Source organism: Nicotiana tomentosiformis, chromosome 3 (assembly GCF_000390325.3).
Source record: "Nicotiana tomentosiformis chromosome 3, ASM39032v3, whole genome shotgun sequence".
Taxonomy (NCBI): domain Eukaryota; kingdom Viridiplantae; phylum Streptophyta; class Magnoliopsida; order Solanales; family Solanaceae; genus Nicotiana; species Nicotiana tomentosiformis.
In genome coordinates, this window is record NC_090814.1 from 134,897,487 (window position 1) to 134,968,880 (window position 71,394).

Genomic DNA, 71,394 nt, shown 5'->3' on the forward strand with positions numbered 1-71,394 from the left:
AGTTTCTCAATAACCTCAAACATATTAAGCAACTGGTAATCTCTATTCAAGATATAATTAATTTATGCACCTTTTTTGTGTTTTTTATTCTTTTGTGAGTATCAACATGTGAGGTTTAAAATGGAGTATTTGAAGTATTTTTTGCTTATAACATTATTATACTTTGAGTTGAATTTGATTTGAAAGATTTGAACTTGAGAACTACTAGATTAAACCCTAAGCCCAATTAGTTGGAAAAAAATAGGGAAAATAACACTGCATAACCGCTCATAGCTGAAAAAATATATATTTTTTGTATATATATACATTTTGTATGTTATATACAAAAAACTATATAAATTTTATATATTTTTTTGGCTACCAAATGTAAATAGTTTCTGAGATGGACTAAAAGTAAAAAAAGCCCCCAAAAAAAATTATAAGTAGTTGACTTTTAAGACTATGATTTAAAATGTACATACGCCTTTGAACTTGCTGGATTATGGATAATCTGAAATATATCGGGTTTGTCAACTTGACGTTGTTGCTCAAAGGTTGACGTTTGACTTTGATTAAATCTCAAAGGTTATTGCATTGCGTAAATTAGAGCGAGGTTTTGACTGAGTGGGACAAGAAAATCAGACAAATCCATGGAGAAGTTGTGTGCTTGCTTAGATACTAGGCAAGGGGAGATCTTAAATCCCATCATATAACATGTTTCCTAATTTTGTCATACTTATGGAGTGTTAATCATGTTTGTATCCATCATTATATTCTAATAACCGGTCAATTTACGATCTAAATTCATGATTCGTGCATGGTTTTGAGTTCTAGAAACTATTGGCATTATAAAAGAAAACCTTAATCATGCATGGGAAAAAGGGTTACGTAGCAAAATTTGGTGCAAGAATAATAGGATCTTAAGAAATCGGAGAGGAGCGTTACTTCTGTCAAAAAATCGTTACTAGAAATCTGGGCAGGGGGAATGTAAATATATGTATCTGCTTTCATCTGCAACTTACCAAACTGAGAGATAGCAGCTTAGAAATATTATCTAAAGAAGGTGAACCATTACTTCCCTCTAGATCAAGGGAAAAAGAAGTGCAGAATAAAATGCAGAATGGACATGAACCACTGTGCTGGTGAGGTGAAAATAAGGCAATTTCAAAGCTTTAGCAGCTAATTGAAATAAAATCAAAATGGGACTTTGAGGTCTCCACATTAAGGTGATATATTCTTCAATACAAATTCTCCAACAAGTGAACCAGAAACATTTTTGCTTCCATTATGTATGCTGTATTACATGTACTTATGAGCAGGAAATATTTTCTTCTCCAACCAAAACCGGAATTGCTGATAAGGGACGAAGATGCGCGAGAAATTAAAGCACATATTCCACTGAAACCCTAAATTAGAATTAAATCCCCTACTGACATACTCTGCGCTTTTTTTTCCCTTTCTACACACGCTTAACGTATATAATTAATCTTGTTTTACCTCTTAGGCATTCGATCAATTGATTGAAAATTGTTTTTTGTTTCCTTCTTTACTCAAAAAATTCATTGACAATATGTATAACCCAAAATAACAAGGACAATCAAGATGGTAGGCAGAAAGAATAGTTGAGGGAACATTGGGAGTGGGGTAGATTGCCCAAATAGAAAGAAGAAGAAGACAAAGGAGCTGGGCAGAATAAATATTGCCTCACAATTTTGACATAAAATTTATCACATCCCCAATGGAACGACAAAGGAGGCCGGTTTATTCAGAGTCGTATAAGTTAAAAATTAAAAATGGAAAAATTAAAGAAACAAGAACAAAATTTCTCTCACCTCCTGAAGTCTCACTCCTAAAGTTACATGTGAACAACACATTAAAGCTAACTCAAACTTTCTGTGATCTATTTCCTTAGACAGCAATTGTCTTGTTTGTTTAATTGGTGGGAGTTTAGCCTGAAAAAGCCCCATCCGAATTGGCAATTGCCACCAGTTAACTGTTGCATTCACCGTTTGCCAGCAGCTTTCTTAGCAGGGATAGCAGAATCCTCATCATCTGACTCGACATCTCCATACTCCCACATTGCAAGTCTTTTCTGTCGTGCTTCTGTTTGATACTTCTCCAATTCATCTAGAGCCTGTTGTTTGTCCTTGGGCTCCCACCTCCTCCTTTTCTCCATCCTAGCAAGTCCTTCCTGAAAAATTTACAGGTCCTTGTTAGATGCTCTGCTATTAACACCACCAGCACAATAAAACATAATCCTTAAGTAGGGGCACAGGCAAATCCTTTTGGAGAATTGAAGCACTATGTATTTTGAAACCCAACTTTACCAGATAAAAGATAGTCTAGCTAAACCTTCATGTTTTACTCGACTGGGACTACACAAATGGAATTTGAACAGCCAATTGCTTCACTATGATACTGTAGTACCAAAACAAGTTTGGAGACCACAAGCTAGGGAGGGGGCAGTGCACAAAAGAACTAGTGGCTATTGAAATGAGTAAAATAATCTCAAATCATAATTAACATAAAAGGGGCCATAATTTCAAACCTTAAGCAAGATAGCATTTATGCTGACATCAGTTTCAGGATCAACCAAAGTCACCAAAAAGATTGTCCCTGTTCCTTGACCTTTGACTTTTCCACCTGAAGCGTCTTTTTCCTCAATAGCAGCTCTGAATTCCTTTGGTCCACTTAGAAGAAGCTCACTTAGCCGGTAAGCTGCTTCCTGACCATAATCATCCTCTAGCCCAGGAACTTTAACATGAGCAAGACTGCAGAGCTGAGCTAGACCAGGACTGGAGGAAACAGATGCTTCTAGAGGCCGCAACTGACTGTAAGAAACAACTTCTTGGTTTCCATAATCAATATAGAAAACTTCAAACTTGTCTTTGGAAGATTCCACAGCACCACGAGGGGCATTGACAATCTTAAACAAATTTTAAAGTGCAAAATTAGAAGGAAAAAAAATGATATGACGAGCAAAATAATAACACAATAAAATCACCAATATATTCAGAAGACATGAAACCTCTAGAGTAATACCCAACCAAGATATGCATTGGGTAAAAAAAGGGCTTGGGGAACAACTAGTTGATGAACGAAATTCAATTCATGAGACCGCAGAGCAGCAGACCAGAGCAGCCGCAAGACGAAGTAATGTATTGTTTTTAAAGTGCAAGAGACATTACATGAACAGCGATTTACTTTTAATATTTATCTATTTAGTACCAAAGAAAACACTTCACTAACCAGTACAGCTTATGTGATGAAAAAATGTAGTATACAGTTTAAGCAGATGGTTTATTTGATTGATGGAAAAGCATCACATTGTAACTTTCTCTGTTAAGTGAAAAGTAGCACGTTGTACCCTGTTTTAAAAGGCGTTTCTGGGGCGAGCCCCGGGGCGAGGCGTACCAAAAACGCCCCGGGGCAATGGTGTGGGGCGAAAGTCTCAAGAGGCGTACGCCCCGCAATTTGGGGCGTACGCCCGGGCGTTCGGGGCGAATTTTTTTAGTAAGGAGTAAGCCCAAGAGACTTTTTCAAATTAAAACAAAATTTGTTGAATTAGTCCTTCATATAATACCCAAATTCTCAAAAGTGAGTTTGGTAATTACTCAAAAGGTTTAAAAATGAACTCAAAAGTATTAAATTTAAAAGTAAAGACCTTTTTTATTGATTTAAGCCCTAATTCGTGGTTTTCCTAAATTTTTATCTTGTCCGCTAGTCTGCTAATATGTCCCAAAAGCAACAAATATTTAATTTTTTTTACAAATACAAAGAGAACTACATTTTTCTTCATAGCATCAAATTCAAAGTTCAAATTGCAGGTTAATCATCCTTTTTGTTCCTCTATATAGAAAATTTTATTCTTTTAGACTCAAACTACTTGTGCTTGTAAGTAACGTATAATAGATTATTTTGATTAATTTTTTGTGGGGATGGAACACACATATATATAGTTTTCTTCATTTTTTATACAATTTTATATGTTTATAAATATTAATTGTCATTATATTATTTTATAAAATATTAAAAATTAAATACCTATGGGGCTTACGCCTCGGGGCTTACGCCCCGCTGAGGCATATGTAAAACGCCCCGCCTTACGCCCACGCCTTTTAAAACACTGGTTGTACCTCTTTTATCAGTAAAAAGTAGCACATTGTAATTTTGACAATTTAAAGGTTTTGACTTCATAAAACTAGCTAATATCGTAATTTCCATTCACATAGTAGAATACACAGAGTTAGGGTCCTCGGTAGTAATCCAAGACACATCTCCAACTGTTTAATTCAAAGCATTGTGGACTACATAAATAAAATAAAGTACAAGAAAAAGGAAATTGGATCACTTACCATTGCTCGGTTCCATGAATTATCAGCACTGAATTGAGCAAGAACAATATCACCTTTCTTTGGATTAAAGGCACCAATTACAGGAGCCTCTTGAAGATTTAGAGAAGCAAGCTGCTTCTGAATGGCAGCTACTTTCTGGTCGGAAACCAACTGCACATAAAATTTACCCCCTCCCAAAACTTCGGTGACTGTGACCTGAGAATATATAGATGTAAAAAGTACAGAAGTCAAGCAATCATAATATAAAACTAGTATTCACAATGAATCCAGATGGTAAATTATGCTAAACAATGATTAACTGAGAAGCACTAGATCCAATTACATTACCTTCACCTCTTCTTTTTGGCGCTTTTCAGCTGCTCCACCATTGGCAACTTCCTCTCCCTCAACATAATTCTCCCAGACCTATATCGAGTTGTTCGTTAATAAATAATAAAGAACAAACCCATGACTAACAAGTATAACAGACCATTTTTATAAAAAAAATATGTATAACAGATCATGCTCTTGCCTTCAATTTCTGCCTTTTGGCTGCCTGTTCAGCTTGCATGAGGAGATGAGCATCTTGGATTCTATCAGTACCAAAAGAAATTTGAAGCCTTGCTAAACCAGCTTCCAGTAGAGTCACTGCCACATTGGATCTCGATTCCCATAATGTGCCCAAGAAAGTACCTGTTCTATCAACTGTTTCTACTTCGATCTATGTAGAAGACAATAGGAAACAAATAAGAGAGAGAATTCAAATGTAGCACATTACAAATGTAAGAAGGAAACAATGTTACCTCAACATCCCTCTGCATTATCTTCCTCCTCATCAAGGCAATGGCTTCCTCAGAGTAGGGTTCATCACGACCTGGGCATCTCACTCCAGAGATAGAGAAAGCAATGCTGCAAGTCTCCTTGGGAATAAAAAGTTTGAATCTATGACCACTGAGGACATATTCTACTACAGCAGACATCCTCCTGTTACGCTGCAAGAAAGGCAAAAAGTCTCTAGCTTTCTTTGCCGATCCCTGAAAGACACAAAGCAGAAACAATTAGATATTTCCTTAGAGCCACATAAGAAAAGAGAATCAGAGAGAAGGATACTAACTGCTAGCAGGTCTGTAACATGCATCACTGGAGGTTCTTTAGGAGAATGCATGCCCCTTTTCCCGGAAATAGCGCGTGATTCTGCTGAGAGAAGGGCATCATAATAGTTTGAACGTTCTTCAAAATCACGATGTCTAACAACAGTTGCAAAACCACGGCCAACTAAAAGTTCAGCAACATTCACTCCAGCCAACTGGTTGCCTGCAGCAGATGGAGCAGGTGATGCATCATCCCCATCCTTTGATGCTAGGAATACAGATCCAAAGTCCATCACCCTTGAATCTGTGCCACTGGCGGGAGCACCAGTCCCATCTGCCATGCCGACCTTCCGAGAGTACTCCATTGAAACATGCACCTGAAAAGATTTAAGTTAGTAAATCATTTCCTTCTGATCTGTAAGTAGGAGAGGAGACATCAGAGAGATAGCAATACCTGTCTTCCGATAAGGCGATTTCTCAAAAATTCCTTTGCTTCACGAGCATAGGGAGCAGGCTTTTCATCTCTACGAGGATTCCCCATTTTAGGAGTCCTAATACTTGAAAGATTAACTCTTCGTTCTGCTGATGGATGTCCAAATGGCAGAGAATCATCAGCTATAATGAGACAATCTCCGCTGACAACCTCAACCACCTAGAAAAAGCCAAGCACAAATCATTTGAGAGGGGAGAGAGAGAGATTAAAAACCACTTAAACAACCCATTGACTCATATAGCTACCTTTCCTGTGAAATTCTGGTCATGAATAGCCTTGGAATTTGTTGCTGGGGGTACATAGTTCGTCCAGATTCTTAGGCGAGTCTTCTTGGCCTGAAGCTCAGCATCTTTCAACTGCTTCTTGACTTCCACCTCAAGCATGTTTGCGCTCCAATCAACGTACTTAGCATAACCCTATGCCAAAGGAAAGGAGAGGGCATAAAGTTTAGATCAGACAGGCCTTAAATTTTCTAAAACCCAAAAAAAATTATACATTTCCTATTCTAGAATTAGGAGTTACTAGCTGATCACCATCAATCAGTTAACTAATTGAAAAATTAGAGATGACCGAAATAAACAGTTTTTAAACCACAACTTCAAACATTAAAGAAAGAGTTAAGTGAAGAAAGTTCCGTCAAGAGAAAGTTAATGCATTTAGGTGAAAGAGGATCCCTTGCAAATCCACATAAAGAAAACAAGGGATGGCACAAAATGAGAGACAGATAATGCCACACTGAATGTAAAGGTAATAAATACTATGCTAGGAAACAGTACATAATGCACACAGATGCATAATATTGAAGACAGCATTCGTACTACTAATGACCAGCAAAACGAGAGGACTAACTGCGTCACTGAACAAGATATAAGCCACTTGTTGAGCATATCGAAGAGTAAAATCAGAGCCTTCCGAATTAGAGAAAATCTATCAGTAAACAAATAATCTTTACAAGAGACCACCAACAAGAAAGGCACAGCTAAGGTTAAGACAGTATCCAATTTTTTTCAAAAACAAAGTGTACCACTTACAGTGACCTTTCCAAAAACATCAGTTTCTTACTAGACAAAGAAATAATTAGATTAGACAAACAAAAGTATCAACAATAGTATGTCAATCACGCACATTTTCAACAAGCTCCAAACCCAGGTTTTTTGCCGATTCTCCATCAGGATAGTACACTGAGCCAATCAGATTGCTAAACTTGTCAACGCCCTCCAGGACAATCCGAACCTGTACGTTAAACTAAATTAGAAAAAGAATAAAGGGGAAACACAAACCATTAAGAGCTAACGAGAATCTCACATCTCTATTTAACACACGAGTTTCGGTAAAATGCTTTGCTTCTCTGCCATATGGATCAGGAGCAACTTCTGATACAGATGTTGCTGAGGCTGCCAGCCTCTGAGCTGTTGTCGGAGTAGCACGAGGTTCAGTAGTTGATTCTCCGTTTGGTTCATCAGAGGTAATACTAGCATTAACAACAGTTTCTGATGTTGCTCTTCTTCCCATAGTTGGTGCCTGTTTATTTAAAAAAAAAAAAGAAGGGTAAACGCACTGGTAAAGTAACAAGAGCTGGCCATGTAGAAATTTCAACTTGTACTGCATTCACCTGTATTCCGGCAACGAACACTTGGATGAACTGGAAGTCTGGAAGCAAGTACACTCGCAGTGTACTTCCATCACGAACCTGCTCAACAAATGCTTCTATCAGCTTACCTTTATTTTCCTCCAAAAGGCCCCTTGCATCAAAGATACTAGGATCACCGATTGCAGATAGAGGTAGATTCCTAATAGATGCCTCAGAAGCACCAGGTGCCTGAAAAAGCAGTATGCCAGGGATTACTACGCAAAAATAAAAAATAAAGAAGGCATCAAGCTTGATATTTCACAGTATATGGACCACTTAACTAAAAAGGACAGAGATACTATGAAAAAGATCCACCAGCCAACACAGGCCACAGTGACAGCAGCTACCCAAAAAAGATTACAGTTTAGATTAAGATCTAGTTGCTGGCCATCCTACGTGAAAGAATAACAAGAAAAAGAAAATAAAACAGGATAATCTGGATACCACCCACTGTCTCAGAACTTATCCTGGAGTGCTAGCAATCAAACCTCAATACATTTTAGATTAAATCCTGTAGCTGAGGGTGTATTGCATACAGAAGCAGACCACAAAATGGGACAAAAAACATGCTCAAAAACATCTGGAAAATGTAAGGCACCAAAAAAGGAGAAGCTAACAACTTCTTAGTGTTCCAGTCTGCAGAGAAAATTCATTTTCCTTGGCTCAATCCATCCCATCCAAAAGAAGATAAATCTTGGATAGATATTGCTTTGAAGTTAACAGCATTTGTTGTTGATCAAGTAAAATGGTGAAGTTCACAATATTTGTCCAGTAACAAAAACACATTACAGTCAATGAGAAACACACCCTACTCCAACGACCTAGACCTTGTTGCTTAGCTTGTTCTTCAGCATCTTGCAGCGGTTTTAAATAGGGGTTAGCATCTTTCTGTTGGCCCTGCTCCCTGACCTGGTTCCATCAAAATGAATCATTTCATGAAACTAGATCTAATGGGAAATAAGTCAGCTGACGAACAGAGAAATTAACACCAATCCACCAACCTTGGCCCAGCCTGAAGCAACAACTAGCATGGAAACATTCTTGTCGCCAAGAAAAACAGTGCCATATTCCCTCCCTATTGAAGGTACAGTATATTCCACCTTGAAAGTGACCTCCTAGGGTAAAAAATGGATGCATTTCAGAATCATATTAAAGGGACAAGATATAAATACATACAAGTTAGAATAATCAATGCAAGAACACCTTTCCAATGCAAAGCTTCCTCAAGAACTCTCTGCTTTGCCATGCAAATGGCTCATCCACCCCACCACGACGTGCCTACAAGTGAAAAGCTAGAATGAGATTTGAACGAAGAGAGCAATTCGAAGATATGTATCATTTGAAAAAAAGGGGTTCTTAGTGTAAGTCTTACCAATCGTGGAGCCATTAGAGATGCTAAGGTAATAGATTTTTCAGGGGGGATTTCAGCCTTGGAACTACCCATTATCACCAAACTGTCACCAGAGAGAACGGCTTTCACTCTTCCCTTCAACCATCCTGTTGATGCCATTTCAACTCCTGCTAAATGCTTGAGAATAACAATCCAAATTAGGAAATGAAAATATAATGGAGGCAGGATTGCAGGAATCATCATCCAGGTAGACATGCAGAAACAAAATAAGCCACAGCCACACTTTCCAAGGGCAATCTTTTGGTAAATAAAAATAAAAACTTTTGTATGAGTAAGGATTAATAAATTAGATAATTAGATCTTAAATGGAAAGGGTAAAAAAGGCAAACTAAAAAACAAATTCGAATATAGATCTCCGCAAAAGTAAAGCTGTCTAATTGATGTAAATAAAATAACGACCAAAATCTCAGCCTTAAAAACACAATTGAGAAAAAAAACATGATATGCATTATAGGTCATCCCAAACCAAAGTATTGTAAAAGTGATTAAACTAAAATAATATAATTTCAAACGAATGTTAACGCAGAGGTCAAAAAAACAATTCCTGCCAAAACATACAAGCGTAGCACAGCGCTTCTCTCCTCTATATAAGCATGACCTAAGGTTACTCGTACTATTCAATGTGAATCCGCCCCAAAACCAGTGATTTGAATTCATTATGCATGTACAACAACAAAATCACATAAAAAATAACGAAATACTGGATTGCATCGGCGATATGTTCAATTGTAAAGTAAGTTGATTCTGATACAAACACACGCAAAAGCGTTAATTACATAAGCACGATCCAATAGCAGTACCTGAATGATCAGCACTGAATGGATCGATCGGAGACGGATGGAAAGAGAGAAAGCAAAGTAACGTACGGATCTGAGAGAAAATCAGCTACCAAATCATGCAAAATTGGATTTCTTCAGAACGACGGTTTAAGGCGAGAATGCAGAGGCTATGTCCGGAGGCGGACGGCGGATCAGATCGGGAGAGAATTAGATAAAATTCCGTATTGTAGGTGAGAATTTATATGTGAATGGGGGTATAGAAGAAAAGAAGTGAAAATAAGATTCACCTCCTTTTTCGGGTAGAATTACCTAAAATGCCATACTAATTTGTCAGTTTGAGATCTAGTTAAAGAATAGTACCTCGGGTTATCTGATTTGGTTAAAAGAAGGTTTAGTTGAAAAAACTGACCGTACTTGGACCCGATAAGGACAGGCGGATTTTCCGTAGTTATGACGGAGACGGAGTGCCACGTCAGATACCTCTGCCAATAAACTACTGCCATGTCACTTAGAGGCGTTACTTTTCCCATGTCAGCAGCAAACCATGGGCTTGAGTTTTCTGCATTTCACACTGCAAGAATTTTTTTCTTTTCCTTTTTTTTTTTAACCGCGATTTGTGTGAAATTCTGAAAAATTTTACTGTATGAAAATCAAGAAACACGATTCTCTAAAAACTTGTCCACTTGTATTAAGCACGTTGACAAATGTTTGGTACAATAAGACGTGTAAAAGCTTGAATTTTCTAATTTACAATTCAAAAAAATTTTACATACAAATTGTATGCTAGTATTTGGTCAGATTGTTTTTAGGTCCACAAATTGTTCCAAAATATCCTAATCTAAGGCAATGTCTTTTTTTTTTTTTGGTAGGAAAGATAAAGTTTGCCTTGACTATAGTAAAACATGCGTACACAGAGGATGATGGTTAGATTACAACTATTATAGTAATTACTATTATGGGTTGATTCGAATTTTGCAATTATCAAATCAAACTAATTATATCAGGTTTTTAAATTTATAGACCAAATCAAACCAACAAATTTTTCAATATCGGATTTTCTCGAATTTTTCGAGTTTTTTTCCGATAAACTTATGGTCTAAATATTTCTTTAGTCCTAAATACAATTTTACCAATAACAACCATGTTTTTATTTTTTAGCATTGACCTCAACTATATTAGTCAATATGTTGTATGGTTCCAATTTCAGTTCTAGAAAACTGATGGATACTTTAATCAATCATCCCTCATCTTCTAAAGATAATCTTTCTAAAGGAACAGATAGAGAAGTCCTTTATAGAACATTTGCACATCCACAAGATCTGGTTTCAGACGACGATCAACTCACTCCTCAAATTTTCTTACATTCTCATGTTTAATAATGTCCATTGTAATCGCATCTAGAGATAGTGAAATAGTCACAATTTACACAACCATATAACTATAGTAATTGAGCTTTCCAAATGATATTTCTTCTGCCAACGCAAAACTACCAAAAAGATAAACTGCATATTATATTGCACTCTACATAAGAATTATCACTGACTGCTTAAGAGTAGATATTACACCTAAGAGTCCTAAAAAAAAAATTAAAAAGAGAATATATTAAATTGTAAGAAGTTGGGCATCTTAGTAGACATTACAACAAGAGGAGCGTGTTTTCAAAATACTTGTAAAGGCATAATGATCTCACTTACAGTCTTTGGGAGATATGTTGCAGTTCTATCCTTTCCCTTAGGATAATTTTTGCAATACCTTTAAATATTTGTAAATATTTAAATGTTTTAGGCTCGAAAGGTGATAGATAACTTTTTGTCTTTCATGACCAAATCTCATCACAATAAAGGTCTCTACTTTATAAATTATTTTCCATTTTACACCAAAATGCTAATAAAAGCTTAAAATAAAAGAACGATGGGATGAAAACTAGGATAAAATTAAACTTCTTTGTCGCCAAATCGCATAACAATATAAGAAATACATCACACTCAATTTTACATAGTCCATATTATTTAACTAAATGATTCAAAGGATAGTAATAAATTAGAAAAATTTCAATGGAATAGTACAACATGTAAGCACGCAATTTTTGACCCGCGCAGTTTTTAAAAGCAGTATTTTAAAAAATTTAACTTATTTTTTTTATTTTAATAGGATTTCAATCAACTTTTAATTTTAATTTTAAAATATAAGTTTAAAAACACAAAAAATAGTTTTATAGTATTTCTTCTCTTATTATATATCTTTTTATTTTATCTTTTTTTTTAATTTAAGCTTATTAGTATTTTATAGTGATAATATTTTAATTTTTATCATTATTTTAACATGGTTTTCTTTACCTTTTATAACATTTAAAAAATACCAAAAATATTTTTATTTGTATATATAGTTCACTTTAATAGTTTATTCTTATTAACTAAGATGAATTAGTATATTCTGGTAGTATTTATATTTATATTTTTATTTTTGTTCATCGAGAAAGAATTGAATTTGGGCCAATTTGGAGCTCATTTTCGGATTTTAGTGGTCTAGCAAGATAAAGGCCCATTCTTCCCATCTCATTAGCACACTCTCCACTTAAAATGCAAGATTTAATCTTAGTCATTTATTCCCCTCTAATCCAATGACCATCATCCCTTTCCACTTCAATATAAAATACCCAATTATGAAAACTCTACCCAAGGTGGAAGGACCTTAGAATACCCACCGCTGCTCCTTCTTCCCTTCACCACAACCTGCCGAAAACACACAGAGATACACACACAAAAACACACAAAGATACATACACACGGACACATCACAGAGAAAAGGAAGAGCCAACTCACCCTCTCGTTCCGCTACTGTAGCCGAAAATCCAGCGAGCTACTCCCGAATCCCTACACAAGAAGAACAGTCGACCTCCTTTCAAGAAAAGAATGGTCGCACCCCAGCCCCTTTCTACCAGAACCCGCCAGAAAACTTTAAGTCCGGCGACGTCTATCTTCTCCCTGTTTTGCTCTGATTTTTATCTGGCCAGATCCAACATTTTCGTTAACCTGTGTATTTTCCGGCGAGGTATCCAAACAAAAGGGAGTTTCAGTCAGTGAATTTGTCCGCTTGGTGTTGTCGATCGAAGTTTTTGGTCGTGTGTCCAACTGCTTGTTCAAAGATTTGCTGATGATTTATTGTTGGGAGTTCTTTCATTAATCGGGCTTTGAAAAATTTCATCAGTGAAGTCCATTTCTTTCTCTCTTTTGCCGTTTTGCTTAATGTCATGCTTTTGTTTTGATAGCCTCCTTAATCGGTATGTGCTCTGTTTTAGTTGATCGTATGAGTTAACGTTTTATTCCCATGTTTTGGAGTGTGTCCTATTAGTATTTGATTTGCTCCGTTTTGTTTTGCTAATTATTGTTTGTATACGGTTTGGTTTAATCTTCTTGGATACATTTTCACAACTAAAAAAGTTTGGTTTCCCTGATTCGTTGCTTCATTAAGATATAAATGTTTAATGCGGGTTAATTAAAATTTCGGTGACTTCAAGTATTTGGCCGTATGGTTGTACTGAAAGTTAAAAGTGAATTGAAATATTTTATTGCTCTCTTAATTGCTCGGATCGCTAGGAGCATGCTTAGGCCGACCACAATTGGGTAGGCAAACTTTAGGTCTTGTCTTTTATTTCATTCGAGGTAAGATATCGTTCCCTATATTTCGGAAAATGTCCCGAAGAGTTTGTAAATATTTTATCTGGGGAATGCCCCAAAGTACATGTAAATGAAGGCGAGAGACTGGTTAATGCGAGGAAGCGTAGAATAGAACTTTAGTATTTTATTTTATTTTTATTTCTTTTTTTAGGTGGGGACGACCTCGAGCCTCCTTCGTGTTTATTTTCGCTTTTGTATGTTTTCACCTCGAGCTGAGTATTTTTAAAAGCCAACTTGATCATGTACGCAACCGTACTAGTTACGGGACTCGGGGAATGCCTAACACCTTATCTCCGAGTCAAATGAACCCCCTTATCTAGAATCTCTGGTGGAAACTGGTTTAAGAGTCCAATGTATTTTAAAGTAAAAATTGGTTTTTAAATGGTGACTTGGCACACCGAGATTATATTCTATGCCAAGTGGCGACTATGAGAAAATCTCTTTTAACACAATACTTTGTCACTTTTCAATTTTGAAACCCTTTTGAGCTTTAAAATCACCTTTTATTTATTTCAAAGAAGGTTAGTGAGGTGGAAAAAAGGGGTGTAACAGCTTTGGCGACTCAGCTGGGGAATTACAGGTTCGAGCTGGTACTTGATCTTGTTGGCTTTTTAGAATATTCGGTGGAGGTTTTTATTTGCTTTGTTTGATTTTTATTTTGTTTATGTCGTTTTTATTATTTGCTAGTTGTTTATGTGTTTACAATTTTTCCTTACGTGCTACCGCTTTATAACTGTCATCATATGCATTACCCGGTCAATTCTTTCTGCAACAAGTCTCGTAGTACGCGTCTCATACACGAACTCTTCGTTGAGTTACCCTTATTTTAGGAGGGGGGCCGTCGGTCGTATGAAGTGGGTGGAAAGCTTGAGCAGCCACCGTCGACCATACGCTCCCCCGAATTGCCTTATTAGTGAACCCCAAACGTAGGTCAGCCTTTAGGTCATTTTTATTTGCATCATATCATTGTGACCTAGCGGGGCCCGGTCCTAGGTATCGTGACCTTTGTAGGAAACCTGTCCAAATTGTGTCAAATGGGTCCACGGCCCAAAAGGACATTCAATCATCATATGTGCTAAATGTTGCATCTTTGATGGTAGAAAGATCATTTGGCGGACTGATGTTTGGAAAGAAGGGTAAAAAATGAAGCAAGAGAGAATATTGAAGGTTTTGTCACTTTTAGTTTCTTGCCCCATTTTCTAAAAGAAAAAACAACAAAAAGATTTTACACTTTCTTATCATTTTTAAAAAAGACAAAAAATAGTTTTTTCCAAATTAGTTGCATTTTTCAAAACTTTCTCCCATATCCAATCTTCCCGAACTACGCATATCTGATTCTCGTCTTTCGGGATGGGATACATAGGTAGCCCACATAGGGTCCGATATTTATAGTGAGTCTTAAGTTATTGGCTTCGCGAGGTCTTAGCCAAATCTTGCATGTCTGGCCACATTCGACCACATCGGTCATTTTTTCAAAATAGGAATATTTTCGCAAAAGTGGCTTGTTAACCCATGTCTTAGAGTCCTAAGTCTACCACAAGGTTTTCTCTTTGTCTAAGGTACATTCCTATTGAATTTGCATGCTTATCCATTTCGACCACATAGGCCATTTCTGCAAAGTGGGGTCATTTTCACAAAGCAATTTTAGGGACCGCGATTCCTGAGAGTTTATGGGCCTTCATGAGGTATTTCCATGTCTTTGAGGTCACCTTTGTTGAGTTTGCACTAATAGCCACCCTTGACCACATAGGCCATTTTGCAAAAATAGCTCAATCATGCTTTGCATGTGTCCAATAGGAGGTGTTGTGGCGTCGCATAATATCTTGAGTCACTAACTCTATTTTGTCTTATTCTTCTCATTCAGGTATGGATTCAATTATCACAGCTCGAGCATGACAGATACCCCAGGACCATTCCGGTCAGGACCGTTGCATAGATGAGTTGCTTGAGGATACTTTTATATTTTTGAGTTTGTTTTATGTTGTCTTTTACTTTCTAGTCTTGTACAGTAGTATCGAGTCTTTTAGGTGGTGTCAGAGTCTGTCATAATCTAGTTGAGTTTGTCGAGTCTTATGTTATCGTACTTCCTATTTTGTATGTGAAAACCAAAAAAATTTATAAATAAAAAATCCAATTTTTTTTTTTATTTTTAGTATATTTTGTCCATTACTTTTCCAGAACTACACTTGGTCTGATTCATGTGGAACATGATACGTAGGCAACCTACATCGGGTTCGATCAAATAATTTTTAAAATTAAAAAAAAAAAAGATAAAATTATGGGATGTGAGAAGTGAGAAGTGAGAGAAAAGAAAAAGAGCGATAATCGGAACGAAAAGAGGGACGAAAATGAAAAACCAAGGGAAAAAAATAAGAAGAAGAGTGAACTTGGGATGATGCCAATATGACCTCCATACCCTCAAAGTCATTTAGAACTGTTAACTGTGACTAGGCGCTTGTAAGATTATCTTATGTTAAATGCCCTACCACTAACGTGATGACTTCACTTTGTTCCTCTTTGTTGCTTCATTATAGCAGAAGGGCGGTTGGTTTATGGTTCTTAAACTGGTAACTCTTCCCTACAACATAAAGTCCAAAGGCAATGGCACGCGATAATGGAATTGAGTTGGTTGATACCGGTGCCCAAAAGCAATTGTCTAAACGAGACACTGGGTTGGTTAAAGAGGTAAGGATGTTAAGACAATACATGACAGATATGTATCGGGCTTGGATGACTAGTAAGGCACCACCCCCGCCACCACCTAGTTTCCTAGATGCCACCCTCACCCAAGCTTCGGTCATAGTGTCAGATGATCCACCATATTCTCCAGATTTTTCCGCTTATCATAGCTTTACCAACCTCCCTAGTAGCTCCATTGTTCGTCCTTCAACTACATTTCCCAAAAATAGCCCTACTTTCATATTCACTACCTCCACCATCACAACTTCTCAACAACCTCTCCTTAGATCCAACAGTGAACACCAGTTTAAACCTCATGATGCCCAATACTACTCCCTAGAGTTGGCCCACAAGATTTCGGAATCATATAATCATAGCCCTCGGAATGAGCCTCATATTAAAAATGGAAAATATGTGAGGACGGGAGAGCGAGATGAGATATCTAGAAAACTGAAAGGTATAGAACAATCTTTAAAGAACATGCAAGGGACGGGAAATCAGATTAACATGTCTTACAATGACTTGTGTATGTTTCCTGATGTTCATCTGCCCGACGGATCTAAAATGCCAAAGTTTAACTTGTATGATGAGCGTGGAGATCCAGTAGCCTATCTTAGGGGTTATTGTAGTGAAATGAGAAGTGTTAGAGGGAAAGATGAGTTGTTGATGGCGTATTTCAGTGAGAGCTTGAGTGGGGAAGCCTTGGAATGGTATACTCGTCAAGATGTCAGCAAGTGGCATGCATGGGATGACATGGCTCAAGATTTTGTTCAACACTTTCAGTACAATATAGACATTGTCCCAGACCGCTCCTCCCTATCTAAGATGGAAAAGAAACTCGAGGAAAGTTTTAGAGAGTTTGGGCTCGGATGGAGGGAACAAGCTGCTCTGGTCAGTCCTCCGATTGATGAAGAAGAAATGGTTAAGCTTTTCCTACAAGCTCAGGGACCCACCTACTTCAGTCATTTGATCCCGGCTTTAGGAAAATCGTTCAATGATGTGGTAAAAATGGGGGAGATGGTAGAAGAAGGAATCAAGTCAGGCAAAATCATGAGCTATTTTGCATTAAAATGTACTATAGAAGACATTCAGAACATCTCACTAAGTTTGGGGGGAAGAAAGAGAAATAGAAAAGATGTTGTTGAGCCCCTCCAGCGATCTAGTGGGTGTTCCTGCTTAACGCTTTCAGCCTCAATATTGACCCCATGAATATCCTCGCACTCCAGATAATCCTCCCCAATGCTACTTATCTCCACAAAATCCCCAAAGTCATACCTTACCTTCCTAGTACTCTATCCATAATGCACCAATATATGCTTCATATCCACAAGACCCACAATGGTCTGCACCACCTTCACAAATGTCTTACCCACATCTACAAACATATAAACCACCTACCCGCAAGAGGTTCCACCCAAGTCCGGAGTATAAAATGAAAAGTCAACAACAAAAGGAAAAGTCTTTTACTACTATTGGAGAATCATATGCCAGTTTGTTCCGAAGGTTAAGGCAATTGGACATGTTGAAGCCGATTCAGATAAAAATGTCGAATCCCCTTCCAAAGAATTTTGATTATTCTCAAAGGTGCGTATATTGCTCTAATGCCCCGGGGCACATTATAAAAAAATGTTGCCATCTGAAAAGAGCAGTCCAGAAGCTTATTGATGCAGGTGACATTAGCGTGCAAAATCCAGATACAACGGATACTAGCGAAAGTCCATTGCTTGTTCATAACGAGACGCATATGGTGGGCATGATTTGTATTGAAAAGGAATGTGAGAACTTTTCTGAATCCCTGGGAAAGCCACTTACCGCAAAGTTTTCAGCGTTATCAGTCTCGGTTCCAGAAGTTGATCTTAAGAACGAGGTGGCAAAAGGGACCCAATAGTAATTTGTTGAGGTCAATGTGATGGAGATTTGTGAAGGTCCTAGTAATGTTGATGTGCGACTCAGTGGTTAAGATGTCGAGCTTGAAAATTGGAAAGACACTCCTTTCTTGGTTAGCCATGAAGGAGTCTTGGTAGTTTATTTTGTCGTCATTTCTGTTGTCCGGGTTATTTCAGGGTTGTAACTCGTATATTGTCTTGTGGCTCAAACCCTTCTTCCTCTTATTTTGCCTAATTGTTTTAGTTGTAGTAACTCGTCTAGTGTTATCTAGGTTTGTTCCAGGGTTGTAACCCATGTCTATTTTGCTTGTTTTGTTATTCAAACCCATTCACCGTCTATCTAATGCAATCTCATGTTTTTCGTTATTTTTAGTCAGTTTTTGTTTAGTTCTATTTTCCTTTTATAGTTCTTTTTATGGTGGCTCTAGTGACATGACATGCACGCATAATTCTCAGCCTGGTCTTGAAAGTTAGTCTAATCATAATGCAATAAAACAAGTTTTGACGATGACAGAGATATTTGAGGGAAACAAGTAAAGATTTTGACATTTTGAGATCATTTTAAGTTCGAATTATGTGAAACTGGGGCGGATAGTTTGGAAAGTTAAGAGAAGCATCAGGAGACCGCCTGAAGAACATGGTCAATTTTCAGTTTTCAAGTTCAAGTTAGAGGCAACAGAAACTTCCTGAAGAATAGGGTTAACCTCCAGTTTTTTTTTTCAAGTCAAATCAGAAGTAGCACGAGCCGCCTGAAGGACAAGGTTTGCAAGCTCAAGTCTACTCCAAGTTCAAGTTTATTTCAAGTGCAAGCAGCAGGATACCCGCCTGAAGAACAGGGTCAACTTCCAGTTTTCTTCAAATTCAAGTCAGCAGGATGCCCACCTGAAGAGTAGGGTGAATTTTCAGTTTCATGTTGAAGGATCGAATGGAGATTCAAGGAAGATTCGAGACAAGAAGTAGATAGGATCTTGTATTTTTCTTTTATTTTTGATGTAATGGCAGGAACCGCGGACCGGAACCTCGATGGCACCTCAATCGGCTCTCCACCTCAGTATACTCCATCATTTTTCTCACTTCTGAATTACACGTGGCCTGATTCCTTTATGGCCAAGGATATGTAGGCAGCTTAATACGAGGGCTCGGTCACAATCATTTTAGCCATCTTTATTTTCTTTTGAATAAGCACCGGGTCATAAATCAATTACGTTGCTTATTGTTCTTTGCTCCGGAAACTCTTCGTGTTTCCAAGCAAAGAAGGGCAGCTGTAAGTACATAATTTTTGACCGGTGAGATGCAAAGTAGGATAAAATTAAACTTCTTTGTCGCCAAATCGCATAACAATGTAAGAAATACATCACACTCAATTTTACATAGTCCATATTATTTAACTAAATAATTCAAAAGATAGTAATAAATTAGGAAAATCTTAGTGAAATAGTACAATATGTAAGCACGTAATTTTTGACCCGCGCAACTTTTAAAAGCAGTATTTTAAAAATATTAACTTATTTTTTATTTTAATAGGATTTCAATCAACTTTTAATTTTAATTTTAAAACATAAGTTTAAAAACATAAAAAATAGTTTTATAGTATTTCTTCTCTTATTATATATCTTTTTATTTTATCCTTTTTTTTATTTAAGCTTATTAGTATTTTATAGTGATAATATTTTAATTTTTACCATTACTTTAACATAGTTTTCTTTACCTTTTTATAACATTTAAAAAATATCAAAAATATTTTTATTTGTATATATAGTTTACTTTAATAGTTTATTCTTATTAACTAAGATGAATTAGTATATTTTGGTAGTATTTTTATTTTTATTTTTGTTCATTGAGAAAGAATTGAATTTGGACCAATTGTGAGCTCATTTTCGGATTTTAGTGGCCTAGCAAGACAAATACCTATTCTTCCCATCCCATTAGCCCACTCTCTACTTAAAATGCAAGATTTAATCTTAGCCATTTATTCCTCTCTAATCCAATGACCATCATCCCTTCCCACTCCAATATAAAATACGCAATTATGGAAACCCTACCCAAGGTGGAAGAACCTTAGAATACCCACCGCTGCTCCTTCTTCCCATCACCACAACCTGCCGAAAACACATAGAGATACACACACACACGAAAACACACAGATATACATACACACGCACACACAGACACATCACAGAGAAAAGGAAGAGCCAACTCACCCTCTCGTTCCGCTACTGTAGCCGAAAATCCAGCGAGCTACTCCTGAATCCCTACACAAGAAGAACAGTCGACCTCCCTTCAAGAAAAGAACAGCCGCACCTTAGCCCCTTTCCACCAGAACCCGCCAGAAAACTTTAAGTCCGGCGACGTATATCTTCTCCCTGTTTTGCTCTTATTTTTATCTGGCCAGATCCAGCATTTCCGTTAGCCTATGTATTTTCCGGTGAGGTATCCAAACAAAAGGGAGTTTGAGTCAGTGACTGTATGATGAGAGAAAGCGTAGAATAGAACTTTAGTATTTTATTTTATTTTTATTCCTTTTTTTAGGTGGGAACGACCTCGAGCCTCCTTTGTGTTTATTTTTGCTTTTGTGTGTTTCCACCTCGAGCTGAGTATTTTTAAAAGCCAACTTGATTATGTATGTAACCGTACTAGTTACGAGACTCGGGGAATGCATAACACCTTCTCCCCGAGTCAAATGAACCCTCTTATGTAGAATCTCTGGTGCAAACTGGTTTAAGAGTCCAATGTGTTTTAAAGGGAAAATTGGTTTTTAAATGGTGACTTGGCACACCGAGATTATATGCCAAGTGGCGAATCTGAGAAAATCCCTTTTAACACAATACTTTGTCACTTTTCAAATTTGAAACCCTTTTGAGCTTTAAAATCACCTTTTATTTATTTCAAAGAGGGTTAGTGAGGTGAAAAAAGGGGTGTGACACAACATGCTTCCAAAAGGAAGAATGATAATATGATGACAACAATATCTAAAGAGCAGACTACATGCTTCCTTTGTCTAATCATCTAATGTCCCATAACTGTTGTACATAAGGCTAGTGACGATGCTTATGGTTGTGAGCTATTATAGAGTTGCACGACGCAGATATTGTTTTCTCCCAAAATAACATAGATGATAGAAAGATACGTGTATGAAGTCGAACCAAGTATATGAAGATTCTCAAAGAGAACACGAAAGCCTATCAACATGACGCACACACTAATCACTGCTCTGATGTCAAATTTAATTTGCAGTGGTCTTTGACATCGCCTGCTTGACAGCCTCAACATAAATTCTATGTTGGTATGTTTCAATATCTTTTTAAGTAACAGTCAATTGCTCACGTTAATCATCTAAGAGAAATAAAATAAATAAATAAATTCGATAATAGGGAGGAATACAACATATTTGCAAAAATAAATCGCTAATCGGAAAAAGAAAACACATAGCTAATCGGGAAAAAGCAAAGCGTATGTATGCAACTAAACAAAAACATGTAAAATGAGAAAGGGAAGAGCCTTACCGATGAGAGCAAAAGAGAGTTGATAGGGTTTGAGCTAACTGGGGGTTTTGGTCTAATGGAACACAAGGTTTCTTGCCTTTGAAGAAGAGGCAAAATGGTTTCGATTTTTTAGTCTTTTAGAACTAGTTTAGGACTAGTCTAGTTTTGCTTTAGAACTATTTTTTGGTTTGGGCACAAAATATTTTATGGGCCAAATAAAAAAAATACTTACATGGGCTATAAACCAACTTAAAATACTATGCTAAATACAGAAATTATAAAAAAATTTAAGAAATATTTATAACTTACATTTTAATAAATATTTTTATCTATCTAATATTTTAAAATATGTATACATGTAATGTCGGATTGGGTTGGATTCGGTTTGACTTTTTTTAGTTAATACCAAATCAAACCTATTATGATTGGGTTTTATTTTTCAATTCCAAACCAAGTCAAACCAAACCACTAGTCAGGTTTTATTTTTCGGTTTGACTCAGATTATCGGATTGGTGTGGGTTATCGATTTGATTTGTACACCCCTAATTACTACTATAGGTTTCAGTATTAAGTACATTGGGGGTAGGTCCCTGTCTCGTTTCCATACAAAAAGATAGATCCCTAATAGGCGATAATCTAGCTTCCGGCTGAAGTTGTGATTTCATAGTTGTCCTAGGGCTTGTTGGTGTATTGTTTCCAACCACGAGTGCGCCCTGTGTGATGTCTCTTGAAAAGGTTGTTCCCAGTAGATCTGCATGGAGATGATTAATAACAAAAAGTGGTGGTGCGTCAAAAACTGTTGGCTCTGCAGAGCATTCCACTTTACTGCCTCCTTTTGCTAGTATATCTGCTACAAAATTCTGCTCTCTGTACGTGTGAGTGACATCTGCATCATGTAACTGTTGGAGGAGGTGCCTGCAATTGGAGACAATATTAGTGTACATAGCATTATCATTTTTCAGTATTGTGAGTATTGGTTGAAGGTTCCTTTGGACTGCTAACTGTTGCCCTCGCAGTAAAGCTTTCAGCTCTGCATGGATGCTTGAAGTGTGTGGTATACTGCCACTATAGCCAGTAACCCAAGCTTATGTATGATTTCGATTGACACCCCCTATTCCAGATTTTCCTATGCGTATGGAAGTTGCTCCGTCCGTGTTTAGCTTGTAGTGGTTCTTAGGAGGTGGTTCCCAATTAACATTTTTTATAAGTTTTGGTATTTTACGGAGAGAGCTGCTAGCTAGGTAGGTGTACTCAACTGCTTGATCAATTATGTGCTTTGAGGGTACTGGATTGTGTTTGTGTTCCTAGTTTTCCATATGTTCTACAAACCTATTGGAAGAAGTGTTTTCGGGTTTAGTTTATAAGGCATTTGTGTAAATTTTTCGTTTAGTTGAGACATCAACCAAAGAATTGGTGTGTGTGTGTAAATGTGAAATTAAGTGTATGAACTGTATAATATCTAATTTTTTCCAGTGTACCAATGTATGTGGACATGTCAGTAGAATATGTGTTAGAGTCTCATTTTATGAATGATAAATGATACAAGAGGCATCATTGATAAGTCCAATATGATGTAAGTAACTTCTAGTGGGTAATCTATTGTGGCTTCTTAACCAAATAAAGTGTTGGACTTTTGGTGAAATTGGTAACCTCCATATCCATTTGTAATTCATGTTTGTAGTTACGTTTATTTGATGTAGTATAGTCTGGTACATTGAACTTACTATAAAGAGCCCATTGCTCGTGAAGCCCCAGATCATGCAATCTGGGTTATTGAAATATTGTAAGATATGAATATTTTGTATATTGTGTTTTATCGAAGTAGGCATTTCAAAAGGAAAAGATTTCCAATCCTAGGTTTGGTAATTGCGATAGCAGCTTATTGTGATATTTTGGTGATTAGCGGGTAGTGGTCCTATAATTTAGATCTCAAATTCGTGTTGACTTCAATCCAAGGGTCATCTTAAAATATTATATAAGTACCAGTTCCAACTTTCCATTATAAAATCCGTTGACAATTTGTCCAATCCTGTAAAATGTTCTTCCATATGTGAGTGGTATTATTACGATTGGATTTGTGGAGGTATTTATGAAGCAAAGTTGATGCCCAGAGGGTGTGAGGTGAATGAAATAGGCGCCAGGATAGACTTGCAATTAGTGCTTGATTTTTAGCTTTTAATTTTTGTATTCCTAGGCCTCCTGTTTCCTTTGGTGTAGTAACTATTTTCCAACTAAGTAGGTGTAATTTTTTTCTTATGCATAGTAGTGCCCAAGAAAAAATTTTGTTGGTATCGTTATATTTGTTGGAAGTGATATATATTGCATGACATAGTTTGGTAGAGTGTTTAGGGTGGATTTTATTAATGTTGTGTGTCCAGATAGTATAAGAAAATTTGATTTTCATCCTGCCAGCCTTTTTTTTAAATTATCCAGGAGAAATTAAAAGTCACTTGTGGTTGGCCGCTTGTGGAGTATTGAGAAATCAAGGTATCTACCAAAGAAGGTACCTTCTGGTATTTGGAAAGAGCTTAGTACAAATTGTTTAGTGTTGTTGGGGCAATTTTTGAAAAAAAAAGATCTTTGATTTGTGGAAGTTGATCTTTTATCCTCATGTTTGATTGAAGTGGTTTAGTGTATCTATAATTGTGTGGCAGCTCTTAGTAGTGGTGCAAGAGAGTAGAATGATATCATCTGCAAATACAAGGTGTGGAAGTGGAGGTCCCTTTTTGGACATGGTGATTAGTTTCCAGGCTAGGTAGTCTACAGATAAAGAAATTCTTCTTGATAGCATTTTCATGGATAGTATGAATAAATATGGGGATAGTGGGTTACCTTGTCTAATAGCTTTTGAGGGGAGAAAAAGGAAGTTGGTGTTTCGTTAATGAGTATGGATGTTGATACAGATGTGATACAGGACATGATCAGGTTGATAAGAGAGGGGGAAAAGGAAAAATACTGCAAAGTACGTCTTATGAAGGACCATTCAAGTCGGTCAAAAGTTTTCTCTAGATCTATTTTAAGCATCATATTGCTATCTTTCCCTTTTTGGCTTGAGAATTTGTGTAAAATTTTCTGGACAATGATGGCATTGTCTGAGGCTCGTTTTCCTTTTTAAAAACTACATTGAGTTGGGCTAATAAGATTAGTTAAGAGAGGTTTTATCCTATTTGCAATAATTTTTATAATTAGTTTATAAATAGTGTTACACAAGCTTATTGGCCTATATTGCATTATGGAGCATGCATTGGTTACCTTAGGTATTAGGCATAAGTGTGTAGAATTTATATTTGCCGGTATTGAACACTCCTAAAAATACCTTATGACAAAAAAATGTGGCATTATTACCAACTACATTCCAATAACGCTGATAGAAGAATGGGTATAATCCATCCTGTCCAGAAGCTTTAAGAGGTTTAAAATAGTGTAAAGCTTGTATGATTTCTATATCTTGGAGAGGGCACTGAAGTGAGTTTTATTCCTCTAAGCTCAGGCTATGTGATTGAGCATCCGGATAGAGTGTTGAGTATTGAGAGTGAGTGGTGGTGAAAAGGTCTTGGTAGTAATTTATGATTGTATTATCTATTTCACTTTGTTTGTAGCACCAGTTACCTACGGAGTCTTTTAGAGCAGTAATCATGTTACGTATACGCTTATGAATTGTGGACAGATGGAAATTTTTTGTATTTGTATCGCCCTAATTAAGCCAAGTGATTCGTGATTTAAGCTTCCAAAAATCCTCTTCCATAAGTAGAATGTTATTATACTCATTTGTAAGCTCTAATTCTAGATGTTGAAGAAAGGAGCTCATAGGGTAGTGGATAGAAGCTTGTAAACCACCAAGTCTTGCTAGTAATTTCTTTTTTCAAATAAAGATATTCCCAAACGAGTACTTGTTCCATGAAGTAACATTATCAAGGAAAGACTTAGTAGCATCTAGTAAATTTTGGTGTGGATTCCAACTTTGTTGTACTAAGTTATTAAAATCCGGATGAGTTGCCCAAATTGTTTCAAACCTAAAATATTTTTGTGTTTGAGGTTTGGGCGGTTGTAGAGTAATTAATAGAGGACAATGATCAGAATGTGTTCGAGTTAGATGACGGATCATTGCATTTGGAAAAAGATTTAGCCAACCATGGTTAGCAAATGTACGGTCTAGTCTTTCTAAGATGGTATAACCTGGCTTCCTTTTGTTTTTCCATATGTAACGGCTACCTTTAAAGCCTAGGTCTAGTAAGTTACAGTAGTTTATACAATTGGTTAATGAGTCTGCCCATTTATTATTGATAGGGCGCCCCCCTTCCCCAAATTTTTCTGCGGCAACGATGACATCATTAAAATCGCCCTCAATTAGCCATGGACTATTGTAATTATCATGCAAAGATTTTAATTTATCCCATAATAAGCTACGAACCTGATAACAAGTATTTGCATAAATAGCAGAAAATAACCATTTAGAAGGGTTAGGCCATACATGAACTATATAGTGAATTTCTTGTTCAGACATAGTGAGCTCCTTTACAGTGATGAGATCGTTATTCCAGAAAATCACTAGACCCCCTGATAGACTATTGGCTGGTACTTATGACATGTTAGTATAATGAAAATTATCTCTAATGGTGGAATGATCCTGCATGTGAGTTTCTAAAAGAACTGCTAGAACATGCCTATGATTATCCAATAGTGCTCTAAACTGATGTCTAAATTCCTCATTGTGTGTCCCCCGACAATTCCAAATGATCATATTCATGATGGGGCGTGATGGAGGTTCCACAATGAGTGGGTTAGGAAGTGGAAGTTGTGGAGCTGTTGGTACTTCCTGTGTCTGTACCCTTGCATTAGGTATCTCACGAAGTATCAGAATTATAATCATGGCATACTTTCCCGCTTCGCAACTAACAGTTGCCCGAAAATTTAGACTGCATGTTAACATTTCTGGCGAGTATTTGAGTATGAACTTTTTCGCGTACTGTTCCTTTGGGTTGTAGAGATATATCCCCTTGATCCAAAGAAGTTACGTCCTTGTTTCCCTTAGTTCTGCCATTATCTATGATATCTCTTGTTGTGTTTGGTCGTCTAGTGCATTGGTAAATGGATGTGGGGTTGGTGGTGGATTATTCATTGGTGTTAATGGGTCGTAAGGACTGGTTGGTGATGGATATGGTGTCTCTGGGTTGAATGAATCCTATGGTTGAAACCATGGTGCATAGATGGTCCCCGAGTGATGTGGAGGATAGAAAGGAAGTAGATTGATTGTGGGGCTCATTGGTTGAACTGGTGGGTGCATAGCATAGTTTCGTGGATGATTCTGGGAGGAGGATGGGCGATTGTGATCGATTAGGAGAGGAGTGTGAGTGGTGTACCATTGACTTTGGTTGTATTCTTCCATGCCCAGTCACATTCCCTCCGTGACTATCTCTGCTAGGTGTGTCAGATTTTGCACTAGGAGGATGCCTTCTTAGTTTTGTAGTTCTATGGTGAATGTTAGTGCATAACCATGCAAAGCCATCTCCATCCATGATTGGAGTGGTTGATCCATTGGGCGTGCTTGGGAGGTGTATACCGATGGCGGAGTCGGACGTGGGTGATAAGGGCCATCCATGGTGAGTATGGGCAGGTGGAAGTGTTAGTTGTTTGATTTGACAGTGTCTCTCAAGTTGGTGTTTTGTGGGTTGTATGGGTGGTTTAAATGATACATGTTGTTTGCTTGAGGGTTTTTGTGTAGTAGGCTCTTGTATGGTGGTTGAAGCATATGAAAAAGGAGGAGTAGCTTGGTGTGAGTGTATATGTAATAATGGGGATTGTGGTGTTGCAGGTAAAAGCAAACCTTACGTGTTGGTAGTAGTCTGTGGGTCTTGGAGAAAAGTTTCACATGGTTGTTCATCATTGTGTTCTACTGAGAGTGGTATCGTAGAGTCGATAGGCATGGTGATTGGGTCGTTTATTGTGGCATACAGGACGATCGCGTTAGGGCCTAGTGGTAAATGGGGAGATGCTTTTGAGGTGTTATTGCATGCTACAGTGATTGGTCGTACGTTGCTAGGTGTTATTAAATGTGATTGATGTGGAGTTGTGGGGCAAGGGTCCGTGTCTGTTGTGAGAGGGGCCGATACTATAGCTTTGTGGGCTACTTGTATTGTATCATAAGTAGTATAAAGACTTTGGGAAGTATATGGGTTGGGTATCTTGTTGTCAGCGTGAATTGGGCTTTTGCCCTTGTTAGTAGGTGGTGGGTTATGGTCGTTTGGTTAGGCCGATTGGTTATTCAGTGAGGTGGTGATGTCCATTAGTGATGGACCATTGAGGTCCAATTTAGTGCTAAGATGGTCGTCTAGGTCAGCGAGGTGTTGGGATTTATTATTAAAAGGAGATGCGAGTTTAGACGTGGAAGGGACCAGATCGTTATGCCCAAAGTTAGGCCCATTAGGGTTAGGAAACATACATGAATCCTGTGTGGGAGTAGATGAAGCTGCCTTCTTGTATAGCGTTGTCCTCTGATGTTCCTGGTGGCCTTGCTTTGTGATTAGGGAAGGATTTGCATGCGTTTTAAGTCGCTGGTTTTGTTTTTTTGGGAAGGTAATTGTGTGCCACGCATCGCCAGTATTGTTGAGTGTTTGTGGTGACGATGGATGAGCATCATTTGGTACATGCATGGGAGAGAGGGGCAGGGTGGTAGTGTATTTGCAGTTCCAAGTTGGGTGGCCAAATCGACCACATTTCGTACACAATAAGTTAAGTCCCTCGTAAAGAAGAACTTGTTTGTTCGAGCCAATATTGTCATGTGTTTTAAGGGGTATTTCCAATGGAACTTCAATGCATATGCGGGCATATCTTCTCCAGGTGGTTGCAGAGGTGCATGTGTCCACCTTGAGTAGTTGACCAAGTTTATTTCCCACATGTTGTAGGATGTCTAGATCATAGAATTTGATAGGCAATTCGAATAACCTGGTCCATAGAGCCGAGTAGGTTAATGATGCATGAGAAACAGTAAATTTAGGCTCCCACCTGCGGACGGAGAGAAAATGATTAAAAATAAACCATGGCCCTCCATGTAGAGTTTTGTGCACGTTGCCCTCTTATTTAAATTTTATAAGAAAAAAGTCTTAGCCTAGATCAATTAGAGGTAGTTCTTCAGAAGGTCTCCAAAATATTATGAGTTTATGTTTAAGTAATTGGTGGCCCATTTATTTGCCAAAAACCTTAACTATAATGGAAAACTTTCAAGGGGAGTATAGACGAGATTTATCCAAAGTTGATAAAGGAATGAAAGCATTTGAATTATCATTGTTCGCAGTTTTGTCTGAAAGGTCGATGTCACTTTGGATTGATTGATAGGTAGTTGGACAGGAAGAAAGTTGTGTTGAAAATTAATGTATGTAGGAATGTGGGATTTGTAGCAGTGGGAGGCGATAGGTCGATATGCATTGGATAGAGATCTGGGGGGGGGGGGGATCTGTATTCTTTGGTGTAGTGGGCGAGAGCTTATGAGCCATGATCAATAGTTTTGCATGAGATGAAAAAGCTAGTAAGTAGTGGTGGTTTGAAGATTTGAGTGTAAAGGTAGAGAGAAGGGAGAGCATCTCTCTCTAGGTATTAAGGCAATGTCATTGAATTTTCATTTTCACAATTCCACCTAAGTCTCTGCCTCTTCTTTCCTTCATTCGACTACTCCCGATTTTTGATGAAATTCAAAAATAGTCAGATTTACAAGTGGTAATTGAAAAATAGCTATTGTTTCAAAAATAATAGAAATTTAGCCACTTTTCATGTAAAGATAAATTTGTACGAAAACACTGTTCAACCGAAAAATATTCCAGCATAATATACTGGAGTTTCAGTATAATATACTGGAGTTCCAGCATAATATGCTAGAAGTTCATACACAGGTGCTCCAATCTCCGGTATATTATGCTGAAATTTTCCGTGTGCTGGAGTTCCAGGAAGTTCATATAAAGGTGCACCAATCTCCAGTATATTATGCTGAAACTTTCCATATTGCAGCAAAATAGTGACTATTTTTTAATAACTTTACAAATGCTGTCTATTTTTCAATTATCAGTGCGAAAACTTGCTAGCTCGTGCTATTTGTACCCGATTTTAACCCAATTAACTTCGTCTTGATCTAAATTTACTTTAGCTCAGTTAATGACCATCGAATGCAAACTAAATTATATCTCTTAAAGTAAATCAGACATTTTCAGTTCTTATAATTATCCCTGCAAGAATGAATGCGTCATAATTTATTGAACTTAGGGAACGTCCAATGGATTAATCAATTCTTTATAACGTATCTATCTATTTCTTTTTTAACAAATAAGCTATCAGTTGTCGACGTTTTCCTAGAATTTTCATCATCTATGCACAATTAAATTACTTAATCCTAGAATTTTCATTATCCACGCACAATTAAGTTACTTAATATGTAATTGTAGGTAATTTTAATAGCTTGGTACTGTTGATTAAATGATAAATAACCTGCTATAATATATGAAATTATGCTGATCATGCAAAAAATTAACAATGTCAATTTATATAACTTAAATACTAATCTGATTAGTTTTATGCTGACATTGATTTACCGTAATCCTTGTCTTTATCGCGTTCACGCTTATCCAACCAAAATAAACGTCAGTGAATCCGAAAAGTAATGCTTCTACGGCATTTGACATTATTGATTGACATATCCTTATGAAGTTAAGCAGCAAAATGAAAGCCGAAACAGCCTGCTAAATATAGAAAATATCAATTCCTTTTCACGCTTTTGGTAACTAAAATATCCTTACAAATCTTTGCCAAACAGGCTATCACCAGAGTGACGAATGACGATATGTGCTGCAGTAGGATAAGGTTTTGGCACAGAGTTTCCAAATGTAAAATGATAAGTCCAGTTAAGTTTTCAAACCTTACACATTCTGAAATTTCATCTAGCTTCCAATACTTAAAAACAAAATAACTTCAAGTGGATTTGAACGAAGATTGCTCCAGCAGCACTTGTGCAAAACTGTCTCTATCGCGATCATCAAAGCAGCCACAGCCACATTTTGTTTAATGGAAGAAAACAAATGATACTACCACAAGAATCACGTTGTTTCTAAATTTATCTTATGTCCCCCAAAAGGAAAAAAAAACAGATCTAAAGCAACCATTTTATCTCCTTATAGGAGATGGACCCCTGATACAATTATTAGTGATACCTGGGGGCTAGCACAGGAGCAGGGGGTGGGGATGGAATTATCCCCGCAACATTTTGGTGATTGAAATATCATTTAAAGAAACATATCATTGAGGAAGACAAAAAGCACCATAACATAGATGGATTTCAAATCCTCAGCTTTTGTGACAAGATACTCTCCAGCTTGGATAAAAATCCAATTAAAGTACAACGTTAATATAATTTATATGTCATATGTAATCAGAAATTTCACATAATTAGAAGTTAGAACTATAAAACAGACAAAGACACAATATAGCCACAATGAGAGGAAGAAGTAGACAGAAACTCTCTCTTCCTCATGGCCCAAACAAGAGTTGTGATTCATATTTTTCATAGTTTTAACTACTACAACAATTGGTCTGAGTCATCAGGTTCAAGCACAGATGCAGATTGATATCAAGCACTCAAGAGAATCAAGAACCTACAAACCCCTAGTTTTCTTGCAGCTACAAAGATTTTGGTTTGTCTAGTATAGAATCATTTGCCCCAAGGTCATCAATTGGTGGCCGCTGCTTATGATGATTGGTGGCTGATTGATAAGCCATTGCTAAAGCTAAGGCCTGGACATAAAATAAAAAAAACAAAATCATCGAGAGCATGAAAGAATAAATAAACAGCACAATCAGAAGTTCAAAGCCATCCAACTCTTGTTAAGTCCAGAAATCCCATGACTCAACAGCAAAGCAAAGCAAAGATGATACATTTATCCAAGGCCAAAAAATATATAGCACATACGTCCGTTACAAATCACTACTACACTAAAAAGAGCATCATAACTAAAGAACACTTACGATATGATCACGGTCTGGAGGAGCATATATGCCTGTAGTGATTGTTGTTCTCCTGCGAGTATCATTTGACGGTGCATCAGATATCTTTTTGAATCCTGTCGGAACAACTACTACTGGGATACCCACAAGATTGCCAACACAAACTTTCTCCCAATCAGTTGCATTTCCAATAAACGCGTCAACTTTGAAACTTTCTCTCACTTGCTGAATCAATTTACCTCTAGCCCTTTGTGCCTGGTGGAGTTTCATACAAGTATTAATCTTAGTGTTACAAATTCTGAACAACTGTTTAAAAGTGGATTAAGACCTCCGTTCCATAACAAAGCCAATTTTGAGATGTCTGAAAGTATTTAATTGTTCAGTTTTTTCTTATATCAATGATAATCAAACAGAAGTACAATTTTAAACATCTGAACTGAGAGAAACTTTGTAGATCAAGACAATTACCTGAAGATAGTCAACCGCAGATACGGCACGTGCTCGGCGAAGTTCAATAGGCCACTGATCTTGGGCTTCATATTCATCATCCAGATTTGACCGCTGCCATTTGTCGAAGTGAGCCAGCATCTCAACATCCATTGTGAAATTGAGGATACCTTGGGCAGAATCAACAGTGTAACTCAGGTTAAACGGGACCATATTCACTCCCTTTGATTGAAGTACATGAACAACCTGTCATCGCCGACACAATGCAATCCAGTTAAGAGATTCATCAAATAGGATAAAGAACCTAATTTACTCAGCCACATTCCGGTATTGGAAAATAGTCCCTTACTTCCATCTCAGCATCCTCAAGATATCCAACAGTAAGTTTTGTGATATCAACGGAGAATGGATCGCTAAAGGGTATGTCTCTGGATGAAACATCATCTGGGTCCTTTCCCCGAATGGCATCCAGAACAATCACACAATCCACAGCATTTCTACAAAAAGGGCCTAATTTATCCTGACAAAAAGTTAGATTTTAGTGTATTGTACTTAAAAATAATGTCAGGAAAAGGAATTGCCTGTGGAAGAAATATGAGTACCAAGCTTTCGGCTATGCTCATAACACCCGTTCGACCAACAGCTCCAAAAGTGGGCCGCAGTGCTGTCACGCCACAGCGAGAAGCTGGATAGGTAATAGAGCCGGCAGTTTCTGAACCGATTGCAAATGGAACCAAACCTGCAATATCACAGTCTCTCTCTCAAAACAAAACGTTCTGCCTACTAATCAGTAAATCAGCAAGAGACTATTCAATTCATTCTTCCAACCAGGCGATACAAACTGATATTAGATATGAGCACAATGGACGAATTTGCAAATATGGAAGACAGGATGGCTTGATCAGAATCTAATCTGGGATAGCTCAATAGTTCAAAGATACCTGCTGAGGTGCAAGAAGCAGGCCCTGCTGATGAACCTGTAGAATATTCCTTAATATTCCACGGGTTTCTTGTTCTACCACCAAACCAGACGTCATCGTATGCTAAAGAACCAGTTACTAACTTTGCAACAAGAACTGCTCCCTCGGATTTCAGCCTGCATCAACGTATCTGATTATTCTAATGCACGCACAATATAGAGTAAGCTTCTAGATCTGGCCTTATATGTTATTGATTTCATAGTTTGTCAATACCTCTTATAAACCCAAGCTTCAATATCAAGAACTTGGTCTTTAAAAGATGTTGAACCCCATGTTGTGTTATAGTTAGGTACCGCTATGATGTCCTTCAGACCATAGGGAATCCCATGAAGAGGACCTATATAAAAAAGAAGATGTTTTACCTGTAATCTCTTTTAGCAACTACAGAGAAGCTAGAGAGCAAAATATTGTAAAAAACGTTCCGAGTCTTGAGGCTATTAGTGACACAAGGGAAAGAGATCAAACAAACAAATCGGAATAAACATTTTTAACTCTCTAAATGTAAAAAAGAAGTACCAAGAATATTGTTTCAAGAAGCTACCTATGCCGTATCCTAAATAAGTTTCTCTAAATTAAAATTTAAAAAAAAAAGAAAAAAAAAAGAGAGAAAATCAATTCAGAGCATGAGGTGAGATGTAATAAGTGAAGGAAGCATTGGAAGATTACTCTGGCCGGAAAAGGTAACTGTAGGAAGTGAACAACCTTGAGTGCTTGAAAGGTAAGGTAAACCTTAATAGCGTCAAGAAAAGATCAGTCCGAAGAAACTGGAGAAAATTGTGGCCTGAAGATTTAGGATTTCCCTAATTATGTGTAAACTTTTGATGGTCTAATTTTGATGTGGCCGATAAACATATAATCATTTTCTTCCATGGTACTTACTATGCTGTGATTTTATTTTTCTTCATAGCGAAGTTGGATATATACTATGTTTTCTTTTGAGCTGTACAGGTTCATGTCATCTATGGCTATTTAAAATGAAGTTCCTCTTTCGTCTCTTCCCCACAAAAATCCCCTCACAGCAGAACCATAAATAAAAGTTCATATAGAAAATCCACACTTTTGAATAAAGCAGAATGGATATGGAGAATGCGTAGTGGAATTGAGCGTTGTTCATAGATTGGTTGATGGAAAATCAAAAATTATGAAGGTAAATAAGAAATACATGAAAGAGGTTAGTGGAGAGGAATTGGCACTGTTACCCAAATATTTGCCTTCAGCAAGCAGTTGATCCGCCTCTTTTGCTTGTTTATATGCTAATTCTTCAGTAATTGTAATGACGGATTCAAGGACAGGACCATACCTGCGACGCCCCAGCTGATGCATCATTATGAGGACTAGATATAAAAAACATGAAACAATTGGAAGGAAAGGTATTTGTAACACCTCTTCAGTCTCTTCAAGAAAATTCCAGTCAGCTCCACTGATGTGATTAGATTAGCCTTGAGAAGTTGCCCAAGTTCAAGAATCTGATATAACAGCATAGATGTATGAATACAAGGAAATGCCATAAATTTGAGCGTGTAATTCCTGATATATAGATTTAAAGGGAATAACAGGGAGCACTTACACTCATGAATGCGATATCCTCATCACTTTTCGGTCTTTCTATACCAGCAGCAGGTGACGGATAATTGAGCTTTTTGTTTGGTTCATTTTCTAGTTGTTGGACCTTCCATGCAGAATTGAAGACTAAACAAGAAGGGTTATGCAGACCTCCGTCAGTAGTGGCAACCAACTTTCGGTTGGATCTGATTATAGGTATGTTAAAGTCGTTTGCGCCCTTTTCGATTTCAAGCATCTGAAAGGAATGAAAAGTAGGGCCAATTATAGTTGTGCTTTGTATTTTTATTCAGAGTAAGAAGGATAACCAGAACAATTACACTATCACAACAGTACCTTAGTCTTACTCAAGAAGCAGGAGTCCAACATTTTGAATCCACATTCACAAACTGGAAGATGTTTGGCCTCTTCCGAGCATACACCGGGGTTTTTAGGACTCAACTTCCCTCTTTCCTGATTAATGGCCAGACAGTTAGACAGAAAGCAGCACAGTTGATAAACTCGAACTGCTTTAAAAATGATAGTCCCAAAAACCGATGTAATTTGATGATGAAAGGAGGCCTACAAGCCGGGTCGACCACTTTGCTAGTGATAACATCTTTTGGCATTGAAACTTTTGCAATTACAGGCTGGAGATGAAATTCTTCATTTATCTTACCTTAAGTTTGTTATCCCCATTAAAATAGTGATTAGTATTAGACAAATAACATTTCGTAATTTCTGTCATATAAGAGCTACTGTATTATATTGCATCGAGAACACATTAATTGCAGGCCAGAAATGGAAATTAAACAAGAGAAACAAAAAAATTGCTGCATTCTTAGTAGCAGCAGCATCTAATAACAAATATACTAGTAGTGGCATAGAAAGTCAAAATAGGATAAGGGAAAGCATACCATATCTGCAGAATTGTTGCAGGTAACATCCCAGTATCCTCCTGATGAATATGAAGAAACTGAGTTGCTATTTAGCAACAAAGTAAATACAAGAAACAACCGCACGAACATGGGCAACGGCAACAACCGACGACCTGAACTTGCCGGAAGTGGGTAACCCACGTCGCCCATTTCACTCACCACGTTATTATAGGCCATTGGACTTTGATTTATCGGCAAAACTCCGTAGTATATAACTGTTTTTCCTCTGTATCAATGCATTTCTTTGGATTGACGGCACCAATTAGAGGATCTTCACTTTCTATCCCTATGAACAGAAATTCCCAAATTCATTTAATAATAAAAAAATATTGACTAGTTGAGTCATTGACTTGGTTACGACAAAAAATACTTGGACAGATTCAGAATTACCTTTAAATATTTCCGATTCCTTGACCAGAAAGGCGCAGCCAGCAGGATCAGCAGTCAGCACCTTTACCGTAAAATTAGTACTGCAAATCATACCTTTATATAAAAATACTGAGGCACAAAAATTTGGCTTGTATTTCATTTGGCATCAATTTCAGCTAACTTAGGTTCATCGGTTAGCTAGTTCCACTTGTTAGGAGCAATTACAGATCCCATAACCTTAATTTTTGTACAAATACATGTAATTCTCAATTGCAGAGCATGAATAGAATCAGCTACCTCTCTCCTCTTCTACTTCTATCTTCTATCTCCTCCTTTCTTTTCTGATAATTTGAGAAGTGACACTCTTATTAGAACAGACAAAATAGAAAAGAGGGTACCACATGAAGCATCTTTTGATTTATTTATTTTTTAATTTTATTCCATTTTATTGAATCTTATTTTATACAACATGTTCAAGTGGACACAAAATTATTTCAAAAGAAAATTCACTTCAAAACTATTTTTAACTCATGCAATAAGATTTTTGTGACATACAGCTGAAGAATAGTATAAGCGAAAAGATATAAGGCGAAGAATAGTAGCAAGGAGAGGAGCAGATGAAGAGATGAGGTGTGTCAGAATCATATCAATAATTCAAGAAAGTGACAAATAAAGAAGAAACTGTGTCCTTAAAAATCAAACAATTGTAGATTAGCATTCCGCAATTCACATTACACCGGTAAGAGTGAAACTGTTTTCTTTTCAAAGTCCATTTGAAGATGAATTACTAAGAAATTAAAGTTACATGTTTGTTGTACATTAATTAACTTAATCTTAAGTGAAAATTATTAGGTCAAATTCTATCGTACTGAGGCGGACCCAAGATTTGAGCGCAGCGAAGACACCGCTATATTTGACATAGATATGTCAGCTAATAAAGATAAAATTTGGCGCACTAACTCCTTGAAAACTTAATGAATATGAGTTAGTGACCGAAAGGATGTTCAAAAATATAAAAAAACTTAATCAAATAAGATCAAGATTAAAGATCTATTAAGCAATCCAAGCAGAGTCTCAGTCACTGTCGTTGAATCGATAGATGTTTGCTACTTTGCCGAAGTGATCCTTGAAAGCAGAAGGGTTTTTGGAGTTTTTAATTACTGTTTTTGAGGAAGTTTTTGGTAAATTACTTAATTTTATACATGTCAAGAAAGTGATAATGCTTATAAACTTAGATATAAAGATAAAGAAGGTGATTGGCTTTTTGTACTTAATTTTATACATGTCAAGAAAGTGATAATGCTTATAAACTTATAGCATGCTTGGCCAAACTTCTCAAGAAACCAAAAGTGCTTTTTTTCTCAAAAGCACTTTCCCCCCTCTAATTTGAGGTGTTTGGCCAAGCTTTTTTGGAAAAAAATGCTTTTGGGAAGAAGTAGAAGCAGTTTCGGAGAAGCAGAAAAAAGTAGTAGCTTCTTTCAAAAAGCAGAAGCATAAGCAGTTTTGACTTTTCTTCTTACCAAAAATACCCTTAACAAAAAATAGTATATACCAAAATAATCGTTAAACCTAATACTTAGGATATTAATGTATAAATATTTCTTATTATTTTTAGGATAGCTTTCTAATATATAGTGACTTTAGGGGTGGATGCTTTTATATTTGTTGAATAATTTTTAACATATTTAACTTATTTTATTATTGCATGTAATAACAAATTTTTAAGATTATTTATTTACTTATAATATTAACTATTAAGTAAATGATCTATTCATGTCCTTATTCGTAATTTGATACTTAAAAGCACTTTCTGAAAAGCTTGGCCAAACGCAAATTATTGCTCAAAAGTGCTTTTTAGAGTGATTAGCCAAACACAAACTGCTTCTCTCCATAAGTACTTTTTTCAAAAGCACTTTTGAAAAAAATACTTCTCAAAATAAGTTTTAGATATAAGGATAAAGAAGGTGATTGGCTTTTTATTAATGGAATATTTTATCCCCTTCTATGTACTAGTACTAAATTATTATTCATTAACTTAGAAAAGATAAAGAAAAAAAAACAAGTTGACCACTAAATACAGGATACTACACTGTGTTGAATTCAAAGAGAAAAAAAAATAAAATGAAAAAAAAGAACTGGTGTTAGGTCTCGAACCCATGTCTTCTAGTGAGGAAGGACATTATGCAACTTATTAAACCAACGGAGCAGTTCAGTTTTTCTGCTTGAGGGGCACATCAAAATTTTTGTTAAGATTAATTATTAGTTAATTGATGAGTTAGTTTGTTAGTTAGTTATTAGTAGGCCAGCCGTTTGGCAAATACATGCCAGCTGTATTAGCTGTATTATTTTCCTCCATAATTTGTATATAAGTTTGTATCTGAAGTATCAATAAGATGAGATTCATTTTTCCATTTCTTTCTTCTCCTTCTTTTTCTGTCTCTTCTTCTTCTTCGCACTATTGCTGCATCTAGAAACTTATGCTAAATCTCCATTGGAGCTCAGCTCGAGCTCACCTCCAGTTGACTCTCTAAGTTTTGATATGGTATCAGAGCATAGGAACTCCATCTCCGATAATTGTTCTTCTGTTTTAAATCGACCAATTCTCTGATTCCACTCGATACATGCAAACCTAAATTCGAGTCATTTGGGATTCGTCTGACTGCGATTCACAATTTTCAGTTGCAAATTACTGTTTTGTTCTTTGATACTTCAACTTAATCGATTTAGTCATGGTAATTTTGGATGAGAATGAACATTCTAGTGGTTTAGAAGCCAATTTGTCGGCTGGTGGTGGTCAGTCCGGTGTGGATTTGAGTAGTCATTTCTACATGCATCCTTTGGATAATCCCGATGCTATGTTAGTATCAGTTCCCTTTAGTGGCGTTGGTTACAGATCGTGGAGGAGGAGTATGTTGCATGCCATTTCTGTGAAGAACAACGTAGGTTTCATCAATGGGGAATGTAAAAGGCCAGATCCAGAATCACAGAAGTTTCGACTGTGGGAGAGATGTGACGATATGGTAGCCTCGTGGATTTTGAACTCATTATCTAAGGAAATTGCAGATAGCGTTGAATATGTAAATGATGCAACAGAATTGTGGAAGGAATTAGAAGATCGATATGACCAAACTAATGGTACAAAGCTATATCAAATTCAGAAGGAAATCAATGATATGTCCCAAGGATCCCTTGATATCACAGGGTATTACACTAAGATGAAGAAGTTGTGGGAAGAACTAAGCAACCTAAGTGCTAAAAATCAATGTACTTGCCATTGCACCTGTAGGGCAAAATGGAGTATGCACAAGGCAGAACAAGATATACGACTAATATAATTCCTCATGGGCCTTAATGAGGTCTATACTATGGTGCGAGGCATTATTTTGATGATGAATCCATTACCTTCAATGGCACATGCTTTCTCTTTATTAGTCCAAGAGGAGAAACAGAGGGAAATTAGACCTAGTAATCACCTTGCTTTGAAATCAACCTCCCTGAGTGTAAACACCTTGAAGAAGAACAATTACAGGACAAATTATTCCCATAGCAATAATTATAATGGTGCAAACAGGTCAAGGCCAGTGTGTGTGTATTGTAAGAAACCAGGGCATACCAAGTAAAGGTGTTACAAACTACATGGATATCCTCAGGGTTCAAATCAAAACTTCAAGGGGAATAACAACTTTGGCCAGCACAATTCATATCAGAATTTCAAGCCTAACAATGGCTTTAACAGGGTGAACATGACAGTAGTAAATGTACATGGCCCTCAGGTGGATATGCCACCACAAGATGAACCTGGTGCACAAAAGGATATTCAAGGTGTTAATTTGACTCAGGAGCAGTATGGGCAGATCATGAACCTGCTACAACATTTTCAGATGGGAAATGGAGGAGAGAGCACAAGCAATGTGAATCTAGCATGTGCAACTGGCAACTTTGCAAGTATTGTTGCATGCACATCTTCTATTGATTTTGGTATGCTATCATGTAATTATTTCAAAAATAGAGCCGACTCATAGATATTGGATTCTGGAGCTTCAAATCACATGACCTTCAACAAATCCCTATTGATCAAAATTATAACTTTTCCATACCCACCCCTTGTCATTCTCCCAAATGGATATAAGGTAAGGGTAACACAGATTGGCAGTGTGACACTTATACCTGAAATCATCCTGGATAAAGTGTTGTTTATACCCTTTTTCAAATATAATCTGATTTATGTTCACTCTCTAACAAACCCTGAACACTTAGTTGCTTTCTCTAACAATTCATGTCTATTGCAGGCCCCTTCAATGAAGAGGCCTCTGGTGATTGGTAAAGCCATGAATGGCTTGTACTTACTATGCCAAAAATGCTTGCAGAGCAAACATACAGTCCTACAGTCAGTGTTCTTCCTTTGTCAGGTTGTTGTGCTTGCAACACACAGTGTCATCTTCACAGCACTGTAAATAAGTCATTACTCATGAATAAGTGTGTTCCTTTTTCAATTATAAATAATTCATCTGCAAGCAATAAAGAACAATCTTTTACTCTGAGCTCTCATATACCTGTTGGAAATGATGTGAATGTTCTGTGGCACAATAGACTTGGCCATGTGCCTTTTGTCAAGATGAAAAATGTTACCTCAATACCTGTTAGCTTTTCATTCAAACAGCCTTTCTTTTGCTCCATTTTCCCCATGGCTAGACAAAAAAGACTTCCCTTTCCACAGAAGACCAACATTAACACCAAAATATTTGAATTGTTGCATGTTGACCTGTGGGGACTTTACTATATTACAACACATGATAACCACAGGTACTTCATCACTATGGTGGATGACTATAGTAGACCCACCTGGACTCATCTTTTGTCATGTAAAATTAATGCCCTCCAAACTATTAAAGTCTTTGTGTCCTTGATAGAAAACCAATTCAACACTAGAATCAAAACCATTAGATCAGACAATGGCCTGGAGTTCACCAGTACAGAAGCCAGTCTCTTTTTCCAATCCAAGGGTATAATACACCAAAGTACATGTCCCTATACACCACAACAAAATGCCATAGTGGAAAGAAAACATGAATACCTACTAGAGACTGTCAAAGCCCTTCTTTTCCAATCAAAATTGCCAACTAGGTACTGGGGTGAGTATATTCTTTGTGCAACCTACATCATAAATAGACTCCCTTCTAGTACCCTGAATAACAAATGTCCATATGAACTCCTATACAAAAGGAAACCTAAGTACTCATAGATGAGAAGTTTTGGGTACTTGTGCTACCCTACAGTCCCTAAACCCCACAGAGACAAGTTTGAACCAAGAACTACCCCTCATATTTTTGTTGGTTATCCCTTTAATACAAAAGGATACAAGGTCTTGAATTTGGCCACCAGGAAAATACACATTTCTAGAGATGTCACCTTCAATAAGTTTATTTTTCCCTTTGACATGCATAATGATACTGCATCTTTTCCATCAGTCCTCAATTCCATTCCTTTTATTGATTGTTTGATTGATGAGCCAGAGCAACACATTGTTTAGTACAGATTAAGTGTCACACAACCTACAATGCCCTCCAATCATTCCTCTCATATCACAGCCTCACATGACCAATTTCCTGCATCTGACAGCTCCACATCAATGAATCACTGTTTCCCTACAGAAGGTGATCCTATGTCCAACAGCCCTGCACCATCTGCACTACATGTTGGACTTAGAAAATCCCTTAGAGAACATAAAACACCTGCACACTTAAAAGACTACATCCATTCCATTCCAAACCTAAAGCCAAAGGATGTTGCCCCTGCATGTCCTGATAACTCTTTTTTACTTAATGCATTATTCTCTAGTCACAACTCCATATCTGCTGAAGCACTAACCCATGATATTCAAGCTCTTGTGAGAAATATTTGTCATGACAGGGAGCCAATTTCATATGAGGAAGCTGCTATCCTACCTGGCAAGAAGCAATGACTCAGGAATTTGATGCCTTACACAACAATCACACATGGGACCTAGTATCTTTACCTCCTAGCAAGATAGCCATAAGATATAAATGGGTGTACAAAATAAGGCATAGGGCAGATGAAGTGTTGAGCGGTTCAAGCCAAGATTGGTTGGGAAGGGATACACACAACAACCTGGAATTGACTACACATAAACATTCTCTCATATGGTAAAGATGACCACAGTTAGAGCTTTGATTGCAACTGCAGTTAAGAAATGATGGTTCTTTTCCCAACTTGATGTCAACGATGCATTTCTTCATGGTGATCTTCATGAAGATGTATATATAGAGGTCCCACCAGGATTGGAGGTCACTAAACCAGGACTGGTTTGCAAGTTGAACAAGTCCTTATATGGCCTAAAACAAGTAAGTAGACAGTGGTATGCCAAGCTGAGTGAAGCATTGTGCTCAAGAGGCTATACACATTCCGTACTTGATTATTCACTATTCTATAAGAAAGAAGGCACTAATGCAATTTGTGTAGCAGTCCATGTAGATGATATAGTTGTCACATGCACTGATACACTGGAATTGGATAGACTGAAGACTTTTCTTCATGCCGGCTTCAAAATTAAGGATCTTGGCAAGCTGCATTACTTTCTGGGAATGGAAGTATTGTACAAGGCAGATGGTGTGGTGATATCACAAAGAAAATTTGCATTAGACCTATTGAAAAAGTATGATTGTTTATCCCAGAATGGTTTTTCTTCTCCATTGAATCCCACTGTCAAGTTGAAAGCCAAAGAGGGTGCCACATTACAAGATCCCACTTATTATAGAAAGTTGGTGGGCAAGCTCAATTTCTTAACTAACACCATACTAGACATTGCCTATGGGGTCCAACACTTTAGCCAATTCATGCAGGACCCCAAAGAACCTCACCTTAAGGCAACTTTTCACCTGCTCCGATATCTGAGAACTGATCCAATATTGGGGATATTCTTTTCCAAAGATGAGGACTACACTGTGAGAGCCTATTGTGACTATGATTGGGCATCATGTCCAGATTCTAGAAAGTTTGTTAATGGTTATATTGTCTTGCTAGGCCACAGTCCTGTCAGCTGGAAGTCCAAGAAGTAAGAAACTGTTTCATTATCTTCTGCAGAGGCAGAGTACAAGTCACTTCGAAAGTTGTAGGAGAATTGGTATGGTTGAGCAGACTATTTGGAGAGTTGACTGTTCCTTTTCCTCAATCCATTGATGTCTACTGTGACAGCCAATCCGCACTCCATATATCCAGGAATCCTGTTTTTCATGAACGAACCAAACATATCGAGTTTGATTGCTACTTTGCGCGTGATAAACTTCAAGAAGGACTCATCTCCTTGCACCACATCACTACTAGTGCTCAATTGGCAGACATCCTAACTAAGGCCTTGACAGGCATCAAACATTGTTCCATATTGAACAAGTTGGTTGTGCTTCCCTCACTTCCAACTTGAGGGGGTGTTAAGATTAATTATTAGTTAATTGATGAGTTAGTTAGTTAGTTAGTTAGTTGTGTTAGTTTGTTAGTTAGTTGTTAGTGGGCCAGCTGTTTGGCAAATACATGCCCGTTGTATTAGCTGTATTATTTTCCTCCTTAGTTTGTATATAAGTATGTATCTGAAGTATCAATAAGATGAGATTTATTTTTCCATTTCTTTCTTCTTCTCTCTCTTCCTCTTCGCACAATTGATGCATCTAGAAACTTCTGCTAAATCTCCATTGAAGCTCAGCTCGAGCTCACCTCTAGTTGACTCTCTAAGTTTTGATAATTATTTGAGGGGTCTTTGATGTATATACAAATATATATACACAATTTTTGCCGAGACTAGAGGGTTACGATAACCCCTCTCATCTCCATGTAGGTCTGCCTGCATGTTTACTTTGCGGACGTTGAGGTAAGTTCTTTTTCTTATTCTATCTTTTGGATTTTAACGGTACATAAGGACATGTTATCTCGTTTTTTTTTTTAATTCTGAGTAATTTAAAAATATAATATGATACACAGCAAGATATATAATGTTACTACATTCAAACAAAATAAAATGTAATATACAAATAATAAATATTCTTAAACACCATGCAAATACCTAAGAAAAAGGCAACACCTTAATAAAGTAATTTAGTAGAAAACAATTTTATCATAGACTCAAAAGTAATTTTCTATGAGCATTAAGGATATGTACTTTCTTTTTCAGCACTATGCAAAACTATTCCCTCAAACGCTAAAGATATTTTTTATTTTATTTTGAAAAATAAAAAGAAAGAAAACTTATTAAAACGTATGTCCTTCTCTAGCTTTATAAACAAAGAATGAAGGGGTAGCTAACTAGTCTCAGAATCACGGGGCAAGTGCACATATAACCATTTTGAGGGATGCTATTTAGAGATTACTCAGTACTTATTTTGTCCTAAAATTTTAAAATAAATATCTTAACTTCACGACAATTCAGGATACTTTTGTCTTAAAAAATTAAATTGAAAAACTAAAATTAAGCACGCACTTAGTATGGCTACCCTGTGTCATTTCTACCACAATCACAACATTGATATTTCTTCCCAGAATTTTCAATATATTCTAATAAAGAAATGTTGAGTTTTACAAAAAGACCAAGTTGAAAAGAAAGGCAATGACTCAGCTACCCCAAAATAATTGTCTTAAGATTATTCTGAGGTCAACATAACGGAGTTGACCATCAATTGTTTGTTGATTTTTTATTAAAAATTTGTGATCAAAGTTTTGTCATTTGTAGCATTTGTGTTATGATTTAAGATGATGTTATTTTTTTAAAGAAAAAATTCACGTATTTATGTGAAATGTCGCACGAAAAATGAACAAAATTTGATTTCTAATTCAGTACAATTAGTTATTTGAAGGGCACTAGGGCAGAGGCATCTAATGTATTTTATTCTGAAGGCTCACAATTAACCGGTTAAATTATGCATTGCATGTTAGGTCAGGAATCACTGCGTAACTGTTTTCGATGGAAAAAAAAAAGGTATGTGGTCTTGAAATTACTGCTTCCAAAACTTAATTTGGTACGTATTCAGTAGCCCGACGCATCTAATTGACTATTTTTATCTGTTTTTTTTTTTTTTTGTATGAAATTGAGAATATCAGATGGACTTCTGTCATCGAATTCCACAAAGATCTGTTTAAGTAATTTTATTGGGAAGGACTAACCAAAATTCGTGCCTCGAACACATATTTGAGCTCTATTTTGTTTCCATGATTTTAAATGGTTTAATGGAACAAGGATTTATCATTACCACATTTATTTGGTTACCGTAAAAATAATTAAATCCATTGAAAATAATAGATAATTTCCTAAAAATAATTAGTTCAATTAATTGTCAAATACTTTGTTAGTAATCAGAATAGATTTCAATAATCTAAATGATAAGAAGTCCTTGTTAGATACACTTGTATATGGGTAAAACCGAGCCCACTAAATGCCTCGATTTTCCGGTGAGGCAAACGGAGCAGGGACGTGACCGTAAGGAATCCGAATCAGAGCGAGGAGCCCCTCGTATCTGGGCTCGAGCAAAACATCTGCCCTCGGAGGCATCAGGACCACGTCCTCCGGGTCCGATTCGAGTCCCAAGACTTCAAAGAGCATTACCAAACAACCGCACACGACTAACAAAGGGCCGTGATGTCCGTGCCCAACCGAATATCACGACGTGAATCTCGCCCCGTATCAACAAAATATCAGTGATTAGCGAAAAAAAAAGATTGTTATCTTTCTTAGAATTGTACTTAAGGTAAAACTCCCCTACTATATAAATGGGAGGCTTATTATTCATTAGACACTGTAACACGCATACTAAGGCAATATACTTATGCTCTTTCTATTTCTAAAAGTTATTCAAAGTTCTTATTTTTGTTCGTAAGTTCTTCGTAAGTGCAAGCTCGGAACCGAAGGCAGGTTCCCTGTTAAGCCATTAACCGAGCTCGGACTCACTCTTATCATTGGTTTGGCCATTTAGTACATCTTTTATTTGCTTAATCTAATGTCATTGATCACTTGTAGTGAACTAATCCACATGTCCTTAAAACCGCGTATAAATTCAATTGTTATTCATTTTAAGGGTAAATAGTTTGACGTCCACCGTGGGTGTCACGACCCAACTGGAGGGTCATGACTAGCACCCGGGCCATACTTGCCGAGCACCAATGTACATTTTATCTAACCTTTCTTATTATCTTTAAGGGCCGACAAGATCAATATAAATAGTAGACATGGATCATGAACATCCAACAATGAAAGATAATGTCATGAACATACATAACATGGGACGACAAGACTGTCAAGAAACTATATATAAGGTACGAGCTACCATGAGTCGACACCTGTCTATGAGCCTCTAAAGGAACATAAGTTCTACAACATTGCCGGAACAGGGCCCCGACATACCCATAATGTCTATAACAAAAATGCATACCAAGACCACGGCAAGTCCGGAGAAGGGATCTCGCCAATAACCGCTGAACTGGACAGCCTACTGTGGTGGGGAAGCTGCGTCTACCCGTCTATCAGGACCTGCAGCATGACATGCAGCGTCCACAAATAAAAGGGACGTCAGTACGAATAAAGTACTGAGTATGTAAGGCAGGAAAGCATAAGTAAGAACAGTAATGTAAACATGGATAGGGAATATACAACCTGTGACATCTGGGTACCTCTGAGGGCTACTGACATGAAACACATGATACATACATATATATACATAAACTTTTAAAATATACGCCTTTGTGGGCATCATATCGTACCCGGCCGTAATAGGCTCGGTAAAACGTACCCGGCCATCATAGGCTCGGTAGAATCATACCCGGCCACGTGGAGCTCGGTAAAACCCAACTGATCAGTGGTTGCACAATAGGTGCCATACCCGACCGACTATAGCGCGGCTTGGTAGAGTAAAATAGATACATATATATGATGCATGCTGGACTCATTGGAATCACATTTTGAACCTTTCGGAGTGACGTAAGGTCGGTATCCTTCGTACACGTTATTAGGATTAACTCTTCATCAAGAATCTTATAAGAATCAGGAACTACCAACAACATTGATAATATAAGAATAAGAGAAGTAACATCAATATCAATCGTTTCATAAGAAGGGCAGCAATGTAAGTACTGCTAGCTTCTAAGAGTAGAGTATCTTTGGGAGCTCGTTCATTACATTATGTACAATTGGAGTCGTGCAAAAGAATGAAGGGGATAGCCTCACATACCTTGTATATACTGCCCAACCTCAAGCTATGCAAATGTCACGACTCCTTAGTCTACAATAAAAGAAATGACACTATCATTATCGTTTAAGCGTCGTAACTATTATGTATCGACCGCAACCTATTTTACGATGAAACGGACAGCACCTCCCCTATTTATATGACTTCACACAAGTCAATACAATCACCAAACAGCCCAAACAACATCATTAATAATCATATTGAGCCTCCCAAAACAGTCCACCAACCAACAACATTACTACCAAGCCTTTCGATATATATTTCACAAGTTCTAGCTTCAACGACTTAGCCGCAACTTGGATAATCTTAAATATATATATATATAGAGTAAGAGGTTCCTTACCTTTAAATAGAAATAACAACTCCAATTTGACCTTAATTTTTCACGAAATATCTCTCCAATTCTGCCATAAGAACAAGGAAGCGAAACTAGCAATTAATTCGGGTTTTTCGGCACTAGAATTACTTTAGAAGACTTGAAATCACCTAGGGTTGATATTAAAAACTTGAAGGAGTATTTACAGAACATAAAACACTTAAAACAACCTCCCACACGAGCTGGAACAACACAAAAATCAGCAACAACAAGAAGAACAAGAAACTTACTAGCGCCACGGGATTCCCGACACTTGATTTGTGTTGTTTGCCCTTTGTTTGGGTCTTGGATCATGAGAGAACCTTGAGAGAGTGTTTTTAGGGTTCTAAGGTCTGAATATACTGAAAAATAATGACTTAAAACGGGGTTGAGGTATCTTATATATATCTATATGTCTTAAACCGCCTATGTGGGCCCCATAGAGAGCTGCTTGGCGCAGTCTCACAAAAATGCGAATATCTCTCTATTCCGAGATCGTATCGATGAACAGTTTAATGCGTTGGAAACTAGACTCATAGATCTTCAATTTGATAGGTAGATCACCCCATAATTCCAAGTATATTGGGAGAAAAATGTAGTAATATGTGACCTAAAGTTTAAGTAAAATTATAAACGTAAGTTGCGACAACTTTTATCGACTTTGTTTCATAACTCGCTTGACTTCAAGACTTATGATACGGATATTATATGATTCAAATACATTAAAACATGACCTCTTGGGACAATTAATCACCTCTAGTGTTACCCGAAAATACGGGTTACAACATCCTTGATTCGTTTAACTTCTAATACTTGTTAACCACTCTTATACACCCTTGTATCGTTTAAGACCAATAGGATTAACTTCTTATCATCTCAAAGATAATCTCTTCTTGGATTTACGTCGACTAACTTACGGCGTGATCTAAGGTACGCGAATTTGGGTTGTAACACCCTCTCCCCCTTAGGAACATTCGTCCTCGAATGTAAGGGTTTATGGGGTGTCTAACTTATCGTGGATTCCGACGGAAATTTCCGGCTGAGCTTCCCCTATAAAATGGACACTATCCAAACTTGCAAGCAGTTAAACCCAACCTATGGCCTTACAAGACTATACAAAGCATTATGGATATGTACATTATCTGCATATCACCATTTTGTATTAAAAAAAAGTATTCACAAGCATCAGACCACTGGAACTTGGTAGTTTTCTGTGTTAACTTAGTCAATGGTGCTGATATAGAGGAAAAACCCTTCTACAAACCGCCTATAATATCCTGCTAGCCCCAGGAAGCTACGGATATCTGACGGTGTTGTAGGTCTCGGCCAATTCTTCACTGCATCGATCTTCTGGGTGTCGACACTAATACCCTCATCAGATATCACATGGCCAAGGAATGCTACTGAGTTCAGCAAGAGTTCACATTTAGAGAGCTTAGCATATAACTGATGATCCTAAAGGGTCTGGGCATAAGCCTGAATACGGGAAATATCCATGCCCTCTACCAAGGAGGCTGTTGTGCACTCATTTATCAGATGTGGTCCCAACCCGTTCACGAAAAGGTGCACCCTATCACTCATCTCGGCCACCATATGGGGAGTATACCTTGCTAAAGAATCAAACTGTATACTATACTCTCGTACACTCATATTACCCTGTCGAAGGTACAAGAACTTATCAGCTCTAGCTCGTCGTATCTCAGCTGGCAAGTAGTGACGAAGAAAGGCCTCAGAAAATTCCTTCCACACGGCTGGAGGAGCGTTCGGACCCCTAGATCTCTCCCAACTATCATACCATAAAATCGCTAAATCCCGTAACCGATAAGAAGCCAACTCTACTGCCTCCGTATCACTAGCATGTATAACCCGCAATGTACAATGAACCTTATCAATAAATGTTTGCGAGTCCTCCTTGGGGTCTGATCCGGTAAACACTGGAGGGTCTAGATTAATAAAATCACGAACTCTCGCACTAACCGGTTTATCAGCAGCACCGGTATTCTGCCTCTGAGTCTGAGAAGCTACCAAGCTAGTCAATAACTGCACCGCACTGCGCATATCATGGTCTGTAGTGCCAGACGGAGGAACTGGATGTACTGGGTGCCTCCTAATATCCTCTGGAGGAGACAGAGAGGTATGAGACGGCATCTCACTCTGAGGCTCACTTTGGCCTGCTATGGCTGGAGGCACCTGAATGTTACCCTCTCCCACAGCTGTATCAAGCCGTTTACTAATCGCTTGCTTCCTAGTCGAAGGCATCGCTAAAAGAAAACAAGGTGAATATTAGATATGAACACTTACGACTCAACTCTACGCACGATCTAGATTCAGGAAGAAGGTAACAACCCTAGATGTCACGTAGCCTCCTGATTATAAATGTGGCGCGCTACACATCCATAATCAAAACTCTACTAGACACGGCTCATAGACAACCCCTAGGACAGACTTGCTCTGATACCAAGTTTGTCACGACCCAACTGGAGGGTCATGACTAGCACCCGGGCCATACTTGCCGAGCACCAACGTACATTTTATCTAACCTTCCTTATTATCTTTAAGGGCCGACAAGATCAATATAAATGGTAGACATGGATCATGAACATCCAACAATGAAAGATAATGTCATGAACATACATAACATGGGACGACAAGACTGTCAAGAAACTATATATAAGGTACGAGCTACCATGAGTCGACACCTGTCTATGAGCCTCTAAAGGAACATAAGTTCTACAACATTGCCGGAACAGGGCCCCGACATACCCATAATGTCTATAACAAAAATGCATACCAAGACCACGGCAAGTCCGGAGAAGGGATCTCGCCAATAACCGCTGAACTGGATAGCCTACTGTGGTGGGGGAGCTGCGTCTACCCGTCTATCAGGACCTGCAGCACGACATGCAGCGTCCACAAATAAAAGGCACATCAGTACGAATAAAGTACTGAGTATGTAAGACAGGAAAGCATAAGTAAGTACAGTAATGTAAACATGGATAGGGAATATACAACCTGTGACATCTGGGTACCTCTGAGGGCTACTGACATGAAACACATGATACATACATATATATACATAAACTTTTAAAATATACACCTTTATGGGCATCACCATCATCATATCGTACCCGACCGTAATAGGCTCGGTAAAATATACCCGGCCATCATAGGGCTCGGTAGAATCATACCCGGCCACGTGGAGCTCGGTAAAACCCAACTGATCAGTGGTTGCACAATAGGTGCCATACCCGACCGACTATAGCGCGGCTTGGTAGAGTAAAATAGATACATATATATGATGCATGCTGGACTCATTGGAATCACATTTTGAACCTTTCGGAGTGACGTAAGGTCGGTATCCTTCGTACACGTTATTAGGATTAACTCTTCATCAAGAATCTTATAAGAATCAGGAACTACCAATAACATTGATAATATAAGAATAAGAGAAGTAACATCAATATCAATCGTTTCATAAGAAGGGCAGCAATGTAAGTACTGCTAGTTTCTAAGAGTAGAGTATCTTTGGGAGCTCGTTCATTACATTATGTACAATTGGAGTCATGCAAAAGAATGAAGGGGATAGCCTCACATACCTTGTCTATACTGCCCAACCTCAAGCTATGCAAATGTCACGACTCCTTAGTCTACAATAAGAGAAATGACACTATCATTATCGTTTAAGCGTCGTAACTATTCGCAACCTATTTTACGATGAAACGGACAGCACCTCCCCTATTTATATGACTTCACACAAGTCAATACAATTACCAAACAGCCCAAACAACATCATTAATAATCATATTGAGCCTCCCAAAATAGTCCACCAACCAACAACATTACTACCAAGCCTTTCGATATATATTTCACAAGTTCTAGCTTCAACGACTTAGCCGCAACTTGGATAATCTTAAATATATATATAGAGTAAGAGGTTCCTTACCTTTAAATAGAAATAACAACTCCAATTTGACCTTAATTTTCCACGAAATATCTCTCCACCTCTGCCACAAGAACAAGGAAGCGAAACTAGCAATCAATTCGGGTTTTTCGGCACTAGAATTACTTTAGAAGACTTGAAATCACCTAGGGTTGATATTAAAAACTTGAAGGAGTATTTACAGAACATAAAACACTTAAAACAACCTCCCACACGAGCTGGAACAACACAAAAATCAGCAACAACAAGAAGAACAAGAAACTTACTAGCGCCACGGGATTCCCGACACTTGATTTGTGTTGTTTGCCCTTTGTTTGGGTCTTGGATCATGAGAGAACCTTGAGAGAGTGTTTTTAGGGTTCTAAGGTCTGAATATACTGAAAAATAATGACTTAAAACGGGGTTGAGGTATCTTATATATATATCTATATGTCTTAAACCGCCTATGTGGGCCCCATAGAGAGCTGCTTGGCGCACTCTCACGAAAACGCAAATATCTCTCTATTCCGAGATCGTATCGACGAACGGTTTAATGAGTTGGAAACTAGACTCATAGATCTTCAATTTGATAGGTAGATCACCCCATAATTCCAAGTATATTGGGAGAAAAATGTAGTAACATTTGACCTAAAGTTTAAGTAAAATTATAAACGTAAGTTGCGACAACTTTTATCGACTTTGTTTCATAACTCGCTTGACTTCAAGACTTATAATACGGATATTATATGATTCAAATACATTTAAACATGACCTCTTGGGACAATTAATCACCTCTAGTGTTACCCGAAAATACGGGTTACAACATCCTTGATTCGTTTAACTTCTAATACTTGTTAACCACTCTTATACGCCCTTGTATCGTTTAAGACCAATAGGATTAACTTCTTATCATCTCAAAGATAATCTCTTCTTGGATTTACGTCGACTAACCTACGGCGTGATCTAAGGTACGCGAATTTGGGTTGTAACAGTGGGGCTAAGGATAATAGTGGTAATTTGATACAAATTTTCATAACGCACTCTGTTTTACGCTTGTTCTTTGGGATTTTAATTTCAGGTCAATTTAAGAATGTCAAACTCTCAATCTGCTCACTTGAACGTTGATGCTGAGTCTGTCCACCATGGCGAGAACAACAATATAGTGTCCAGCAATGAGGTGCCCCCTGTTGACCCCAACAGAGTTCCGGTTTCAGACCCCATCGATGCCAACTCACATGTGGCCATCAACGCAAACTTTCCTACCGACCCCGAGAACAACGTTTGCGGAGGAGCCCGATCAATGGCCCGGGGTACGCACGACAGTGAAGGCGATGGGTAGGGGTGTACAAATCAAACCGGAAAACCGCACCAAACTGATTAAAAAACCCGACTAGGTTTGGTATTGAGTAAAAAAACCCGAACCAACCCGACATATAAATATATAATTTTAAGGCTTTTTATAGAATTTTATTTAAAAGATGTCTAGAAATATTTGAGATCCTCTCATGGGATATAATATTTAATAGAACTATAAAGTATATTCATTTTTATTTACTTTAAATAATAAATTGTATCACTTTCTTATTATGTGTTATTGAAATGCGTCAATCATCTCTTTGTTATTTCATATTCATATGTCAAGATTTATTATATGTTTTTCGAATTTGAAGTGGTATTTCGATAATCTAAAATTACATAGAACATATCATTATTTAGGTATCATATTGATTTTTATGTTTAATTATTAAATTTGGTTAACCCTGAAAGCGTACATCAACCAAAAATTATTGGTAGACGACTAAGAAAATAGACTATTATGTGTCACTAAAACAAATTCTCCCGTAAGATCACTTTAATAGATCATATGCTTGTTATTTTTTTTAAATTTTTAGTAAACATATATTCACTTATCAAAATTTTATCAATAACCTTAATAATGCAAGATTGAAATAATATTCATGTAACAAAAAATCCAAAAATCCCAAAAAATCCGACAAAACCGAACCAATCCAAACCGATATAATTGGTTTGGTTTGGTTTGATTTTGATAAAATCCGAACCAACCCGGTCCATGTACACCCCTAGCGATGGGATCAATTTGCGGGTGATCTTCGAAATGTTACAAGCTCAACAGACAGCGATAGCCCAGCTACAGAACCAAAGCCGCGCCCCCAACAGAGTTGAGCCCGAACCATCTCGGGAAAACACCCGAAGAAATAAACCAACCACGGAAAGGCGGGGTGAAGCTAAACCCGGGACCAACCCCGAGATAATAAAGATGCTTGAGGAACTGACAAAGTGGGTAGAATCAGGGGAAAAGAGGATCGAAGCCAACGACAAAAAAGTGGAGACCTATAACTCCAGGGTTGATCAAATCCCAGGAGCACCCCCGATATTAAAAGCCAGGATTCCAAGAAATTTGTCCAAAAACCTTTTCCTCCGAGCGCGACACAGAAACCAATCCCGAAGAAGTTTCGTATGCCCGAAATTCCAAAGTATAATAGAACCACAGATCCAAATAAACACGTGACCTCCTACACGTGTGCCATCAAGAGAAATGACTTAGAAGATGACAAAATTGAGTCGGTTCTGCTGAAAAAGTTCGGAGAAACCCTGTCGAAAGGAGCAATGATATGGTATCACAACCTATCCCCTAATTCCATTGATTCATTTGCTATGCTTGCAGATGCCTTCGTAAAAGCTCATGTCGGGGCCATCAAGGTCGAGACTAGAAAATCAGACCTCTTTAAAGTGAAACAAAGAGATAACGGAATGCTCAGGGAATTCGTGTCGAGGTTTCAAAAGGAACGAATGGACCTACCTCCGGTTGCGGACGATTGGGCCGTTCAGGTGTTCACTTAAGGTCTCAACCCCAAAGCTCATTGTCTTCACAGCAGCTGAAACAGAATTTGATAGAGTACCCGGCAGTAACTTAGGCTGACGTCCATAACAGGTACCAATCGAAAATCAGAGTCAATGATGATCAGCTAGGAGCCCCTTATGGGTCCATTTATCCCATTAGAACTAATGACAGGTCTAAAAGAGTCATCGATCATGAACCAAGAACAAACAAATATCGGTATCAAACGTATAGCGGAGATCGAAGGGGTAGCATATCCGGACGTAAACCTGCGAGATGAGCGATCGAGGCCACAGTAGTCGGGGACTCATGAGTAAAAACGTTTTCGACAGGCCACTCAGGGCCAGGGAGGCACCAAGATTATCGGAATGCAATTTCAGCGTCGATGCTGTTGGCATCGTATCTGCCATCATACACATCAAAGATACCAAGTGGCCTCGGCCATTGCAGTTCGATCCTGCCCAAAGAGACCCCAACCGGATGTGTAAGTATCATGGTACTCACGGCCACAGGACCGAAGACTGTCGACAACTAAGAGAAGAAATGGCCCGGTTATTCAATAACGGGCACCTCCGGGAATTCCTGAGTGATCGAGCCAAGAATTACTTTAGGAATAGGGACTCCAACAAATACACTGAGCAAGAGGAACCTCACCACGTCATCAACATGATCATTGGTGGAGTCGACGTCCCCAGTGGACAATGCTAAAGCGCACTAAGGTGTCCATTACAAGGGAAAAATGAACCCGAGATTACATGCCAGAGAGGACCATCTCTTTCAACGATGAGGACGCTGAAGGCATCGTGCAACCACATAACTATACACTGGTAATATTTGTACTCATAAATAAATCTCGAGTTAAGTGTGTGTTAATTGATCCAGGTAGCTCGTCCAATATCATCAAATCGAGGGTCGTAAAGCAGCTGAGTCTGCAAGACCAAATAGTGCATGCAGTCCGGGTTATAAACGGATTCAACATGGAATGCAAAACTACTAAAGGAGAGATAACCCTGTCGGTGAACACTGCTGAGACCATTTAGTAAATGAAGTTCTATGTGATTGAAGGGGATATGAGATATAATGCTATATTCAGACGGCCATGGATTCATAACTTGAGGGCAATACCCTCGACACTACACCAGGCACTGAAGTTCCCCATATCAGGAGGGATCAAGATAGTTTATGGAGAGAAGACGACCGCAAAAGAAATGTTCGCGATCGACGAGGTGATCCTTATATCCGCACTCTCGACATCAAAGAACCCAGAGCCGGTTAGGAAGGAAGAAACTAAATAGCAATCACCGGCCCCGACTGATCCGGAGAAGTAAGAAGCGGGAGAGGATGATGATTATGGAGTTCCTAGGTCGTTCATCACCCCTGACGATTCCGACACCACCAAATCAATGGTCGAGGAGCTGGAGCAAGTTATACCGATCGAACACTTGGCCGATCGGAAGGTATACCTGGGCACGGGGTTAATTCCTGAGCTCAGGAAATAACTCATTAATTTCCTTATAGCTAACGTAGATCGTTTCGCTTAGCCCCATCTAGACATGACAGGGATCCTGCCAGAAATAACCACTCACAAGCTAAGCTTGGATCCGAAGTTCCACCCGGTTAAACAGAAGAGGAGGCCTCAGTTCGAAGTCAAGCATGCATTTATCAAAGACGAGGTATCCAAACTCCTTATAATAGGTTCCATTCGGGAAGTTAAGTACCCTAATTGGTTGGCTAACGTAGTAGTAGTAGTTTCTAAAACGGGAAATAAATTAAGAATGTGTGTAGATTATAAAGACTTGAACAAGGCGTGCCCCAAGGACTCTTTTCCTTTGCCTAATATCGATCGCATGATCGATGTAACGGCCGGGCACGAGGTACTCAGCTTTCTCGACGCCTATTTCGGGTTCAACCAAATTCGAATGGACATGGACGATCAAGAAAAAAGTTCCTTTATACTAAATTTGGCACCTACTGTTATAACGTAATGCCACTCGGACTAAAAAATGCTGGTGCCACTTATCAACGCCTAGTAAACCGGATGTTCTAAGAACAAATAGGAAAATCAATGGAAGTTTACATTGACGACATGTTAGTTAAGTCCCTGCGTGTAGAGGACCATTTGAAACATTTGCAGGAAACCTTCAACATACTGAAGAAATACAATATGAAGCTGAACCCGGAGAAATGTGCATTCAGGGTTGGATCCAGGAAGTTCCTTAGGTTCATGGTGTCCAACCAAGGGATCGAGATCAATCCTGATAAAATCAAAGCTATAGAAGATAACACCGTCGTGGACAATGTCAAGGCCATTAAGAGGTTAATCGGGTGTATAGCCGCCCTGGGCCGTTTCATATCGAGGTCTTCTGATAAGAACCATCGATTCTTCTCATTATTGAGGAAGAAGAATAACTTTTCGTAGACCCCGGAATGCCAGCAAGCTTTGGAATAACTCAAACGGTACCTTTCGAGTCCACCCTTGCTCCATACTACTAAGGCAGATGAGTAGTTATACCTGTACTTAGCAGTATCCGAAATAGCAGTAAGTGGAGTATTAGTCCGGGAAGAGGAAGGTACATAATTTCCTGTCTATTATGTTAGTCGAACTCTAGGCGAGGCTGAAACAAGGTATCCTCACCTAGAAAAATTGGTGCTCGCTTTGCTAAGCGCCTCCAGAAAGTTAAAGCCGTATTTTCAATGTCACCCCATATGCGTCGTAACTTCTTACCCACTAAGGAACATAACGCACAAACCCGAGCTCTCGGGCCGATTGGCCAAATAGGTCATAGAAATTAGCGGGTACGATATTGAATATCGACCCCGGACTACCATCAAATCTCAAATTTTGCCAGACTTCATGGCCGACTTTACGCCGGCCTTAATACCCGAAGTCGAAAAGGAATTGTTGTTAACCTCGGGGACTTTCTCGGGAATTTGGACCCTCTTTACGGATGGTGCCTCGAACACAAAGAGGTCCGGACTCGGCATCATTTTGAAGCCGCCTGCGAGTAACGTAGTTAGGCAATCTATTAGAAATGTGAAATTGACTAACAATGAGGCCGAGTATGGGGCCATGATTGCATGTATTGAATTGGCTAAAAGCCTGGGGGCCTAAGTGTTCGAAGCTAAGTGCGACTCCCTCCTTGTGGTAAATCAAGTCAATGGGACACTCGAAGTAAATGATGAACGAATGCGAAGGTACTTAGACAAATTATAGGTGATGATGTATCGATTCAAGGAATGGACCCTACAACACATACCCCGGGATCAAAATAGAGAAGCCGATGCTCTAGCTAACTTGGGGTCATCGGTCAACGACGATGAATTCAGCTCAGGAATGGTCGTACAGCTCATGAAATCAGTAGTGAAAGAAGGCCATGCCGAAATAAACTCAAAAAGTTTAACTTGGGACTGGAGAAACAAGTATATACACTACTTGAAGATTGGGAAGTTTCCCTTGGATCCTAACGAATCGAGAACTCTGCGCACGAAGGCGGCCAGGTTTAGTCTGTCCGAAGGTACTCTGTTAAGAAGTACGTTCGATGGCCTACTCGCCATATGCTTGGGGCTGGGAGACACCAAATATGTTTTGAGGGAAGTTCACGATGGCACATGCGGAAACCATTCGGGGGGCAGAATCATTGGTTCGTAAGATAATCAGAGCCAGTTATTACTGGATCGACATGGAGAAAGATGCAAAGGACTTTGTATGGAGATATTACGGCTGCCAGAGGTATGCACCAATGATCCATCAACCCGGAGAGCTACTACATTCGGTCTTATCTCCTTGGACGTTCATCAAGTGGGGAATGGACATTATCGGTCCTCTGCCATGGGCACCAGGTAAGGCTCAATTCATACTATCTATGACCGACTATTTTTTTAAGTGGGTCGAAGCTCAAGCTTTCGAGAACGTCCAGGAAAAAGAAGTCATCGACTTTATTTGGGACCACATAATATGCCGATTCGGAATACTAGCCGAGATAGTGTGTAATAACGGGAAGCAGTTCATCGGCAGCAAAGTAAAACAAATTCTTCGAGGACCATAAGATCAAAAAGATCTTGTCAATACCCTATCACCCTAGTGGGAATGAACAGGTGAAATCTACAAACAAGACCATACTTCAAAACCTGAAGAAAAGGTTGACCGATGCCAAGGGAAAATGGAAGAAAATTCTACCCAAAGTCTTGTGGGCATACCGTACAACCTAGAAATATAGTACCGGGGCCATCCGTTTTCATTGGTCTACGGTGCCGAAGCACTAATACCGATCGAATTGGGAGAACCGAGAAATATTGGATGAGAGGCGTGAGGCCGCCCTAGTCCGGTTGGCCGCCTAGAAATAGAGGATAGAAATATATTATAACCGAAGAGCTAACCTCCGACACTTTAATGTCGGGAACTTGGTGTTAAGAAAAGTAATACTGCACACCTGGAACCCGAATGAGGGGAAACTGGGACCGAATTGGGAAGGGTCATATCGAGTCATCGGGATTACCGGTAAAGTTTCATATAAAATTGAAGCAGGAAACGGTGTACAGCTACCGAACATCTAGAACGTGACACACTTAAAACGGTACTACTGCTAAGGTACGACCTTATTCACCTTTTTTAATATTAAGAATAAGACTAACACTTGCAGGTGACAACCAAAGGAGAATGTGACTATTAGGTCTGAAAGCACGCGTTGCACTCCTTTTCCCTTGAACCGATTTTGTTCCAGATGGGTTTTTCGGCAAGGTTTTTAACGAGTCAACAGTAAATCATGCCAACTTAGAATCGAAGATGATTTTAAATCAGAGTCAATGGTCTCATCAACAGTATCCGAGCCCTCTCAAGATCGACCTCGAATACTGGTGGCCATCACTTTCGGGTCAAGTTTCTTAGCAAGGAAGGAAGGAAACTTTGTTCTTGAACAGTCTAGGCTCGGTGGTTAGGAGTTATTGTAAGGTCCAAACGGTCAAGTTAACCGTGCATGCGTAGGTCACCTTAGCCATAATACAAGCTTTTACATGCTTTCAATCTAGTATGTTACACATATAAATAAAAGGAAGTTTCTACCTTGCTATTACGTACTTTGCTTCTTAAAGCGTCGAGCCTAAGGGATATTCCTACCTGGGTACTATCAAGCCCAAGGGCCACCCCTATCTGATACCAAAGGGTTACCCCCACTCGGGGATTATCATCCGAAATGAATTTGGGCCGCTCGTGTCATCAAAACCCGGAGGCACAAAACCTATTAGGAAGTGCCTAAACCTAAAAGGCTACGGCCACCCTGAAAAATGATTCGGAGATATGCGAAGACTGTAATCAAAATGTAAGGCCTTCAACAAAATACTAAACATGTTAAAAGGTTACCCTCGTCAAAGTAATCGTCTAAGAACACTTAAGCATCTTCTGAAAACATTCGGTCACTCAGAGTTTTTAGAAGTTTTGAGCAAAAATTGCATCGAGGTCAAGTTTTGTTCGGACCTCCGAAAAATAAATGACTTACTACTATGTTTGGTTCTATGCTAAGGCGTTAGAAATATTTGCAATTATAAAAAGATGCTAAGATAGTGGAGACTTGAAGTTGCCAAAAGAGAGAAATTATATATATTCCGGAATATCTTTACAAAGGCCCAACAAAAACAGCCTCGAACTGAACAAAATATATGTACATAATACAAAAACTAAAAAATCCTAAGGCATTTACGACTGATCCTCGCCGGAGCCCGATTCGTCACTAGAACCGTCGGGGCCTTCGGATTCTTCAGAGCCCTCGGAGCTTTGGGGTTCAGCTAGCTTCTTCGCCTCGACCTCAAGTCTTTTTGCCTCCTCGATCTCGACATATAGGTCGAAGCCTCGGGCATGGATTTCTTAGAGGGTCTTCCTTAGGGATAACCGCCTCACGTACTCAGTAGTGGTCTTCAAACGGGACTCGGCTGCTTTGATATTGTCCTTGTATCGATCCACCATCTCGTTAGCGTCGGCCGAGGTTATATCCAACTTGAACCTCGTTATTTCAAGCTCTTTACCAAAGGCATGTCGTTCAACAATGGTTGAGCCAGTTGTGTTCGGAGATCCTCATTTTGCTGAGCCCGTTTCTCAGCCTTCTCACCAACCAAAGTTGAACTTCCACCGAAGACATCTTGGCCTGGGCGATCTCCTTCTCCGAGGCCAACAGTTTCATACTGCTTTTCCACCCATCGGCCATTAGCTGGATCTCGTCCATCTCCTTTCAGAGTTGGTCGATCTGGCTGATTTTCTACTGGACCTGTGAGGTATTGTTGTTAGCCACTTCGACCGGATCCTTGTTTTTAAGTTAAAAAACCTTTACCTTTTCCACGAAGTCGGTGTGCTCCCGCCTTAAGACCGATGTTTCTTTCTGAGTTGCATCCAACTCGGCCTGGAGGTTCTTAACGACCCCTTCTTGTTGCTCGCTGAGAAGCCTGTACATGTCCTTTTTCTAGGAAAGCTCTTTGATCTCGAGCTCAAGCTGGTTGGACTCAACTTGGTACCGAAGGAATCTTTCGTGATGTAGCACCGAGGCCTGCAAAAAGGTGAAGAACATGAGAAATATCAAAAACCTAAGTAAAACTTTGAAGGAAAGTAATGATGCCTTACCCGGTTCAGCGCCTGCTGCGCCTCATTGAAAAGGCACAACACGTTCACCTCGTTCATTTTTGCCTGGTCCTCCTCGGTCACCAGGCATATGAAGTAGCTAGCTATCCCCACACGAGAAGACAAAACCTGAGCATCCTCCTGGACGGTCAGAATAACCGATCTCTTGCGATCGGGGTCCACACTCGGAGCAGGGAACTGGTTGATCAATTTTAGGCTCGAGCTCTACCCTCCAGCTTCCGAGGATGCGTCCTTCTTCGAAACTTCCAGGTCGCCCAGTCTGGAGAAGTCTTCCAAAGCAGATGAGTCCACGCCATCCAAAAAGGAGTGAAGGGGAAAATCTGTACCATGTACCCTCTCATTGGACTTCTCCTTTCTCGCTTGGGCCTCCTCGGGCATGGACTCACTGTAGAAGGGTGTCCACGGAATCATTATACCGGGAACTTCCTTTAGAGAGGAGCCGACGTCCTAGGGAGACTCACCTCGGGTATCCACATCAATCTCTTGGGTCTGAGGGGGGTCAAACTCATGTGTCTCCCCCTCGGATGCCTCCTGCTCAGCGGTAAAGGTCGTCCCGTGGGTAACAAAAATAAACTCATCCTTCGGCTCGTCTCTAAGCCAGAGAAGAGAGTTGGAATCCGGCACCCGAGAGCTAGAGCCCCTCCTGGGCTTGCAAGACACCCTTTTCTTTAGTATCTTCACCTCGGAGCCTGGGGAGACCAAAGATTTTCTTTTCTTTTCCCTCGTGGCAGCCTCGGGGTGCTCGCAATGGACGGGGGAACGATCTCGTCCCCTTCCAAAGGTCTAAGATCGGTGATCTTAGGCAAACCTGCAATAACAAAGGGGAAGAGAAGTTAGTGTAATGAAAGATAGAAAAATGATATTAACTATTCCGAAAGAGGCCTTACCATGAGAACGGGCCTCTTGTCGGCCCTTGTAGAGTCCGCTCCATGTGCGCTCAGATTACAGCATCTGAGTACAGATGCCTGTAATGACCCGACTTATAGTTTTAAGAATTTATGCCCCGTTCAGTGACTTAAGGTCTCAAGAATCTTCGCAATATGTATTATGACCCGCGAGTGTGGTCGAGTTTGATTTACGGAAGATTCAGAATTTATTTAAGAACAATCCTTACTTAGAAGCTTAAATGGAAAGAGTTGACCGAAGAGTTGACTTTTGAGCAAACGACTCTGGGGTAGAATTTTGATGATTTTAATAGCTCTGTATGGTGATTATGGACTGAAAAACGTGTCCGGAAAATTATTTGGAGGTGTGTAGAAGAATTTGGCTTGAAATGGCGAAAGATGAATTTTTGGGAAGTTTGACCGGGGGGTTGATTTTTTGATATCGCGATCGGAATTCGATTATGGAAATTTGAATAGCTTCTTTATGTCATTTATGACTCTCCTGCAAAATTTGACGTCATTCCGGGTTGGTTTGATAGGTTCCGACACGAGTTTTCGAAGTTGGAAGATTTGAAAGTTTTTAAGTTCGATTCATGGTGCGGTTTGTATTTTCGGCATTATTCGATGTGATTTGAGATGTCGAGCGAGTTCGTGTTAGGTTATGGAACTTATTTGTGTGTTTAGACGGGGTCCCGGGGGCCTCGGGTGTGTTTCGGATGGGCCTCGTGGCAATTTTTTCTATTTTTGTATTGCTGGTTTCTGGTGTTTGGTGCTCTCTTTCGCGATCACGTAGCTCCAGTCACGATCACGTAGTGTTCGCGTTTGCATAGTACCTCTCGTGATCGCGAAGGTCTGCTTTCTTCTATGTCGCGTTCGCATCTGTTCCCTCGCGTTCGCGTAGTAGAAATTAGGAGCTAGGGACTGTTGGCTATTTCTTCTTCGCGTTCGCATCATTTGCCCCGCGTTCGCGTAAGATCCTGCCCATTGTTCATTGCGTTCACCTCCCTTCACTCGCGATCGCGAAGGGTCTTTCTTGGCAGCCTCAATTCTCTTCTCCGCGATCGCGACCCAATCTCCACGATCGCGATGCATAGTCATCTGGACAGAATATAAGTTTTTCAAATCGAGGGTTAGGCCATTTTCACCATATTTTGACTTGTAGAGCTCGGTTTTGAGCGATTCTTGGTGGGGTTTTCAAGCAATTCGATTGGGTAAGTGTTCTTCACCTAGTATTTAATATATTTCATGATTTTATCTTCATTTGTATCATTTAAATTATAGGAAAATGTTGGTTTTTGAAAAATAGTTTCAAAACAAAAAATCACGATTTGAGGGACGAAATAGTATCAAAATTTGATGATTTTAGTATGGTTGAAGTCGTGAGTGAATGAGCATTCATATTTTGTAATTTTTGTCGGGTTCCGAGACGTGGGCCCCACATGCGATTTTTGGGTTAAATTTCAGATTTTTGTAGAAACTTTATATTTTTCATATGGAATTTATTCCTACAATTTGTATTGATTGAATCGAATTAATTATGACTAGATTCGAGCTGATCGGAGTCAAAAAAATCGAGGAAAGGGCATACTACTTGACTGATTGAGCGCAGTTTGAGGTAAGTGTCTTGCTTAACCTCTAGTGGGGGAATTACCCCTTAGGCATTGAGTCTTATATGCAATTTGTGTAATTGAAAACTAAGTACGCGAGGTGACGAGTACGTACTTGGATTTTATGTGCAAATTACATTGGTTAAAATCCTTAGACGCTTTATGTATTAAATGGGAAATTATTGGCACTTATTAAATCCTTTAATTGTCTTGCCTAAATTCTTGTTTTGTTGGTTTTGTTTCTATATGATGATTTGGTGGAATTACCACTTTGATTCTTATGTGAAATATTATTTGTTGAGTTGTTCACTCCCAGATATATTTGTTAAAATTTTGTGTACACTATGGTCAAGCCATGAGCTCCTTATTATGGAAATTTATTTATTATTGAATTTTGTGGCAAATTATAATATTTGAGAACTTGAGGTGTAATTTATGAGATATGATATTGGCACGTTATTTTGTTGGGAAGTTTTGTTCGGGTGTTTGCACGAGGTTTCTGCCGTGCTATAATTGCTATTGATTTATGCACATACGGCGTGACAAGTCGGGCAATATATATATATATATATATATATATATATATATATATATATGGGTTGGCGCATGAGGCGAGACAAGGTGGGAACATTATTGTGCGCGTGTGGCGAGACAAGGCGGGCATTCTCTTTACTATTGCACACGTGGCGAGACAAGGTGGGCTATATCGGAGATTGATTTGTGATGGCCTGGGGGCATTTATTGATATTTTTCTATGGTTGCACTTGCCTTTGGTTATTTTATTTTTCCGTAATATGTAAACTTTTTGTGTTCTTCCGTGATGTATTATTTGATTTTATTATGTGTTTGTATCCTTTGTTGTAATGTGTTGGCTTTGGCTCTTGTACGAGACTCTGAGGATTTGTGTTTCTAATGTTTACTAATTTTTAAGGTTAAGTTGTTTTGAATAAAATAAATTATTGTATGCTTTAATTCTTATAAGTTTTACATCCAAATCAGTAACTATTAGATGTTTCATTTTAATTGAAATGTTATTTTCTCCACCCAAATGAATTCTAAAATAAATTCATTCCTTTGTTGATTCCTACTTGATTTAAAAATTTTAAACTTACTTTATTGAGAATAAATTGGTCATGTGGATCTTATATAAATTGATAATAATATTGGCACACGAACTGTCCATGCAGCTGTAATATGAAAAGTGGGCATGAGGTGCCGGGAAAATATGATGATTTAATTATGGGCACGAAGGGCCGAAAAAATATATATATGAAAATGGGCTGAGACCCGTATTTTTATGATTATGAAATGAGGTGTCACATGGTGACTTTTAAATTGAAGAATTATATTTTTAAAGATATTTATTTGAAAGAGTTTTATATTCGAAGGATACTTATTTAAAGAAATATACTTGGAAGGTATTTATTTGAAGAGATTATATGTGAAAGACTTATTTAATTGGTTGTACTTGTGTTCTTTCTTATTTATCAGAGTAAAAATTGTGGTGTTCTTGCTGCCTTACTGTTTATATCACTGCTATTTGTTCTCGATTATTTTAGTATGGCATAGGTTATTTGACTAGTGAGTGTCTTGACTATACCTCGTCACTACTCCACTGAGGTTAGTCTTGATACTTACTAGGCATCACTGTGGTGTGCTCATTCTACATTTCTATACATTTTTGTGCAGATCCAGGTATTTCGAAGTCAGTTGATCATTAGCTAGCTGTGCAGACTGTTGCTGTGGAGACTCAAGGTAAACCTGCTGCTGCGTTCGCAGGTTTCGGAATCACCTTCTGATTTGTATTCATACTGTTTACTTTATTTCAAACAGTTGTATTTAGAAAATTTTAGCAAACTCTGTAGAGCTTATGACTTGTACTACCGGTTTTGGAAATTTTAAGAGATTTCTATTTAACTTGGTAGATATTATTTAAATAATGTTGTTATTTCAATTAATGTTAGGTTACCTAGTCCCTAGGACTAGGTGCCATCACGATACCAAACGGAGGAAAAATTGGGTCGTGACAAGTTGGTATCAGAGCTCTAGATTCATAGGTGCTACGAGTCATAAGCGAGTTTAGTAGAGTCTTGAGGATCGGTACGGAGACGTCTGTACTTATCTCGAGAGGCTACAGAACTATTAGGACAATCTCACTTCTTTCATTCCTATCGTACGAGTTTATTGATCTCGGAGTTTGAACTTTTATCATTCCGTTCTCTCATAGATGGTGAGGACACGAGGTGCAGTTATCGACGACACTGCTCCCGGAGCAGGTATCGCTAGAGGCAGAGGCAGAGGCAGAGTACGACGAGGAGTAAGTGCTGCAGCCAGAGCACCTACCAGAGCAGTAGTTGAAGAGCCGCCAGTAGTTCCAGTTGGGGAGCAGGTACGGGAGGCGCCTGCTGTTACCCCCGGACTTAGGGGACTTTAGCACACTTCCTGAGCATGTTTGGTACATTGGCTCAGGCGGGGTTGATTCCGGTTGCACCAGCTATTTCACAGACCGGGGGAGGAACCCAGACTCCTGCCTCCCACACTCCAGAGTAGCGAGTTCATGTTGGTCAGGTTCCAGGTGTCATGGCAATACAACCTGTGGTTCTAGTTCAGCCCGTGGCCAGGGCAGTAGCATCTGAGGAAGATCAGCTTAGACTTGCAAGGTTCAAGAAATATGACCCTCTTACATTCAGTGGTTTGGTTTCAGAGAGTGCATAGGGTTTTCTAGAGGAGTGCCACCGCATTCTCCGTACTATGGGTATTGTGGAGACGAGCGGGGTTTCTTTTACTACGTTCCAACTCAGGGGAGCAACTTATCAGTGGTGGCGGGCATATAAGTGGGTTCAGTTTTCAGAGATGTTCCTAAGAGAGTTTGTACCTCAGTCCCTTTGAGATGCATGGCGCGCGGAGTTTGAGCAGCTGCGCCAGGGCACTATGTCAATGTCAGAGTATGCCGGTAGATTCAGTGATTTGGTCAGACATGCACATGTTTTAGTCACCACAGTTAGAGAGCGTGTCCGTAGATTCATTGAGGGACTCAGGCATGATATTTGGTTCAGCATGGCTCAGGAGTTAGAGTCAGATGTTTCATTTCAGCAGGTAGTCGGGATCGCTCATTGTGTAGAGTGTATGTGGGATCAGGAGAGAGAGGACAGGCGGAGACATGAGAGAGAATACATGCAAGATCAGGAGAGAGAGGGCAAGGAGGCGGTGAGGCCTCGTTTACCAAAGAGATCTACTGATCCTTATTTTGGAGGCAGGGTACGACATGGTAGAGGTTTTGTGGGTCAGCGAGTTCAGTTTGCACTTCAGGCTTCGCACAGTGTTTCAGGTGCTCATGGGTCTCAGAGTACCCGTACCGCACAGTTCCCACAGCCATGCCAGCAGAGGGGTTGCTTTGAGTGTGGTGACACTAGGCACATTATGAGAGATTGTCCCAGACTTGGGAGGGGTGGATTTTATCAGAACACTCAGACTATGGGCCCCAGTGCAGCTACTACCCCACGTGCACAACCACTTAGGGGTGGAGGACTGATAAGTAGGGATTTTAGCCTATTAATTGCTCTCTTTTACTTGTGTTTTAGGCCAAAAATGCGTGAAGGTATTCCCGAAAACTAACTTAATATGCTTGCTTGAAGGGATTGTTCAAAATGAGCCAAATGAGCCATAATCAACTCATAAAGGAGTCAAAACTTGAACAAAAACCAAGACTGGGCCAGGAGGTGTGGAACACGGACCGCGACAAAAAAGTGTAGCCGCAAAAGTATCAACGCGGATGCGGCTATTATTTCGTGGTCCGCGATATAAAGAATCAGAAAGACTATTTTTTGGGCACAAACATGAACGCGAACCGCGACAAGAAGAAGCGGCCGCAAAAGTACCAGCACGGCCGCGATGGGAATTCTGCGGACCGTGGTTGCTAAGGTTCAGAGTGTGCATAATTCAAGCAAAAATAAGAAGGGCGGTCCGCGTCAAAGTTACGCGGCCACAAAAGTCTCTCACACGGACGCGGTGGAAATTACGCGGTCCGCGAAACAAGGTTCAACCCAGGTCCAGATGTGAAGAAACACGCACCGTGATCAGAATTACGTGGCCGGGAAAGCAAGTGTGCGGCCGCGATCAGAATTACGCGGCCGCGAAACTTCCGCAGGGGTATTTTTGTTCGAAAATTTAGCTTAGTATAAATAGATCTTTTTGTCAATTTTAGGTTATGTTATGTTTTTGCTGAGTACGTGAGACGGCTAGGTTTTCCCTTTTGGGCAATTTTGTACAAGATTTACCTTATAACATTAGATTTTCATCTTTTAATTTAGTATTATGGATTATAGTTTCTCTTTATCTTTGATTTCTGCTATTATTTTGAGTAGCAAGACCCATAGCTAGGGTTGTGACCCAACCCTAGTGTGGGTATTTAATGGGTCCTGAATTTTAGGGCTTGATTGTTTATGGGTTAGTGATATTTAGCCTACTTCATGCTAGAATTGTAGAATTAGTGGTTGCAAACACTGAATCATGCCTTTGTGACTTACGCTCTTCTTGAGAAAGAGGGACTAAGTCTAGGAAAACTAGGATAACAAGGAATTGGGGTGAACTCAAGAAATTGATAGCCCCAATAAAAGGGTTAAACCTAGAGATAGTAATACCCAACTTGAGCTAATATCACTTGTATTGCATGAATACCCATTTGGACTTGAGAAAGCCAAATTGGGCAAAATCACTCAAACTACCGAGAGGTATAGAGTGAGTACTTGGGTGTGATAGCTATATTACGACCCCAATCAAATCAAACTCGCCCTAGATTCTTGATACTCGTTAGATATCCACCTAGGCGGAAGTCACAACCCTAGTCCTTTTAAACACTTGAAAGCTATCATAAAAAATATTTTACTTAGCTTTAATCGTAGCACACAATATAAATAGAAATAGAAGTAGAATCAACACCATCATGTTTGGAAGTGCAATTAGGAACAACACACACATCTAGATTTAGATAAATACCTAATTACAAATCAATTAACTCTCTGTGGAAATCGATCCCGACCTTGTTGGGTAAAACTGCATCGACCATCCTCGATAGTGGTTTAGGTTTGCAACCGATCAATTTTTGGTGTCGTTGCCGGGGGAGTTAGACAGTTTTAGCTATCTATATAACTATTTGTGTTTTTTGTTTTTCTTTCCTTCCGTTTTTCTAATTTTTGTGTGTAAATTGCTTTTAAGTACCAAATAGCTCTTAACTAGGTCCTCGGACATATTTTTCGGGGGTTCAGGGGGAGGAGGTAGATGAAAATGAAGTGGATGAGGTTCATCTTGAACCTCAAGTACAAAAAAGAGGCCGCCCTCCTCATGACAACATTCCAAACCCTCCCCCTCCTCCTCCAAGGGCAGCACACCGGGTGTTGCCCAATGAAGGCTACGCAAGTGCAATTGTCCCGCCCTGGATTCGGGCGGGCAATTTTCAAATAACCAATGTCATGCTTACTCTATTGGAACAAATGGGTTTCTTCACCGGAGCTCCGCATCAGAACGCATATAAGCATCTCAAAGGTTTTGTAGACACATGCCGGGGGAGCAAGGAGACGAATGTATCTGTGGACGCTTTGAGGTTAAGGCTTTTCCCTTTCTCACTTAGAGGGAAGGCTTTAGATTGGCTTGAGAGGCTACCCAACCATTCCATCTCCACTTGGGATGAGTTGGCCGAGAAGTTCATAGCAAAATTCTTTTCTCCGGGACATATGGCAACATTGAGAGATGAAATCCTTGCTTTTAAACAAGATCCAAATGAACCTTTACATGAGATTTTGGAACGGTACCGGACAATGGTAAAAGAGTGCCCCAATAACGATATGACCGAAGCAATGATCCAGCAAACCTTTTATAGGGGTATTAACACAACTAACCAATGTGTGGTGAATCAGATCGCAGGGGGTAACTTCATGAACACGCCATATTCAGAAGCATGTGAAATATTAGATGAGATTGCGGACACCTCTTCAGCTTGGCAAAGTCGGGCCAACGTTCCTCAGGGTGACCCTAATGTTATCTACCTTCACAAGGAACTCCATGATCACGGACAAGCCATAGCAGAGTTGACAACTACTATGAATCAGTTAGCCAAGGCACAACTTCAGCAGGTTTAGGGGCCAAAGCAAGTAAATGCCATGGAAGGAGTGAATGTAATGGTTAACAAGAGGAGACAAAGAGGTCAACAAGTTCAACACAATCAGGATCAATTTGAGCAAAGTGGTAGTGGGTACGACCAAAATGACGCTTATGACGATCAAAGTGAAGAGGTTCAATATGTGAACAATTACCAAGGTCAACGGAGCAATGCGCCAAATCAACAACAATGGAGATCACAGGGAAACAATCAAAATTGGGGCAACCAAGGCCAAGGGAATTGAAATAGTGGCAACAACAACAATCCGAACAATTGGGGGAACAACAATCAAAATTGGGGGAACCAAGGAAATAACCAAGGCAATTGGGGTGGAAACAATAATAGTAATTGAGGTGGCAACGGAAACCAAGGTGGCTGGAACAACAATAATCAAGGGAACCGAGGGTCAGGTTCTCAAAGGCCTCCGATGTATCAACAACCCAACAACCCGCCTCCATATCCGTCACAAGGATAAAGTTCTTCCAACAATGAGATGGGACAGATAGAAAGTATGTTTAAGCAAATGATGGAAAGAAACGCAGACTCTGATGCCCAAATAGCCTCCCACAACACTTCTATCCGCAACTTGGAAGTCCAATTGGGTCAAATATCTCAAGCATTGAATACTCGCCCTAAGGGGGCACTACCAAGTGATACGGTAGTAAACCATAAGGATGGGAACAATATAGTCCATGCTATGGCGGTGACCACAAGAAGCGGTAGAGGTGGAGATGCAAGTACCTCCAATCCAAGAAATATTGTGAATAATGATTTGGTTATGCAAGAAGATGATGAGATCCAAGCCAATGATTAGAATGTGAATGATGAAGTGAGGATAGACATTGATGACAATGTGGAGGAGACACAAAATGATGTGAACCCGTCTAGGGAACACATGATAGACATACCGGAAATGGTAGTGCCCAAAGCCAAGGCCCCTTTGATAAGGCCTACTCCACCGTATCCTCAAAGGCTTGCAAAGCAAAACAATGAAAACCAATTCAAGAAATTCATTGATATGATGAAGAGTTTGTCCATCAATGTGCCTTTGGTTGAAGCTCTAGAACAAATGCCGGGATATGCCAAATTCATGAAGGACTTGGTAACAAAGAAGAGGTCAATGAATTGTGAGACGATCAAAATGACACATCAAGTGAGTGCCATTGTGCATTCCATGGCTCAAAAACTAGAAGATCCCGGTGCCTTTACAATTCCATGCACTATTGGTAGTGCCGATTGCACAAAAGCTTTGTGTGATTTGGGAGCGAGCATTAATTTGATGCCATATTCTGTGTTCAAGACATTGGGTATTGGGCAACCAAGACCTACTTCCATGAGATTGCAAATGGCGGGCCGGACAATGAAGAGGCTGCTGGGGATTATTGATGATGTTCTTGTTCGGGTCGACAAGTTCATTCTTCCCGCAGATTTTGTGATTCTCGACTGCGAAGTTGACTATAAGGTGCCAATCATATTGGGGAGACCTTTCCTAGCAACAGGTAAGGCATTGGTTGATGTGGAAGCTGGGGATCTTACTTTCCGGGTGGGCGATGAAAAAATTATGTTCCACGTGTGCAAGTCAATGAGGCAGCCTAATAGCAACGAAGTATGCTCTTTTGTGGATCATGTGACAAAGGTGATTGTTGATGACACGAGTGCTATGATCAATGTGGAAGACCCTCTGGAAGCTGTGTTGTTGAATCATAAGGATGATGAGAAAGCGGGCTTGATAGAATGTGCAAATTCTTTGCAAGGAATAAGATCCTACACATATGGATCCCGTAAACTTTCCTTGGACCTTGAGAACCGGAAGACTCCTCCAACAAAGCCCTCAATCGAGGAGCCACCAACATTGGAGTTGAAGCCCTTGACTTCACACTTCAGGTATGAGTTCTTAGGCCTTTGTTCCAAATTACCTGTTATTCTTTCTTCGTGCTTAACTAACGTGCAGGTAGATTCCACCCTTGCGGTGCTTCAAAGAAGGAAGAAGGCAATATGATGGACTTTAGCTGACATTCGGGGTATAAGCCCCGCCTTTTGCATGCACAAAATCATATT

The 71,394-nt window shown here is 38.9% G+C and overlaps 5 protein-coding genes and 1 long non-coding RNA gene across 9 annotated transcripts; 4 read left to right on the forward strand and 2 right to left on the reverse strand.

Moving 5' to 3' along the window:
• Positions 1–1,663: 1,663 nt before the first annotated feature.
• LOC104110148 (ribonuclease TUDOR 1-like) lies at positions 1,664–9,928 on the reverse strand. 3 transcript variants are annotated; one of them, XM_018775604.3, is made up of 17 exons: positions 9,739–9,928; positions 8,900–9,055; positions 8,731–8,805; positions 8,529–8,642; positions 8,335–8,436; positions 7,510–7,716; positions 7,203–7,418; positions 7,023–7,130; positions 6,143–6,313; positions 5,859–6,056; positions 5,428–5,781; positions 5,117–5,347; positions 4,846–5,034; positions 4,662–4,739; positions 4,335–4,529; positions 2,528–2,905; positions 1,664–2,170 (listed from the first exon to the last, which is right to left on the reverse strand). In XM_018775604.3, exons 2-17 carry the CDS (start codon positions 9,035–9,037, stop codon positions 1,982–1,984), a joined length of 2,943 nt encoding a protein of 980 aa, XP_018631120.1. In that variant the 5' UTR covers positions 9,038–9,055; positions 9,739–9,928; the 3' UTR covers positions 1,664–1,981. The 3 variants fall into 3 exon arrangements, with proteins under 3 accessions (XP_018631120.1, XP_009617883.1, XP_033515587.1); XM_009619588.4 differs by having other exon boundaries at positions 8,900–9,045; positions 9,739–9,878; XM_033659696.2 differs by having other exon boundaries at positions 8,900–9,048; positions 9,739–9,878.
• Positions 9,929–15,995: 6,067 nt separating this feature from the next.
• LOC138908536 (uncharacterized) lies at positions 15,996–17,282 on the forward strand. Its single transcript, XM_070199213.1, has one exon. The coding sequence runs from the start codon at positions 15,996–15,998 to the stop codon at positions 17,280–17,282; it is 1,287 nt and encodes a 428-aa protein (XP_070055314.1).
• Positions 17,283–30,770: 13,488 nt separating this feature from the next.
• Positions 30,771–36,194, reverse strand: LOC104110150 (uncharacterized). Of its 2 annotated transcripts, none has more exons than XM_018775605.3 (14): positions 35,993–36,194; positions 35,717–35,796; positions 35,306–35,612; positions 34,746–34,862; positions 34,417–34,647; positions 34,233–34,315; positions 34,049–34,149; positions 33,063–33,186; positions 32,811–32,965; positions 32,472–32,608; positions 32,219–32,389; positions 31,891–32,115; positions 31,444–31,677; positions 30,771–31,212 (listed from the first exon to the last, which is right to left on the reverse strand). In XM_018775605.3, the coding sequence occupies exons 3-14, from the start codon at positions 35,501–35,503 to the stop codon at positions 31,099–31,101; spliced, it is 1,890 nt and encodes a 629-aa protein (XP_018631121.1). In that variant the 5' UTR covers positions 35,504–35,612; positions 35,717–35,796; positions 35,993–36,194; the 3' UTR covers positions 30,771–31,098. The 2 variants fall into 2 exon arrangements, with proteins under 2 accessions (XP_018631121.1, XP_018631122.1); XM_018775606.3 differs by having other exon boundaries at positions 35,306–35,346; positions 35,486–35,612; positions 35,717–36,192.
• A 2,230-nt stretch (positions 36,195–38,424) lies between these two features.
• On the forward strand, positions 38,425–42,771 carry LOC138908537 (uncharacterized). Its single transcript, XM_070199214.1, has 7 exons — positions 38,425–38,959; positions 39,128–39,311; positions 39,432–39,673; positions 39,985–40,008; positions 40,105–40,498; positions 41,315–41,643; positions 41,969–42,771. The coding sequence occupies exons 1-7, from the start codon at positions 38,425–38,427 to the stop codon at positions 42,769–42,771; spliced, it is 2,511 nt and encodes an 836-aa protein (XP_070055315.1).
• Positions 42,772–43,335: 564 nt separating this feature from the next.
• On the forward strand, positions 43,336–52,809 carry LOC104110151 (uncharacterized). The gene is made up of 3 exons (XR_011414515.1): positions 43,336–43,574; positions 44,633–44,675; positions 52,288–52,809. It is a non-coding gene; the product is annotated as an uncharacterized lncRNA (long non-coding RNA).
• A 17,440-nt stretch (positions 52,810–70,249) lies between these two features.
• Positions 70,250–71,335, forward strand: LOC138908538 (uncharacterized). Its single transcript, XM_070199215.1, has one exon. The coding sequence runs from the start codon at positions 70,250–70,252 to the stop codon at positions 71,333–71,335; it is 1,086 nt and encodes a 361-aa protein (XP_070055316.1).
• Positions 71,336–71,394: the final 59 nt, after the last annotated feature.

Bases quoted from the DNA above. Each gene is read 5' to 3' on its own strand.
- LOC104110148 (XM_018775604.3), bottom strand. From the start codon at position 9,037: ATGGCATCAACAGGATGGTTGAAGGGAAGAGTGAAAGCCGTTCTCTCT. The intron at 7,131-7,202 runs GTGAGATTCTCG...TTTAACGTACAG, and splicing joins CTCGTGTGTTAAATAGAGAT to GTTCGGATTGTCCTGGAGGG. The intron at 4,530-4,661 runs GTAATGTAATTG...ATATATTCTCAG, and splicing joins GCCAAAAAGAAGAGGTGAAG to GTCACAGTCACCGAAGTTTT.
- LOC138908536 (XM_070199213.1), top strand. From the start codon at position 15,996: ATGGCACGCGATAATGGAATTGAGTTGGTTGATACCGGTGCCCAAAAG.
- LOC104110150 (XM_018775605.3), bottom strand. From the start codon at position 35,503: ATGGCCTATAATAACGTGGTGAGTGAAATGGGCGACGTGGGTTACCCA. The intron at 33,187-34,048 runs GTAACAGTGCCA...TTTTTTATATAG, and splicing joins TGCTGAAGGCAAATATTTGG to GTCCTCTTCATGGGATTCCC. The intron at 31,678-31,890 runs GTAATTGTCTTG...AAACTCCACCAG, and splicing joins CTGCGGTTGACTATCTTCAG to GCACAAAGGGCTAGAGGTAA.
- LOC138908537 (XM_070199214.1), top strand. From the start codon at position 38,425: ATGGTAATTTTGGATGAGAATGAACATTCTAGTGGTTTAGAAGCCAAT. The intron at 39,312-39,431 runs GTAAAGGTGTTA...TGGCTTTAACAG, and splicing joins AAGAAACCAGGGCATACCAA to GGTGAACATGACAGTAGTAA. The intron at 40,009-40,104 runs GTGATTGGTAAA...TTCCTTTGTCAG, and splicing joins CTTCAATGAAGAGGCCTCTG to GTTGTTGTGCTTGCAACACA.
- LOC138908538 (XM_070199215.1), top strand. From the start codon at position 70,250: ATGGTAGTGCCCAAAGCCAAGGCCCCTTTGATAAGGCCTACTCCACCG.